This window comes from Pelophylax lessonae, assembly GCF_965119305.1.
Source record: "Pelophylax lessonae genome assembly, chromosome: 7".
Lineage (NCBI taxonomy): Eukaryota > Metazoa > Chordata > Amphibia > Anura > Ranidae > Pelophylax > Pelophylax lessonae.
In genome coordinates, this window is record NC_138774.1 from 148,546,816 (window position 1) to 148,618,904 (window position 72,089).

General features: G+C 44.0%; 2 protein-coding genes across 2 annotated transcripts; one reads left to right on the plus strand and one right to left on the minus strand.

Annotated features, from left to right (window-relative positions):
- Positions 1-16,561: 16,561 nt before the first annotated feature.
- On the minus strand, positions 16,562-19,369 carry LOC309560010 (uncharacterized protein; the record flags this gene model as incomplete). Its single annotated transcript, XM_082263501.1, has 1 exon — positions 16,562-19,369. The coding sequence occupies one exon, from the start codon at positions 19,367-19,369 to the stop codon at positions 16,904-16,906; it is 2,466 nt and encodes an 821-aa protein (XP_082119627.1). The 3' UTR covers positions 16,562-16,903.
- Positions 19,370-27,954: 8,585 nt separating this feature from the next.
- Positions 27,955-32,779, plus strand: SLC25A5 (solute carrier family 25 member 5). Its single transcript, XM_082263505.1, has 4 exons — positions 27,955-28,144; positions 31,343-31,829; positions 31,913-32,053; positions 32,263-32,779. Exons 1-4 carry the CDS (start codon positions 28,034-28,036, stop codon positions 32,418-32,420), a joined length of 897 nt encoding a protein of 298 aa, XP_082119631.1. The 5' UTR covers positions 27,955-28,033; the 3' UTR covers positions 32,421-32,779.
- The last annotated feature ends 39,310 nt before the right edge of the window (positions 32,780-72,089 follow it).

Genomic DNA, 72,089 nt, shown 5'->3' on the forward strand with positions numbered 1-72,089 from the left:
GCCGAGACTCATGTCCCGGCGATTTCGGCAGTTCACATTCCGGGTGTGGAGAATTGGCAGGCAGACTATCTGAGCCGCCAGACCCTGGACCAGGGGGAATGGTCCCTACACCCGGAGGTCTTTCAGATGCTGTGTGCGAAGTGGGGATCCCCAGACGTGGATCTGTTCGCATCCCGGCTAAACCGAAAGGTGGAAAGGTTCGTGGCAAGCAGTGTTAATTTTGTCGACTAAAACCGACTAAAACGTTTTCGTCGACTAAATGAACACAATTTTAGTCGACTAAAATATGACTAAAACTAAAACTATTCAGATGACTAAAATACGACTAAAACTAAAATGACATTTTAGTCATAAGACTATAACTAAAACTAAATTTAAATTTGCTGCCAAAATTAACACTGGTGTAGTGCTGAGCTAGTGCATGCTCAAAGCTTAATACCATAAATAATAACATATTCGATTTTTCGCTCCAGGACCAGCAGTAGTATATAATGAGTTTGGAAATTGTAGAGAAATGTTTAAATAATGCATTACAAATTACATTTGAACTACACCCATTCGATTATAGATGACTAAAATTAGTTTTAGTCGACTAAAATGTAAGAGGTTTTAGTCGACTAAAATGTACTGGAGTTTTAGTCGACTAAATACGACTAAAACCTATACACTTGCAGAAGACTAAAATGGGACTAAAAGACCTAAGACTTAAACTAAATTGAAATTTGCTGCCAAAATTAACATTGGTGGCAAGAACGTGCGACCCGTTGGCGGATGCCTCGGATGCGTTGGTGGCCCCTTGGCATCAGTATCGTCTGGCTTTCCTCCAGTCTGGAGTGGATCAGCGCCTGGCGCTGGCCACTATAAAGGGCCAGGTGTCGGCACTGGCGGTCCTTTTCCAACGCCCTGTGGCGTCTCATTCCTTGGTGCGCACATTCATTCAGGGTGTGCGACATCTGGCTCCTCCTAGGAAGGAGCCTTTACCTCCATGGGACTTGAACTTGGTCCTGTCTGCTTTGCAGCGTGCTCCTTTTGAAAATATCAGGGAGATATCGTTGCCTCTGCTGTCGAAAAAGGTTGTTTTTCTTGTGGCGATCACTTCGGCTCGCAGAGTGTCGGAGCTGGCGGCGTTGTCTTGCCGCTCCCCTTACTTGATAATTCACAAGGATAAGGTGGTGTTGAGAACACCCCCGTCCTTTCTTCCCAAGGTGATTACGGAGTTCCACCTTAACGAGGAAATTGTCCTGCCTTCGCTTTGTACGAAGCCTAAGCATCCAAAGGAGATTGCTTTGCATTCCTTGGATGTTGTCAGGGCGATCAGGGTTTACCTGAAGTCTACGGAATCCTTTCGGAAGGCGGACTCTCTCTTTGTCCTTCCTGAGGGACCTCGGAAGGGCATGGCTGCATCGGCAGCGACTATTGCCAAGTGGATCAGACAGACCATTGAGCAGGCCTATGCCTTGAAGGAACGGGTTCCGCCCTTCCCTGTTGAGGCGCACTCTACCAGGTCTTTGAGTACTTCCTGGGCCTGTTGGCATCGGGCTAATGCCTTTTGTCTTTTGACTAAGTCTATATGCCTATCTATTCCTACGGATAGGTGGACAATACCCAATAGTGATGACTTAGAGGAGGCGGCGACTGTCGGAGGACTCAGAGAAAGGAATTTTACAGGTAAGATTTTACAAAAATTCTGTTTTTTTGGCAGAGACCCTAGAGAATAAAATGATGATCATTGTAATATTTCATGTCACCCTGTATTTGCGCAGCGGTCTTTAAATTCAATTTTTTTTGGAAGAAATGCACATTCATTATTAAAAAAAAAAAAAAAAAGAAAAAACAGTAAAGTTAGCCCAATTTTTTTGTATAACGTGAAAGATGTTACGCTGAGTAAATAGATACCTAACATGCGTTAAAATTACGCACACTCATGGAATGGTGACTAACTACGGTGCTTAAAAATCTCCATAGGCGATGCTTTAGAAAATTTTAACGGTTACCTATTCAAAGTTACAGAGGAGGTCTAGAGCTAGAATTAATGCACTCACTTTATTGATTGCGGTGATGCCTCACATGTGTTACATTTGCGAGCCCGACTTACGTATGCGTTCGCTTCTGCGCGTGAGCACGGCAGGGCGCTTTAAATTTTTTTTATTTTATATATCACTTTTATTGCTGTCACAAAAAATGTAAACATCCCTTGTGACCACAATAGCCAGTGACAGGTACTCTTTATGGAGGAAATCTGGGGTCTAAAGGACCCCAAATCCCCCCTTTGCACAAGTTTGGTTGTTTTGAATACTGGCCTTTTTTTTTAAAATCTGGCATCTTTAAGGCTCCAGTAACCGGAAGTGATGTTGTGACATGGCTTCCGGGCTACTAGGATCCAAGACCTGATCAAAGCTGATTCTGGCTTTATTCGGGTCTCTGGTCAGGCGGCGGACGTGTCGGCTGGTCGTGCAGCGGGAAGAGGGGGAGCTGCTTGTGATAATGGCTGAGCGGCTGATTAGTTGCATCAGTTGTGAGCCGAGCGTCCGCTCGAAAAAGCAGTACCAGAATGATGCGTGCCGGCTGCTGTATCAGAGTGCCATATTATGTCCACCATCATTCAGCGCAAGCAATGCATAAAGTTTGGAGTTTAAGTGATAACCTTTATAGGCTAACTTAAAACAGATCCCTGTTTTTATTTGATTTATTCAGCCTTCTTAACAATTCTCAACCTACTTCCTGAGAGCCTAGGGGTATATTATCACATCAGCCTGGGCTCACAAAATAATACTAGATTAGTCTGCACTGACCTGTGTATTTGGGGGGGGGGGGGAGCCAAACAAGGATGGAAAGGGAATGGCAATTAAGGATGCGGGTGGAACTCTTCTTTACGTTTTTTAAAAGATCCTCGCTTTCAAAACAAGATTTGTCAGACATTTTCCCTTGAATATGAATAGCACCTTTTACTAATTCAAAGTTCTGCATTTCTCTCCTTGTGATAGTAACTGCATAGAATTTGAGATCTCACTGTGTCCTAATGTCTAAGTATCTTGCTGAGCTGGGATTATGTTTATTACTTTGCGGTTCAGAAAGGAAGCAATAGCATCTGTTTTCTAGCAAACCGTGCAATGTCTCAGAAGTGTGACTGTAGAGAATTATATTAATTCAGTGTGTTCTACCACTTTGTTCAACTATATTTTTATACATTTTTAAAAATCTATGTCAAAACTCACAACATGCATTAAAGTTAATGGCACTGATGAACACTGTTTGTTGTGTGTGTGTTTTTTTTTTTTTTTTTAAATACAGCTATTAGAATTTTTGCTATATATTGCCAAACTTTATCTGCAATATAAAATGGAACTGAACAAACAAACTGCAATACATGTTTTACATGCATTTTAACAAAGGAGGCTCTCCTTGGATAAGTGGATACAAAATATCTTCATGGGAACTGTAAAAGTAGTGGCTCAGTTTCATCAGCATACAAGGCTTTTCCCATAATAACACATCTCTTGGGTTCCTGGTCATAGCATCTGCTGCATCACTGGCATTCCTCTGCAGTTCAGAGACAACACTAAAAAATCAATTCAGCACTCGTTCACATTGGAGCGATTTGTCATGCGATTTGACAGTTCACATTGGAGCGATTTTTCATGCGATTTGACAGTTCACATTGGAGCGATTTTTCATGCGATTTGACAGGCCAGATTGCATGACAAGTCACAGCCTATTGCTGGCAAAATAACCAACTTTGCGGCACCGCACCAATTTGCAAAAGTTGTTCCTGCACTACTTTTGCCGATTTCAGGTGCGACTTCAATAAACATCTGTGCATTAAGCCGCAAAGATGTCTTTCAGGTAGCACCTGAAAATTGGGCTGACCTGCCACTTTGAAATCGTGCTACTTCAAGTGAAGTAGCACGATTTCAAGGTAGCATCAATGTGAACCAGGGCTTAGTGGTAAAGCTTGGCACATTTGACACAGCATAGAGGAACTTTCCTACTTTTCTCAACATTTGTTACAGAACACTAGTCCTGTCCCATCACAAAGCGGGCAATCAGGCATTAAACTGGTTGTAAACCTCAGACATGAAGTATGAACAAAGCATATCCCTCTATAGTGTGTACTTGTCTCTATTAGGAGCACTAAGTGTAATTTCTGTCTGCTACTTCATTCCCCTGCTATCAGCATGAATCACTTCTGACAAGTTTTCCTGACACCAAGAGAAAAGTGGTGACGGGAGGGAACTCCAGCTGATTGACAGCCTTAAGTCTGTTGCTGTGTGAAGGGGGGTGCCCCCTCCCCTCCAATCTGCTTTCATGGCTCTCCCAACTGATCTCTACAGAGTGTAATTTCAGCTCTCCACTCCATTTTTACTGACCGTTTGGACAAGCTTTAAAGGCTCTAGACTTTGAATGGATATATAGAAGACTGCAGATAAAACAAATCCTCCTACATAAGTTGTACTTGTTTATCTTTGTATCACCTGAGGCCAGTCACTTCACTGGGTTATACGTAAGGCTTTACAACCACTTTAAATAAGTAGTGCATTAGAATCCACCAACATGGCTGTAACATCTGTAAAGTAGGAAGCTGTTATGGCCCTGGGGTGTGTGAAGTTAGATGTCCACTGAGGACTCCACTCATTGTGAAGTAGGAAGCCATTATGGCACTGGGATGTGGGAAGTTAGATGTCCACTGTAGCCTCAACTCATGGCTAGTGTATTTGTGGCTTACTACAGAGTAAAGCCCCGTACACACACACAGATCGTCGTCATACAAATGTTCGTCTTTTCTCCCCGGGATGTCGGTGTCTGTTGAAAAGTGCAAAGACAGCACAAGAATTTTGTCTGCAGACTTCAGCTGACTGCAGAAGTGATGTCATGTAATGGTTAACTTTCCCTGTGTTTTTTATTTTCTGAGCATGCCCAGTCTTGCAAATCTGCGGTCTGTCGGCTGATTTCTGTACTGACAGGCGAACAATCGTCCGTTCTGGTGTCCGCAGACAAAAATTTTCATGTTTGCAAGAAAGACTCTTGTCTGCGGATTGTGTGCAGACAGCTGTCGGAGGCACCATACTAACACGCGTACAATCGGCAGATCTTTCGTCCGCCGACATTTGTATGACGAGGATCTGTGTGTGTGTACGGCCCTTAAGTTTCACAAGTAGCATGTAATAACGATCAATCATAATTGTACAAATGCTCCAATGATATTCAGTTGAGCGCTACAAATTGCTACTTGTATAGCTTACGACCTAGACAGCTGTTTGTTCAATCTGTTTAGTTACTCCTAGCAAATAATCTCTAGTGCTCTAAAGGGTAAGTTCACCTTTTCACAAAAAAATTAAAAGGTGGACAAATTCCAATTGTCCTGGCCACCCCTCTGCACATACAGACAATAATGTCCCACGCTTGCTGTGTGGCAGTGCATAAACCACAATACACAGTCCTGGATCCATAATAATGCTTGCAATGGCAAGCACTCATTGAGCAGTGTCAGGGCAACCACGTGACTGTGCTGACCAATGAAAAGCACACCTCAGGCTTCTAATTTCAGAAGGGTGTCACACAAATGCATGGGGTCCAGGGGGTGGCCAGGATATTTGGACATTGTTCATCTTTTAATTTTTTATAAAAAGGTGATTTTTACCCTTTAAGAAAAAGGATTTACTTACAAAAAAATCTCCTGTGTAGCTTTAATTTTTATGAGGGGACTGCCAGCAACTTAAATCTGATACACACAAAAGGCGAAGGACTGCACTCCGGCATGAAAAAATAGATTAATTTATTCATGGCTTCATAGTTCCATAAAACTGACCGAAGACATCAAGGACCAAAATGGTTGACGCGTTTCATGAAATTACATTCGCTTAATCATAACCATGGTTATGTCCCTCAGGACTCAATCTTGGGTCCCTTACTTTAGCATTTACATGTTTACAATTTGCCAACTGCTTAGATCTCATGGGCTCAAATATTTCTTCTATGATGCCTACAATCAGATATACAGTACATCCACGCTAAACCGGATTCTACTTTGGCTGCTTCTCTCCTATCTAACTGTATGTGTGATATAAAAACTTGGACGGCCCATAATTTCTTTCAATTAAAGTGTGACAAGACTGAAGTCATGCTTATTGGCACCCCCTATCAATTATGTAAGGTCAGTCTTCATAGCTTATCTATAGATGGCACTGTATTGAGCTTCAGTCTGAATTAAAAAAAATCTAGGGTTGATATTTCATATTTTAGGCCTTCTCCTGCTATGCTCCAAAACTCTGGAATGCACTTCTAAAGAACATCAGAGTCATCTTCTCTAAACTCATTCAAATCAAATCTAAAAACTTTTTTTCTTTAGACAAGCTTATACCTAATTGTCCAATTGTCCTTTGTTTTATCCTGTGTATTTCTTGTGTTTTCTTTGTAAAGTGCTCTAAGAAGCTTCCTAAAGGAGCTATATAAAATAAAGTTGTTTTTTTAATTGATGAGTTTTTATTGAAAAAAAAGAGAGCAAAAAAAGGGGAAGTGTGGTATTCTCACAGTACGAATTTAATTAACATGACTGAAATATATCAAACATGCCCTCTTATCATTCAGTAGTTGCAAAATATAAAGTTAAACCATTGAAAAATAATAACATTTTACTATAGAGGCCACGTATACCCCATTCTAGAGGGAACTCAGAATAGTAAAACCCATGAACAAAAAAAAAAAAAGGAAAGGGAAAAGAGAAGAAAAAGGCAAAAAAAGAAAATATAAGTAGCGTCCTCCAGAACGAGTCAGGCATGTGTGACTTCCAAAAAAAGTCCATATCTATTGTCCTGTATTGCCTGTCCCTAGGAAGCGGCCGTATATGACTATCAAGGATGAGTTATCAGTATCTACTCGCTTATAAAGGACAGAAGTGAGAGAGAATCAAGAAATTATATCCATGGAGTCCAGACTTACCTAAACTTGATAACTTGATGATTTTCGTTCGCTATGGCTACCGTCTCTCTTCCGTACACATTATGTTATTCACTTCCACTGCCTATTCCTGTATTGATGGTATTACTTGGGATTTACAGTGTCTGGGAATCAGTGCTCCCCTGCTATCAACAAGATTTAAAATATTCGATGGATTTGATTGATCCCAGGATCATGGAAAGGAGAGCTACCTCGGGGGTCTCCGGCTAAATTCTGCCCGTAATCAGGTGGCTGAGCTAGAATATAGCCGACCAGAAGGGTTTTATTTTGGGGCAGGACCACCACACATGTAGGTGTGTACCTCTTGGCTCACTACATCTCCAACATAAACCTGGTGTAGCCAGGTTGACCATTTTTTATAGAGTCGGGCAACGATACCATCTGGTCAGTATGTTGTAATTTTTTTTCCTGTGAGTGGGAGACTGGAGTAGATTTGATTGTAAGGATAAAGCTTTATCCCAATCCTCTGGAGCAAGACTATTGCCTAATTCCCGCTCCCAGTCTTGAGTATAATAAAGGTGATCGGGAAATGCGTGGAAAGGTAGAATGCCATATATTTTAGGTAGAACACATGGGCACTTTGAGTCAGAAAGGCACAACTCCTCAAACCAAGTCAGATCCCCATGGCACCAATCCATATAAAATAAAGTTTATTATTAATATTACTTCAGGGGATTGGATACTATCATGTTAAAGTTGTAAGCCTGACAATTCCTCCAAGAACAGATGTCTGATGCTGAAAAGCCCATGAAAGACTAACACATCTGGTTGATTGTGCCTTTACAGGGAAAGGTTGAACATTTTAGGTTATTTGTCTAATCCACTTGGAACAGTGGAAAAAAAGGCCTCAGGAAAGACAAAGGAGTGAATCCGATTGTCTAAAAGAAGCTGTAGCTGACTGGTAGAGTTGCCCAGCATGTACTACATCCACACAGAAAAAGAAACTTCCTTGGAATGTTTAAGATCAGGATATAGAAAGGGAAGAGCAATGTCCTGGTTAAGGTGGAAAGAGAAAACCACCTTGGAAAGATAGGAGGCCTTGAGCCCCGTACACACAGGCCGAATGTTGGCAGACATTGGCCAATTCAATAAAAACTGACCGACATTCGGCCCATGGTATATGCCAGCCGGTTTGTCGGAGTGTTCTGGCGGGGGGGCTCAGTGGGGGGAGATCGCTGTACTAATGTCGGATCGTTAGTACAATGGCCCCGACCGGAGCTGACAGATAAAAACTCATAGTGTGTACCAGGCTTTCGGCATCAAGATAACCTTACCCATGTTTAACACTTGGAAGAGCCATTTTCAGGAAAACAGGACAGGGACAAAGGCTTTCAAAGGAGTGAGAGGCAAGCGGCCTTTGGAAATTAATAGCTAGGAGGACTGAGATTTGACCATGGATGGGTGGCCAAATGCTAATCCAAACCAGATTAGAGAAAAGACCGGATTCATTTTGCAGAGTACCTCCTAGAATGAAGTTTCCTAGTCCTGCACCATTAAAAGTACAATTTCTGGTTGGAATGGTAGTGTTTTCAAGAAGATGATTTCCTAGCTTTGAAGAATGTGAGATGATCAAACCCAATAGGCAACTCTCACTCAGGACCTAGGCCTCTGCAACCAAGCAATTAAAGCCAGCGAGTGAGAAACAGAATGGTGGACAGACACCTGTGACAGAGGATCTGGGTGATATGGGAGCTAAGAACAGAGGTAATGTGATCAAATATATATATATATATATATATATATATATATATATATATATAAAAAGGTATTTATAATGTTTTTTTAATAAATGTAAGCCATAGATATTTTGGCTTACATTTCTATTTCAAACTAAATGGGTTGTTTTACAAAGTAAAGGTTCACATATACTATAAGTATTTAAGTTTTTCAGGCGGACCTGATCGGATGCTCCATTCATCCCTATGGGGTAGCGGTTGTCAGCGGACCCTCTGCTATCCGATCCTGTCCGTGAAATCCGGACGGATGGAAACCCTATTTCCATCCGTCTGGATGATCGGATAGGAGGGGATTGGATGAGAACACACGGGCGGTCCGTTCTCATCCGACCTTCCCATAGAGGACAGCGGGGATCTCACAGCTCCGTCTCTGCACACAGAGCGTAGACGAAGCTCTCATTCGCCTGCAGAACGAGCTCCATCGGGCGCACCGCCCATGTGAAAGAGCCCCTAATCAGCTGCTGCATGTGCATTTAAAACTGATGCTTTAATGTCACTATAAGCCTTCTGTGACCAGTCACTGTAGGCAGTGTGAGCCCAGCACATCAAAGGATTACTGTGCTGAAAGGTGAACAGTGAGGCTGGGAGCGAGAAAAGCCAGTCTGGATGCACAAGTAGCAAAAGTGATGCAAGCATGTGCAGCATTATTATTGCAAACAAGAAACACAAAGAAAGGCGCATCGACCTAGCGCATTATCCTCAATATAGGCTTTATTGTTAAAACATAAAAATGGCTACTCCCAAGCAAAGGTATAAATCAATCACATCGGACTCAGAATCTTGAGTATCGAGAGTATAGAGGCGTATGCCTTAAAACGCGTCAGCTGTCATCCTAATAGGACAAGGGACAATCGTATGGACTACTCTCGATACTCAAGATTCGATACTCAAGAGTCCGATGTGATTGATTTATACCTTTGCTTGTGAGTAGCCATTTTTATGTTTTAACAATAAAGCCTATATTGAGGATAATGCGCTAGTTCGATGCGCCTTTCTTTGTGTTTCTTGTTTGCAGTATTGTTGGACTGCCCCAGTCCTTTTAGGCAGCAGGATCCTAGCCATCCAAGATGCCATTTTGAAAGTCCCGGGCAGAGCAGTCAAGGAGTCAGCTTTTCTGAGCGCAGGAGATAGGTGGTTTATCCACCTTGTTTTTGTTTGGAGCAGCATTATTATTATTATACAGGATTTATATAGCGCCAACAGTTTGCGCAGCGCTTTACAATATGAGGGAAGACAATACAGTTACAATACAATTCAATACAGGAGGATATAGAGGGCCCTGCTCGTTAGAGCTTACAATCTAAAGCATGTCTGCTTTAACATTCCTATGATGAATGACTAGTGACTGATGTAATCAAAAGGACCAAATTCCTAATAAAAAAGGAATGAGCCCCCTTGAGACCTGGCAAGTTATATGGTCTCAAGCTGCCAAAATCGCAATCTCTACGTTACACAAAGAGAACCAATATAAAATTCTCTTTCATTGGTACTAAACTTCAGTTGGACTGAGAGATTTACTGTATATCCCTCCGCTGACGATAGATGTTGGAGATGCCAGAGGGACAATCCAACAAATCTTCTGGAGGTGCGCCCTTGTCAAACCTTACTGGCAGGCAGTCGAAACTCTGAATCACTGGCTCTTTGATGCCTGGCTACCTTTTAGGATTAAAACATCCCTTCTGGGTACCCCCCCCCCCCCCCACTCTCTCGAAAACATCCAAACATCTGCTAAATCATATTCTTACACTGCCTGGTAGCTCCTTATTGGAGGAGATGCAGACCCCCTTCCTTGACAGGTCTCCACATAAGGAACCGGGGGGTTAAGCAAATGGAATACCTCACCACTGCCATCAGTGGCACTGATAAGCATAATAAGGTTTGGCAATTGTGGCACCTCCTGGAACACCCCCCCCCCCCCCCCCGATGCTCTTATGACCCTCTGAATATGTAACTACTATGTTGGGAGGCTAGCACATGGGACCTGATCCTGGTGTGAAAAGTACTATCCCCTCTATTAATCACTCATGTTAAATTAGGCACTTGTTTTATTCTGATCGAATTTGCGTTACAGACACTTCAACATTCACGATGCCTGCATTGCCTTTCTAATTTATCTCTTCATGTTTCCTGGTTCCTACATGTGTGCTGTATTTATTCTTTAACACTGTTCTTGTATTTTTTTTTTCATTGGATATGACCCAGGGCATTATACCTTGTTACGCTCTTTCAGTATGTCCTCTATGGTTAATGTACAGTTTACCTGCCTGATGATATTTGTGATTGCTCCATGTTATCCCTGGCATTTTCTCTTTTGTACTATCTTGCACATAAATTCCAATAAACAAAAAGTTTTTTCAAAAAAAAAAAAGGGGTGAGCAGACTGTCCCCACCACAGGGGCTCTGTTAGTATTTCTGAAGGGACAAGAGCTGCAACACACTAAGCTCCCAGATAGGGCTGAAGCCCTGCTTTACTAAAACAGCTTGCAGTCCTCCCCATCAGCCAAGTATGGATGGTAGGGAGCTAGCTGTCTCCAGATCTTTGCCCCACACCCAGCTTTGCCAGTGTCCAATCTCCTGAAGGCAGCTGCATAACCCATTGGTTAAGACTAAGATCTTGTGTAATATAATGTATGATTAAGAAATTGTTTTATGGCATAACTGTAAACGATATACTCACCAGGAGAAACAGTGAACAGACATCAATGAATAAAATTGTTCTGCCCATCTGGCATGCTCGATGATGTCACATCGTTAGCTCCTGCTGACGCATTTCGACATAATCAGGGGACTGGAACATTTGTTTGGGGTGGTGTTATTTTATTCATTGATGTCTGTTCACTGTTTCTCTTAGTGGGTATATGTGGCTATTAATAAATTAATGATTTTTTGCAGGGTGGTCTTCCCGGTCAGGATTACAGACTGGCAGTCGGCGGTGCAGAAGATGGTCTATGTGAACAGCTTTACCCTGGATGCCTGCATACTTAGATGTGTCTGTTTTATTCATCAACCATGTGAGTTGCTAAATGTTGTACCTTCATTAAATGGGAACCATATTGCTACACTTAGAGGAGCCTCTCTTCTCTTTTTTGCAGTATTACTATATGTGGGGCTTTTCTTTCCTTCAGTAATGCCATTTATGATTGGATACTGTGAGGCTAATTGCTGAAAATCTCATGCAGAATTTGCCACGTTTTTATCCAGTGTTTGGGGCAGTGCATGTGACTTCCTATAACTTGTGGCTCGTTCACAAGTGTGTCAATAGCATTGGGTTTATGTGGCATTGCTATAGCCGCTAACGATAATCACTGTCTTCCCCCTGTGGGAATGGCTTCCCCCTGCCCATCCCTCCCCCCAGGACAAGACAATTGCTGGGCAGGAGGGATTCCCCTCTCAACACTATCTGTGTTGATGGGGGAATCGTACAAATGTTGTTCCTGTAACCCGTGGTTGCAGGAAGGAAATTTACACAGTCTTTGGGCTACCTTAGACTGGGAAAACTGCTCTCCAGGGAGCAGGAAAGTAATAGTGGGTATGATTACATGGCAGCTGTTTTTCATGTTATATAATTATTGTAATATATCCTAAATTAACATCAAATTAGACCATTTCCGCTACATCACTTTCCTTTTAAGCACATCCCACTAGAAAAACTATACTTTCATGGGCATTTATCGAGCTTTCTTGAACGGTTTTCAACTCTTCATAAACAACGAAAACCCATCATAAACACATCCTAAATGCCATAGGCGCATTAATGTGCATTGTTTCATTCCTCATAATAAGCACACATGTAAACGAGCCCTTAGAGGGCTAAGTATAACTAAAGGCAAAACTTTTTTTGTAGTTTGGGATATAGTGGAGATGGATTAGAACACTTGTTTTTATTGCTGTCTGTGCCCCTGTTAAGGATATTCACTCTCTCTATTTGTCCTGTTTACCGTTATCATTGAAATTAAAAGAAAATCCTACATTTTGGGTTGTAAAAGTAATAGAGGGGAAATCTTCCAATGGAGACTCTAGTTCTGGGGACCTGGGGGTCCCCAAGGAATTTACTTAAGTGGGGTACACTCTAGTCGAAAATCTGCCGAGGTAAAATCGTACGATTTTCGCCTAGTGTGTACACAACTTTCAGCAGCCGATGCCGACATTGTCAACGAAAAAAAAAAACAGAGGGACAAACACCAAAATTTTTATCGTCTGTCCCCAGACGACCAATTTTCGTTTAATAATGTATGCAGTACGTCCGTGAAAAAATCGGATACGAAAGACCGCGCATGATCTGAAGTTGCTGACAACCCGGAAGTCTTGGAACAAATGTCCCCAAAAAAAAAAAAAAAAAATCGGACGAGAAATTTCGTGAACATTTATGCACTGTCAACTAAAAACGGTTATGAACGCTGCGCAAGAGAGAGAAAAATCGGAGGATATTTCGTCCGATTTCCGTCAAGTGTGTACGGCCTTTAATTTGCAGAGATTTCATCTCACTTCCTCTTTGGCTATGGAACAGAATGTGAAGGGATATCTTTGCAATGCAACACACATGGCAAAAAGAAAATCTGACAGGGGTTAAAACCCTTCCTTGCTCTATCCAAAATGAAAAAGTTTTGCCTATAGTTCTACTTTAATATCTGGTAAGATGAGTGTTCCCTAAAATGGTGGAGGAAATTGACTCCAGTCGTTTCTTGCACTTGGCTTGCTGTACCCAGAATCGAACATCTCTGCTCCATTATATATTTATGGAAGTTTATTATGAACTTTACACTATTACATTTTTCTTTGGTGTTATTTTGCACATTTATTATGGACTGTTTGCTGTCATTTTATTTTATATGTTTGTACTGATTCTTATTTAATTCACACTGTATATATGTTTTGGGCTCTTTCAAGGAACTATTCAGTTCCCACAGCACTATTCAATTTATAACTTTCATTCAATATCTGTTTTTGGTTATATGTGCTGCTGTTTTTTTTTTTTTTTTTTTTTTTTTTTTACAGGTGGCTTTATTTAATACATGTTGTAGTTTGCTGATTTTGGAGAAATTGTACACAAGCATTGTGTTGCCAAAAAGAGAAATTGTTGCATTTTAATATTAAAATACAAAAAATACACAAAGTATTGTTTGAGAGATAAATAACTATACATACTTTACATTGCAAGACAACAAAACTTTTATAAAAAATGTTTTAGTAATGTGCTAAAAAAAAAAAAAAAAGATTTAGGGAAGATCTTTTGCAATAAATAAAATATACAATCTTATCATATGCAACTGGGCTCATTCACACCAGGGCACATGCGTTATGCTCTGTATAATTCATGTGCACTTGTGTGCATCGTGAAGAGGCAGTGTGATTCGCTGTTACAAAGAATCACACTGTTTCCTTAATAAAATGTCACAAAATGACAATTCATTCAAATGTAAGCATGTGTTTACATGTAATGCACTGAATTTGTACTACAACGCAGAGTTATGGAAATAGGGAATATAGCAAATAATTGTTGATCAACACAGATCATCGGCATGGTATGGACGAGCCACTTCAGCTGAACTCCATGCAAACAGCTATTTACACATATGAGAGCTCTTTTACTTGCCAAGGAAAATGTATCTCTCTTTCCAGTCAGGGCCGGCCTTTGGGGTGTGCTAGCTGTGCGGCCGCACAGGGCGCCATGGGCAACAGGGGCGCTTGCAACCATCAAAGCTCGCAGCAGTCAGTAACTCACAGCCAGGACGAGTTACAGTAGGACAGCCTGAAGATGGGCCTGGCTGAAGATCAATGCAACCGAAAAAAAAAAAAAATGGCCGTGGCCAGCCTGACAGGTACACTGCGCATGCACCGCCGCCGCTCAGGAAATCCCAAACACGCTCGGCTATTCTTGGGCAGACGGCGCATGCACAGTGATGTGTTGGTGCTGGGAGGCACCATTTTTAAATGCAAGGCGCCTCACCAAATAGTAAGTGAGACCCCTCCGCAGCCCCTGCATCTCCTCAGCAGATGCAGTGCTGCAGGCATGGTACCGGAGATTCTCCAGGAGAATCTCCGGTACCATGCCCGCAGCACTGCATCTCCGGTACCATGCCCGCAGCCCTGCATCTCCTACACCATGCCTGCAGCTCCTGCATCTCCTGCACTATGCCTGCAGCCCCTGCATCTCCTGCACCATGCTTGCGGTCCCTGCATCTCCTGCACCATGCCCGCAGCCTCTGCATCTCCTGCACCATTCCCGCAGCCCCTGCATCTCCTGCACAATGCCCACAGCCCCTGCATCGCTCTCATTTGTTACAAATGTTTTTTTCCTCTTTGTGTATGTTTAGGTGACCGAGAGCCGAGGGGTGAGGATTGGGGGGCACCACAAGATTAGCTTGCACAGGGCGCCTGAACACCTAAGGCCGGCCCTGTTTACAGTCCTGGGATTTACATGGGTAGATTACACAGCACAGCCCTTTCTAGCAGGGGAGGGGGTCTGATTTTCTTCTGCTGCAGTTTGCCTTCAAAGCGGATTTTCACTGCATCTGAGCAGCACAAACCAAAAAAAACACTGTTTAATTATTTTTTAATATTCAAAGCAAACCTCCCCCATCCATCCTTTTTTCTACATGCTTTATTTTGTTGAGAAATCACTTTGAAATACACCCCCTAGCATTTCTGGCCTTGGTCATCTTCAGCGAGGGCAAATGATTAATGTAGCATTTACTTCCTGGAATCCATCTGCCCTTAGCTCAATCATGCATGGAGGAGAGAGTGTGCTTAGGTAAGAAAACCCCTCCTCCTCTCCTTCCCTCCTGAAGACTCCTAGGATGTATGACATAATTTGCCTATCGAGAGAACCAGGAAGTAACTGAAGAAATGTGAAAAAAATTGTAAGTAAATATGATATACATTCCTATATACTGTACACTGCCTGGCCAAAAAAAGTCACCACCAAGGAAAAAAAAAAAGAGGTCACGCACTCTAATATTTCGTTGACTTTGAATACAGCACGCATTCGCTGTGGCATTGTTTTGATAAGCTTCTGCAATGTCACAAGATTTCCATCCAGTTTTGCATTAGTTTTTCACCAAGATCTTGTATTGATGTTGGGAGAGTCCACTGCGCAAAGCCCTCTCCAGCACATCCCAAAGATTCTCAATGGGTTAGGTTCTGGACTCTGTGGTGGCCAATCCATGTCTGAAAATGATGTCTCATGCTTCCTGAACCACTCTTTTACAATTTGAGCCCGATGAATCCTGGCATTGTCATCTTGGAATATGCCTGTGCCATCAGGGAAGAAAAAATCAATTGATGGAATAACCTGGTCATTCAGTATATTCAGGTAGTCAGCTGATCTAATTTTTTGGGCACAAGCAGTAACTATCCAATATGATAGTTACTGCACGCTTAGTTTAGTTAGTTGCTTAGTTACTTAGCAACTTTTTGGCCAGGCAGTGTATTTACAAATGTTAGCAGCATGAGGGTTAAAAATAATCAATGTTGATTGGGTGAATGAAGTTCCACTTTAACATACAGGTCTCTGCCAAACCCCCAACCTGTTACCAGAGAGAAGCAGTACAATGATGAGCATATTTTTTGAACAACAGCACTCCTGACTTGTGTTTCTTCTCCCTCCCCTTCTCTAAGCTCTGCTGAACACACTATACAGTAGACTACAAGGGGCTGATACCAAATCAAACGTATGTACTTTAACTGCTTGCATTTAAAAAATGCATTTAACAATGTAGTAATGATTGCAGGGGTGCATTATTGTTCCTCTTTAAATCTGCCTGGAGTTGAGCTTTAAGAACACATGATATTGAATTGCTATATTCTATTGTATTTTGGATTATAAACAATTGTAACAATGACAGTGATGTACAGTACATACAGTAGTTCAGGTAACATAACCACTTATCCAACATTAGTTCAAATATGTTTCAGAGGTAAGAACAGTTATCAATGATGAAACTGCAATAGGTTCAAATAGTCTTTCTCGAGTTAGGGAACAGTAGGTATATACAGTAAGGAAAACAAGAATTCACAAACGCAAGAAAAAAAAAAGGAAATGCAAAGATGGTTAAGAGCAACTTGACAAATTGCCTACAAAGAGGTGGGCATATTGGAGTTGCATGTCATTTTTAAACTTAATGGTGAGAAGATAATAGTTCCAATATATCTCCTCATGAATAAGTGGTTATATCCTCAGGAACTTCCACATATTAAGATTTGAATATAAAATATCAGTTTCTTGCAGCCAATGCCAAGACATCCAAGAGTATGGTTTTTAAAAAACCCTGACTAGAGGGTTCATAAATTTTCTCTACCATCCAAGATTTTTTACCCTTACTGGTAAGGTGATGTGGTATGCCATCTTTTGCACTGACCTTTGCCTGGACTCGGTTAATATTTTGATTGTGGTCCAGTGCGGCTAGCTGAGTGCGTGCCACCATCCCACCCATGCAGTAATGTTTGTGTTTTGTCCGGTACTTTATGGTGGTGTTGTGGAACACCTCTATTTCACCAGTGTGACAAAAGGAAAGGTGCTTAAGATCTTTAATTAGCTTTTTGTTCAAAACAATGTCTTTGAAAACTTCATGTGCTGTTGATCCTGCTTTCAGCCAATCTGTCCCTCGGTCTTCCTCCTCCATGATCCCTGCATGGTGACATTCCTTGTATAAATCACCCGATTGCCAACAGTGTTGATTTGCGATGTGATAAACAATAGAGGACCACTGCTCCACAAGCAAAGCAGGGTTATGTCCACATGCACTTGCTGCCCACCGCATGTGCTTTTTAGTTGCTGTAACCCATTTTGACAATTGAGTACACCTAGCCTTCCGACTTGCTGCAGCAATTTTATTCCCGATCGATTTGGCCACATGCCATATGTCAAATTGGTGTATGAGGAAACTGTAGTGGTCCTGCAATAATTTCCTGATTGACGTGTGCCGATCTGTAAATACTATTTGAATACTGATGCCCTCATTAAGTAATCGATCAAGTGCAATTTTAAAAGCCTTGTGCTCTAATGCAACAGCACTACTACTGGGCTTGACTTGTTCTATCTGGAAATCGATAATTTTTTTTGAGTTGACATCCAAAAAACTGTACATGCAATAATTTGCAGCGTGACAAGGTAAATCAAACTGTCCATCACCAACAATGGCTACTGGTTGATGCGCTAAGGATGCCAAGGTCTCCCTCCGATTTAGCTGCCAGTGGTGGTTAATTGTAGGGAAAACAAATAAGTCTTGATTTTTGTAATGACTTGACTTGCTTATGCCAAAAATATTTAGCAAATTGAAAAAACTTTCAAATTTTACAAAATTAGATCCGCTACAAACTATTCCTGCGGATATCAGCAGATTGCCAACAGGTTTGCGTCCAATCATGGGCTGACTCCGCCACAGCTGAAAATGATGCCTGTTAGAGCAATAAGCAGTAACAGACATGGCTGATCCAACTCGGTATTTTATTATATCAGTTATATTACCCTGGCAAAATCGATCAGCTTGACATTTGCAGCACTTCAAAAGTTTGTCTAAACATGATTCAAATACAATTAGCTTCCTTTCAGTTACAAAATTGGTGGGAAGAGATTCATTCGCTAAAAGAATGAAGGAACTGTCTAGATCATCAGGATCAATGTACAGTTCTTTATTTCCCTGCATGTCAAGAAAGACCTGTTCCTCTTCTCTGGCCGTTGGCTGGTAGCTCTCATCAAAGACAATTCTTTTTGGACTACACATCTCATCAGATTCAGATTGTGACTTTTCAGTTTCTTCCTGCTCATAGTCAGAGGGAACACCATATTGTGAAATCTCAGGAACTGGAAAATCTATTTTTTTAATAGGATTTACAAAAAACTGTCCCATAGCACTTGTTTGAGTTTCATTCATATCCATGTTTTTAGGCTGGTGAAAAGACGGGACTTCTGATAACCTAGGTAAGCTTACAAGATTGCATTGAATGCCAATGGACCGATGTGGGGGTCTCCTGAAGACTTGAAGATTTTTATCTTTCATGCCCATTCGTTTATCAAACTGTGTGTGCTTGTGAGTTTGTCCAGGGAAATATTCAGTAGAAGTATGTATGCTGCGAGTTAATTTTGCTTTATGTGGTTTTTCTACTTTTTCATTTTTGCGGGCAAATGAGGCTGAACTGTCCACATCAGGTGTGGACCAGGTTTTGATTTCTTCTACTGCTTGCACCCCAATTAGTTCAATGCAGTTTACATACTCATAGCTTAATGGAAGAAATAGATCAGGCCCTGTACAAGGTTCTTGCAACTGTTCAGAGGGTATTGGAACAGCATTTACCACTGCAGTTGCAGAAGGTGTTGTTGTTTGGGAAGTAGAAGCGATTTCTGGGCTATCCTCCTCTAATCTTCTTTTCTTTGCATAAGTGTGCTCTGATTCACTTTCTGCATCCAAAAACAGAGAGGGAAGGGCATCCTTTTTCAAAAAATAGCTAGACCCTCTCAGCTCATATGAATCCTGAGTAAAATGTTTAGAGCATATTCTATAAGCGCCAGTTCTATTAGCCAAAATCACTCCAGAAAGACTATACACGGAATCTCCTTCATGACCTATACGAAACAGCCAACGACTGATCATTTCTTGGTCTCGAGGAAAAGAATGTAGTGTATGTTCCTGCTCTTTTTTCTTGCTGCCAGACTGGCATCCCCGTACAAAGCAGGATGGCATGTTTAACGTTGGATTCTGCAAGAAAAATGACCAAAACATTTTAATTTCTTCTTGTTTTATTTCCCTATTTGACTAGATTGGCAACATACAATAAGAAAAAAAAAAGTCTCAATAATTTGTTTAAAAGAACAAACAGACCAGGCATTAAAAGTGAACCTGGAGTGGAATGAACTATTACCTGTTCATAAGGGATGATCCTCACTAAAATGTCTGGGTTATCCCCATTTAATGTCAGCAATACACTTGGATAATACACATGTGATGTCTTGAGTGAAAGCTGAAAAAGACAGACAAATGAGAAAAGGTGATTACACAAGCCAAGGTAGGTAACGCCATGATTTGCTCACCATTGTAGTATCACATATTAAACATTATTTGTGGAATCACATTACAGTTCATTACCATTAAAGGATAAGTCCAGGCAAAACCTAACTAACGCTAAACCTGCTCTGTGCCAAATTCTAAACCTAATCTATCTAACCCTGTAAAGCAAAAATCACTGTACTTCCCTATTCCGCAGCCGATCCGGTCCGGTCTCCAGCGGCGGAAAAACTCTGTGCAGGAGAGGACCGACACCGGCTGTAAAATAACAGGGAAGTGACGTCTTCCATAAAGTTACTTTGGGGCTTCCGTTGTCGGATGCCTCTCCTGCACCCACCTCCATGTTAAAGCTGCCGTTGACAGCTGATGCTGGGACCGGACCGGATCGGCTGCAGAATAGGTAAGTCCAGTGATTTTTGCTTTACAGGGTTAGATAGATTAGGTTTAGAATATGGCACAGAGCAGGTTTAGCGTTAGTTAGGTTTTGCCTGGACTGCTACTTTGTCTCTGTTTTCATGTTTTCTATGAAGCATGAGAAAAAGTAACAGGTTAATGCATTATTTCATATACATGGCTACAATGCAGAAATGTCCTCATATGACCAATCGGCCAACAAAAATAGCATTGAACTGAATATCTTGACCTAAATATAATATTGACTTCTTCCAGAAAATTAAACAATTGAAGGTTTTACTGCTAACTGCAATACCAATTTGGGGATTTGTCATCCAACTTAATGTCAATGTAACAGACAGCAGCAACAAGGAAGGACATCAGGAGAGGAATTCTCATTGGGAAATCAGAACACACCTGGTATTTTGGACCCTTATAACTGTAGTGCTAACAGGAGCCCTGCTCCTATGTATCTATACCTGATCACTTTCAGGTCATATGTATTAGAGCAGTGGTTGCCCACTTACTAGATATTGGAGACCTCTGCTGTGGCCTCTAACATTACCAAGGGGCACAGATAATATTCAATAGATATAATGCTACAGTAGATTTCCAGAGACTGCAGACATACGTGGTCAAAGACTGCAGACATGCTTCAGATCAAACAAAACATAATCACTCTATAGGCTGAGAAGAGGAGGGCATATGAAGAAGTAAGTTCTGGTTGAAATGTCCATAAAGTTCAAGCACGGGCTGATTGCTGGACAATGGAGAAATACTGGCTGTAGAAGGCTGCAGGCTCTGATGAGAGCTAGAAGAAACTCTGTGGAAATGTACAAGAGAGAAAAGAGAGCAGCGCCAATTAAGTGCAGTATAAAAGATGCGTTTTATGCAGTATAACAGGTGTGCGCATTTGAAGCATGCGTGCTTCTTCCTCAGGCCTGAGGAAGAAGCACGCATGCTTCGAATGCGCGCACCCCCAACTCCACCTTCTACCTGGAAGTGAAGTTAGCCGCTCTTCTCTGACAAACACCACATACCCAGAAGTGCTGGAAACCACCGGTACAGCCGGAACCAGTGAAGATTCCCCGGATCCCCGCTGCTCGTCCTCCCACTGGAGTGGATGAACCCTTTACATGCCGGTTTATCATGCCCATCTTATGAGTTTGCATTTGTCTGTTGTTATTAAATGTATCTTTTTTAGATGGCGCTGCTCTCTTTTCTCTCTTGTTGTTAAACATGCTTCAGATGCTGTTAGAGACACGCTGCATTAGACAGTGATAGGTCTGGGGAATATGTTAAATTGGACTGCTGAAAAATGACATGTCATAATTAATAGAAATTACTTTGTAATGAATACCTATTGCATACATTGCTTGAGAGAGAGGCTAAGCATCAAAGTACTAAAGGCAGCTTGTAAACAATTTTTGATTTTGGGTAACATGCAGACACAGTCTTGGGGCCCATTTACACTACAACACGCTCACACAGGCACTTTTGTGCATTGGGGTTCATCACACTAATAAGCCCATTATCTTAAAATGGTCTATCAATACACCCCAGCAAATGGGAAAAATAGGTTTTCTCCAGGATTTTTCAAAATGCAGTGCACAAGGCATGCATATCTGTAAATACAGTATATGCTTTTGCACAGGTGCATTACAGTGAATTGCAGACATACATTTGGGGTTCAACTGACAATGAATGGCAACGGAACACACATATACATTCTATTGCCATAAGGTGCTTTATAAAATGAGGCCTTAGACAATGGACATGCCGAGAATGCTAAGACAGACCATACAGGGGACTGCATACTCAACCACAGCACACAGACTTCAACACACACTGGACTATTAGGGGCACACAGACAGACCACTAACATACACCTTCCCTTCCCCCAAAAAGATCACTCACTTATCTTTGGCTCCAAGTAGGTCTGTGCCACCCAAGAAGTGAACTGAGGTGGCAGCACTCATGGAGGCAGGGTGTTGGGTGGCACAGAAACCAAAGTATTCATACTGGACACTAACTTCAGTGCAGCTCAGTAATGCTAAAGCTGGTAAACCACAGGCTGAGCATTACTGAGCTCCCTACACCTGTACTACAACCTAGTCTCTTGAGTATGTGGATCCTGGTAAAAGTGAAGGTTCCGTGTCATTGTACACAGCACTACAGGCCAGAGAGAGAGCGAAAAATAAAAAAATATTTTTTTTTTTGGGGGGGGGGGGGGCTGGAGGAGGTGTACCCATGACTGTCTGGGCTGACAGAGGAGGTTGGATGATGCTCGTCATTCAACCAGCAATTGGGAGTCACCTAAAGGAGAAGCAAGACTCAAAGAGTAGAACAGCTACATAGTCATGCTAAGTTTAGGGGTCCATTCATAATTAGTTCTTCTGTTGCAGTGCATTATTGCACACACATTAAAGGCATTAGGGTGAATCATTCATTATGAATGGGCTGCCAACCCACCACAATGATTGTAAAAATGTACATAACCTTTATTGGCAACGCAGCACATCACAATACATGGTATGTGTGCTGTAGTGCATTGTGCTTTCCGGTGCAATTTGTTAGGGTGCCATTTACAATGCATTGCATCCTAATGCAGTGCAGGGCACATACAGCAGGTGTGTTACCATAGTTGCAAAGCCATAATGCGTTGCCACAGTGAATACGTTTGAAAGGCCCTCACTTTTAAATCATTTCTTTTTATAGCAGGGAAAACGGTTTTAAAAAAATCTTCATCTTGGCTTTTCAACCTAGTAAAGCCACTGGCTTGGAACAAGAATATTAGGCAGCAATTCAGACTTATCATAATTCACTTGCAGCATGCTTGTTCCAGATCATTGACTTGTTATGTAGTAAAGCCATGCCAAGGAAGTCAATTCTACAACTTCAACCTTGCCTGCAATTTAAACATGAAGAAAGTAATGGTAGCCATGACATCTGTGATGCACATATCTCCTACAACATGTTGGGATCCCAATAATGCAGGGTGCTTCTATATTGAAATACTGACACTTGCAAGCAGTTGATATCTGGCTCCATGTCTTTCTGTTGGTCAGTAAAGTGCCCATCGTAGTTATGGATTAATAGCAAGCTTCAGGAGATATATGAGAGCGTTGTGGGATTCAGGGCTCCTGTGGCACACCAGAGGACATCTAAAAAGGTATGTGCAGGCACCATTTCATTACTAGGATGTGTACGCTAAGCTAAAACATTCCAGTGGCACAATTGTAAGTGACAAACTCTTCATTATACATAACACAGTATACAGCAGGTCCTTCACTCATGGATGATGAATTGATCCTCACTCATCTGACTTACTAAGCATTCCTAGCCTCAGAGAGACCTTGTGCACAGGTTCCTGCATATATGGATATCTTTGATGCTTTCCTAACACAACACAAAGTAGGCCAATTAACCACTTAAGCCCCGGAAGATTTTACCCCCTTCCTGACCATGGTTTTTTTTGCGATTTTTTACTGCGTGACTTTAACGGACAATTGCGCGGTCGTGCGACGCTGTACCTAAACTAATTTGACGTCATTTTTTTACCACAAACAGAGCTTTCTTTTGGTGGTATTTGATCACCTGTGCAATTTTATGATCATGAGCTGTAAACAAAAAAATACGCATCAATTTTGCAAAAATAACAATTTTTCACATTTTTTTATATGAAATTCCCCCAAAAAAATGTAAAAATCAAAATTTTTTAACATTTTCGGCCAATTTGTTTTATGCTACATATGTTTGGTAAAAAAAAAAAAAAAAAAAAAAAATCGCAAAAAGCGTATTTTGATTGGTTTGCACAAAAGTTATTGCGTTTACTAACAAAGGGAAAGATTTTTGTCATTTTTGGTGGGTTTTTTTTTAACAAGTAATGGCGGCGATCTGCGATTTTTTTTGCGGGACTGCGACATTGCGGCGGACAGATCGGACCATTGACTGACATTTTTGACACTTTTGGGGTTACCAGTGACATTACTGCAGTAATCAGTGCTATACATATGCACTGTTACTGTAAAAATGACACTGGCAGGGAAGGGGTTAACTGTATTGGAGAGGGAGGGGTTAAGTGTGTCCTAGGGGCATGTTTCTAACTGTGATTGGACATGGCTACTAGTGTAAAAACAGAGATCAACGGTCCTACATAGTAGAACCGTCTGATCACCATTCTTACACAGGGGAGAATGACAGGGGGCTTGTTTACATTAGCCGCCTGCCTTTCTCCCTTTCCGGCAAACGATCGCGAGTGACCGGCGCGGCGGACATCGGGTCCGCCGGTCACACGCACTGACTTGTTAGGGAAGGAGCCGTGGCGGGCGCGCGCCTCAGCGGGCTCACAAGCCAGTGACAGGCTAGTGACGTACAGGTACCTCACTTTGCCTGGCCGGGGCTGAGTGGTTAAGCAGCAGTAAACACTGCCTGGTGATATGTACCTACGGGTAAGCCTATAATAAAGCTCACCTGTAGGTACAAGGAATATTGCCTAAACACGCACCGTAGGAGATATTCACTATTTCTGCAGCCAATGACGTCACTGGTGCATGCACATTGCGCACTAAAGGGATGCCATACCAAGAATGCCGTCCCTTCTGAGTGCTGTGCCACAATTGCGGCTCCTGTGCACATGCATTGGAGTAATTCATCATGGCTCAGCCATTCAAATGGCCGCAGCCCACAAACCTGGAAAAAAGACTGGATGAAGATGGAAGCCCTGTCAGCAGTGATGGCGCACCGCTGGAGGGCTTCGTTTTAAGGTAAGTCTTTCATAATGTGTGATGCATACTAGCACATTATATTCTTAACTTGCACTAGGATAGTTTTTTCCCTCAGACTTTATTACTGCTTTAGGTGGCTACAGCATATATTACTGTGGTCCATCTTGGGAGTGTGCAGAGAATTCCTACAGAGTGACCATGTAGACCAAACTTAGCCACCCTCATAATAAACGTTTTACATTTTTTGTGGAAGTAATTTAATGCTGCCTCAGCAAGCACAGCTGACACTCAGACATTTATCTGTCTGAACTTTGTGCGACAGTCACATTTGTTTGAGATTCTTCCACACATATTAGCATGCAGCAAAAAGGCCGTACCCAGAGGTAGCGGAAAAGGCCCCACAAAGCGCCACCCGTTCCCCACTTTCAAGTTGGGCACAAGACATTGGAAGTAAAGCCTTCCATCTCACCCTTATTCATCACCCACGACCAGTGGCTGTTTGAGTCAGTCCAGCATGATCTCCAACCCTAACAAGCTATTTTCTTTTCAGGGATGTGCTGGTCAACACTGCTATTACCAGACACAAAGATGTAATTAGAATAATGTATAGAACATGATATATATATATTTTTTTAAAGTAGACATAGTGACACTTTAACTGCTGGTCAAGTAAATGAGCAGCTTGATAGAAGAAGCATACAGCACACCTCTTGCACATCCACCACTGTGATGAGACATATGTACATACTGGCCCTTGCTTTGCTGCTCAGCTGGAGGAAAAATGTCCTGGTGGCAGTGATTAGCCCGGCAAGAACCACAGCAAAGGTTTGCTGTTTATCTGCTTAGCAGCTGCCCATTTACTTCTATGGAGGACAACTTGCTCGGCCCACTGAATCTATGGTGGCCAGCTAATCCCACTGACTACTATGGCAGGCTGCTTGGCCCACTGACTACTATGGCAGGCCGCTCGGCCCACTGACTACTATGGCGGCCAGCTTGGCCCACTGACTACTATGGCGGCAAGCTTGGTCCACTGACTACTATGGCGGCCAGCTTGGCCCACTGACTACTATGGCAGCAAGCTTGGCCCACTGACTACTATGGCGGCCAGCTTGGCCCACTGACTACTATGGCGGCCAGCTTGGCCCACTGACTACAATGGCGGCAAGCTTGGCCCACTGACTTGTATGGCGGACAGCTTGGCCCACTGACTTGTATGGCGGACAGTTTGGCCCACTGACTACTATGGTGGACAGCATGGTCCACTGACCTTTATGGCAGACAGCTTGGCCCACTGACTTCTATTGTATAGTAAATGGTTTGACAGCACTCCAGTGTCAGCAGATAAAAAAGTCTTTATTTCTCCAAAAACATGACAGCACAATGAACAGATGCTTCAAACAGCAGACGCATTTCATGAATCAGGTTTGCTTATTCATTACTACTAGTAAACAAGCACGTAGCAGTCGTGCGAAATGCGTCTACTGCCCTACCCTGCTGTACCTTGTACCACTTATGTGAATAAAGGAAATCTTTCTTCATTGGATTCTGTGGTGGTGTGCGACCATTTTCTTCTTTTATCCACTGACTACTATGGCCGGCAGCTTGGCCCACTGACTTCCATGGCTGACAGCTTGACCCACTAACTTCCATGGCTGACAGCACGTCCCCACTGAATTCCATGGCCGACAGCACAGCCCACTGACTTCCATGGCCGACAGATGGGCCCACTGACTTCCAGGGCCGACAGCATGGCCCACTGACTTCCAGGGCCGGCAGCTGGGCCCACTGACTTCCATGGCCGGCAGCTGGGCCCACTGACTTCCATGGCCGGCAGCTGGGCCCACTGACTTCCATGGCCGGCAGCTGGGCCCACTGACTTCCATGGCCGGCAGCTGGGCCCACTGACTTCCATGGCCGGCAGCTGGGCCCACTGACTTCCATGGCCGGCAGCTGGGCCCACTGACTTCCATGGCCAGCAGCTGGGCCCTCTGACTTCCATGGCCGGCAGCTGGGCCCACTGACTTCCATGGTCGACAGCGCAGCCCACTGACTTTCATGGCCGGCAGCTGGGCCCACTGACTTCCATGGTCGACAGCGCAGCCCACTGACTTCCATGGCCAGCAGCTGGGCCCTCTGACTTCCATGGTCGGCAGCTGGGCCCACTGACTTCCATGGCCGGCAGCTGGGCCCACTGACTTCCATGGCCGGCAGCTGGGCCCACTGACTTCCATTGCCGACAGCACGTCCCCACTGACTTCTATGGCCGACAGCATGGCCCACTGACTTCCATTGCCGACAGCACGTCCCCACTGACTTCCATGGCCGACAGCACGTCCCCACTGACTTCCATGGCCGACAGCACGGCCCACTGACTTCCATGGCCAGCAGCTGGGCCCACTGACTTCCATGGAGGACAACTTGGCCCCACTGACTTCCATGGCCGACAGCGCAGCCCACTGTGTTCTGTGTATATTGATCAATGAGCCAATGCACAGAGTTGCGTGTGAAAATGCATGCTGCATGTAACTGAGGAAACATAGGACACCTGTATGTCCAGTGCCGCAGATTTAACGCATGTATGTGCAGAAACCTGCCTTAATGCATACATTTAATCGTGTAGTATGAAGTGTGCATACACGCATATACACGTGTAGTCATTCATTTGAGAGAAAGAATTGTACCCAACCAAACAGGAGTACTAGTTTAGAAGATGTGTATTCCACACAGAAGCTGCATTCCATGCAGACAATGGGGATATGTGAATGAGGCCTACATGATATGGAGGGAGGGGAGCTGCATAGGTCAGAGAGGACACTCCGGCTCTAAGATATCCCAGGCCCCTCTATGGAGGGTGGAATGTATTTTACAGGGAACTCCCGCATCACACTGACTCCTCACAGTCACCGTATGGAAGGCACCGGTTGGAGAGTCTCCGAACTTTCGTCACCTAGCAACTCCCTCCTTCCCCCCACGTCACCGCTAACCTTCCTCACCCCTCCCCTCCCCCTTCTTACCTCCTCGGTATGCGCACGCCGCACAAATGAGACGTTCAGCTCCAAGTCTCACATTCCATCCCCCCCGTCCAGCCAATCAGCGGAGTCACCCCGCCTTCCCCGCCGCCTGCGCCCTATAAAACCGGCCATTTCATAGGCAGACTTCCCAGCCCTCGGAAGCTCAGTGCTGCAGCAAGAGCCACTCTCTTCGAACACCGACCGCCATCATGACCGACACAGCAATCTCCTTCGCCAAGGACTTCTTGGCCGGCGGTGTGGCCGCTGCTATCTCCAAGACCGCTGTAGCACCCATTGAACGAGTCAAGCTTTTGCTGCAGGTAAGGAAATACGGGGGGAGGACGGGGCATCGCGGTGCCGGTAGGGGGGGGGGCATTGATTTTACTGATCACTAGCTTTTCTCGGTGGGGTCAGAGCCAGGAAAACCGGGAGCGGTTGTGTAATGCGGCAGGCCAGTGATTGCAGTGTAATCCGGTGCAGGCCCCGGTAATCCGCAGTGTCCTTGTCCCGATCACTGCCCGAGATTAGGGGGGAGGGGGGGGGGGGCACGTAATCGTCCCCAATTCTATCATTTATTTCAATGCATTCTTTCCGGATCGGCAGATTCCGCCGCATCCCGGCCAAGGTCGCAGCAAGGAGACCGCCCGGGCCGATCCGGATCCCAGGCCCTTTATAAGATTGTATGGGGTCACACATGTGATCGGGCCACTCGGCACAATATCCGGGCCGATCCGAATCCCAGGCCCTTTATAAGATTGTATGGGGGTCATACATGTGATCGGGCCACTTGGCATAATTTCTATGAATTGTACAGCCTGACATCACTAAGGCCTTTGTCTGCGGAAAGCCCGCCAAGGGCGGCTACCTGTGCGGGGATCCCGGGGCCTCCCCCGATCTTTGTCCTTCCCGATGGCCGGCCGGCAGTTGTGTAATGACTTGCCGGGATTCTTCCCGCCGCTCCGCCCCTCCCCGCACCACGTGTCCGCTGCCGGTACAATGAATGGGGCGTTGGGCGGGGCCCTGACCCGGAAACTCGTGTCCTTCTACCGCCTCCATTGTGTCATCGCTGTCGCCTTTTATCAGCCTCTGATAATGGACTTCTTCCCACTATAGGCTCCTCCATTGTTCTGTACTGGGGGATGGGGCACCCAAATAACCATGGTGGTCTCGTAGACATGAGGCGGGCGGTGTCATTGGGTCGCCCTTACCTGTGCCCTGCGGTTCTGCCCCATTTTAGGTGTGCTCCCATTGACCTCTGTTATGGTGCTTTTCCACTGCATGGAACCGAACGGTTCGGCTCGATTTTGTGCTTTTCCACTGCATGGAACTGAACAGTTCGGCTCGATTTTATTTTCCACTGCATGGTACGATACGGTACTGCGGCACTTTTCCACTACATGGAACCGAACGGTTCGGCTCGATTTTGTGCTTTTCCACTGCATGGTACGGTGTTGGAACGGTTCGGTACTGCGGCGCTTTTCCACTACATGGAACCGAACGGTAGGGCTCGCTTAAACAGTACCACCTCAGTTTTGGTTCCAAGAGGGCCGTCCCGGTACCATATCCCACAATCCTTTGCATGCAGCCTTGACTTTGTCACTACTAGCCACTGATTGGTCAGAGCATCGTTATCTCACCCACTTTAGTGGAAAAGTGAACCATTCCAACACCGTGCGATGCAGTGGAAAACCAAACCGGGCAGAGTGGCGCCGAGCCGTTATTTGCAGTGGAAAAGTGCCATTAGATCTGACAGATGGCAACAAGCAGGACTCATCGATTTATCAAAATTGACATTCTAATAGAGGTCAATGGGAGCACGCCTGGGCTAAAGTGGGGTTAGTGCTTTTTAATCAGCTGGTTGAATGAGAAACATGCTCTCCATCAACCCAAGTGCTATGGATGCAGGGATCCCTGCCCCTTGCTGCAGTTGAGCCCCTCCCCCCTCAGGATACACAAATCACTGCTGCAGCAGCGATCGAATGCTGGTTTTACAGCCAGGACATTTAATAGAAGCCAGTGTAATGCCCACTTATGCTCAACACAGGGCTAAACGTGGATGGAAATGGGGCTGAGTCTTGCTGAATGGCCACATTTCAATGTGTATATCCACCTTGTGTTTACTCTAGCAACAGCATTGGCTGATCCCTCTGCATATTGATGTGGTGGGTTGCTTTTCAGAGGTGTGACAGGTGGAGTAATATTTCTCTCTGCCTGTTTTATCCTCCTTGAAATACCACAACCTTGTGCATTGTACTAATCAGTCCCACTGATTCAATGGGTCACATTCATGCCCACTAAATGATGTGCTAATTATTGAAGTACTGCATCATTTGTATAACCCTGTCCAACAGTCGTTGCAGCTTAAGCAGAGCTGTAAAAATATGGCTAAATTGCTGGTTTACCATCCCCTGGCTGCAAGTGTAAACAAGTCCTTTAAGTAGAAGGCAGTATAGTGAAAATGCTTTTAGCCATTCGTGTCTTGTTCTTACCTGTCATCAGTTCAGGGAGATTGTAGTGCTGTACAGCTGCCTGTCAATCTTTTTTGCACTGCATTCTCTAGACCAGTGTTCCTCAACCCTGGCCTACAGGGCCCACTAACAGGCCAGATTTTAGGTATTACCTTGGGGAGATGCAGACTAGAGTACTGCAATCACTGAGCAGCAAATTATATCACCTGGGATGTATTTCAGTTATCTTGAAAATCTGGCCTGTTAGTGGGCCCTGTAGGCCAGGGTTAAGGACCACTGCTCTAGACAATCCCATGCAGAGCTTGTATTTAGACAGAGGATTGAATAGAGATTGCAGGATGCATGCTCAGGAAGACCATATATCTGAAATTTCCCTGCAGAGGTTACATTTTTACATCACTTTGCACAGCCTTGTCTGCATTTCATTGAATGAAAACCTACATTGGATTAAAGTGATGTTAAGGGCAGTTTTTTTTTTTTTTTTTTCTTAAAAGCAGTTAATACTTGCCTCTGCGCAGTGGTTTTGCACAGGAACCCACGATCAGGTCCACTGCCGGTGCTCCTGGGCCCTGCTGAAGCTACCGCAAGCTGCTTGCAATGGGGGTGCCTGAGCGGTCTCACTCCCGAGCTGCTGCTCCGCCTATCTATTTACAGCATGGCTTGGCCCTGCTCTTCTCATTGGCTCACTGACTGATTGACAGTAGTGGGAACTAGTGGCTCCTGCTAAGGTTTCAGCCAATGAGGGAGACACTGCTCTCGTGCACATACTGGATCAAGATGGTGCTCGGGTAAATATTTATTTAAAAGGGCTGACTGCTGCTCACAGGGTTTTAACCTTTATTCATAAAATAAAGCAACTTTAGGGCAGTCCTTTAATTTGTATGGGCTGACAAATACATTATGTATGCAGTGTTTTTGTGGCACAATAGTGTGCAGGGAAGGTGTTTTTGGGGTGCTTTTTACTTTTTTCCTTAAAGTTCTTGTCTGTCTAGGATGTGCACTTTGCCTATAGTCAGAGTATGTCACTGACTTGTGTCATTTCTTTTCCAGGTCCAACATGCAAGCAAACAAATCACAGCTGACAAGCAATACAAAGGAATCATGGACTGCGTTGTGCGTATCCCCAAAGAACAAGGTTTCTTGTCCTTCTGGCGTGGTAACCTTGCCAATGTGATCAGGTATTTCCCAACCCAGGCCCTCAACTTTGCCTTCAAAGACAAGTATAAGAAGATCTTCCTTGATAATGTTGACAAGAGGACCCAGTTCTGGCGTTACTTTGCTGGAAACCTGGCATCCGGTGGAGCTGCTGGAGCCACCTCCTTGTGCTTCGTCTACCCACTTGACTTTGCTCGAACCCGTCTAGCTGCTGATGTTGGAAAGGCCGGCGCTGGCAGAGAATTCAATGGTCTTGGTGACTGCCTTGCCAAGATTTTCAAATCCGATGGGCTTAAAGGTCTCTACCAAGGTTTCAATGTATCTGTCCAGGGAATCATCATTTACAGAGCTGCTTATTTTGGAATCTACGACACAGCTAAAGGTGGGTGAACTTGTAAATGACTGTTCTGCTAAGTGTGTATAAACAGTTGTGAGCTTGTAACATACCCATATATTTTTCTACAGGTATGCTTCCAGATCCCAAGAACACACACATATTCATCAGCTGGATGATTGCTCAGACAGTAACAGCAGTTGCCGGCTTTGCCTCTTACCCATTTGACACAGTCCGTCGTCGTATGATGATGCAGTCTGGAAGAAAAGGAGGTAAGTGGTTACTGTAGCTTCTAAAAGAAAGCAGTCTATACCTAAAATAGCCATCCTGAGTAGACCTACAGTAGTAACTAAAATTCTGAGCTAATGAATCATTAGTGCAAGGATCTTACTTGGTTTACAAGCTCAGTGAACATAGCTAGTCTTGTACCTTGCAAAGCTGTTGAATCTTGTATTAAAAAAATATTTTTTTTCTTTTGCAGCTGAGATCATGTACAGTGGCACAATTGACTGCTGGAAGAAGATTGCAAGAGATGAGGGTGGCAGGGCTTTCTTCAAGGGTGCCTGGTCCAACGTGCTCAGAGGAATGGGTGGTGCTTTTGTCTTGGTCTTGTACGATGAGCTCAAGAAAGTCATCTAAGTTTATCCTTGTTCAGATGTCTGTGACCTGGCATGCTGTATTATGTAACATACCCTGAATGTTCTGGACTTTCTATTTTTTTTTTTTTGTCAAGCACACCTTTATTTATAAAATGTAACTGGTAATCTTACTGGTTGATATTTGGGGAAACAAGTTTATTCCATTTCACCAGCTTTCCACATTAACATAAATCATTCCCTTATACCCACTTACTGCCAGTGGGTCCTGCATTTGTAGTGCACATCTGATAGTAGGTGGGCTTACCTGATGGGACTCAATTCAACGTTCCTTTATTTTTTATTTCAGTCATTCATGTTTTTAAATCACCTAGGTTGGAGGAAATAAAAAATATGGATCTATCTGTTCTGTGTTCTTTAATGGCTGTGAATAGCTGAGCATGCAAATGGAGTTCTGGTCTTTGCAGGTGTACCTAAAAGGGTGGTTATCCACGACTATAAAATGTCCCTACTGCATTGTGCTCATCCACATTAAGATTACATGGCTGACTTCTCAAATTTGTACAGCTGGAGTCAATTTAAAGCATTTGGGAACTGAGATGAACATGAGCAGTTCAAAGGAAAAACAACTTGCCCCATGCGTGCTGCAAACTTTGGGGGGGGGGGGGGGTGTTGCCAAAAAGTGGCTCTAGTGCTAAAATGTCTAGCCTTCTGTTACTTTGCCTGCTCAGATGTATTGGGGTTAAATTTACTTAGTTGGTATATTTATGAAGACTATGATTTAGAACTGTGCTTACAGGAACCTTTTTATAATAGAAGTGAGTTGTGGTTGCAGTCTTAGAATAAGCATTAATTGGGAACCAGGCATGCTGGTTCTGTTAAGCAGTAAAGTTTGGGAATCACAAATGCATTGGTAAGGCAATTTTCCTACTCTCTATCTTGCCACACATTCTAAGATTGAAGCTGTAAAAGTGTTTGCTTAGATTCAGTATGTTTTTGAGTTCTACAAGGGAAAAAACATGCTGTCAGTATTACAATTCCTAATGGATGTGGCCATATAAAAGGTGTTGCTGGAGAACAGATCCCAGCCAAAGTGTAATAAGTATGAAAAGGCTAGAATGTGCCATGTTTTAAGGCATTATGCATTGTAGTGGCAGGAATCTTATTGCTGCTGTGGTTGTGTAGCTGCTAGCCCCTGACTGGTTGCCTGCAGCTCTCTGTGAAGCCAGCGATTACATGTAGAGATTGTTGTTGGATGTACTTTGTGTCCAGCAGTGATCACTGCAAGTAAGATGGCTGTGCAGACAGCTGCCAAATACCTGTGGCAGCCTGTCAAGAGTAAAAGGGTCAGAACCACAGCAGGAATTGGGATTAATGGCCTAAGTTGCTGTAGCCAAACCCAAAACTCTTCATAATGTGTCCTGGTGCCTACACAGTTGGAGGCTTCCTTTAAAAGTAAAAAACCTAACTGAAAACCCAGTGGAGCTCCTTTTACCCCTTCATCTTCCAGGACAGCTACCTCAAAACATGATTGGCGCTGCCTTCTACAGGAAACACAAATCGGCACAATTTAAAAAGCTCTCCCTGCCCCTGTTTTTTTTTTTTTTATTTTTTTGTTCCAGACCTCCAGGAGTAAAAACCGTAACATTTTCTTGGGTCTGGTTACTGTTGTTGGGGGACCCCCATCGTCTCTATTACAGGTGTTAGACCAGTTGTGGCTTGTCTAATGTATTCCCACTATTTCTCAGTGTTTTTCACTTGTGTTATTTGTCTTAATGTGGTAGGGCAACTCTCACTTTTTGGCTCCTGGGCTCTGAGGTGTGTCCCGCTAGGTACGTGTAGGGAGAGTATCAGGTGTGGGCATCTGCATGGTTTTCTTTGCTTTGGGTGTACCAAGATGGCGTCGGATGCAATTCTGGACATGGGATGGTAGCTGATTTTTCTGGCTGCAGAGTCCTCAGGCAGTGGTGCATTTCCTGGCTTGCAAGACCTTTTACCAGCGGTGCACACTGGGGGTATCTCTTGTAATGGAGCATATTCCGACAGGATATCCCTGTGGATAGAACACCTGCTCACTGACCCAGTGGCTGCCTCTTCCTCCAATACTGTCCCAAATGTATGTGCCCTCTTGTTGAGATGGGGCCAATGTGGAGATTAGTCTTCAATCAGAAGTTATTCATTCTTTTTCCAGACTGACAAAACACCTAAAAGAAAAAAGAGTGAGTTCTAGGGATGTGTCTGATTTTAGAGGGTGGCTTGCTCCTCTGATATTCTGGTGGAGGAAGAAAAATCCTTCCCCTGGTGCCTAAGTTGATGGCATGCCTAGCTGACACTGTAGTGGGATCTGTTATGCCTGTAGCCAGAACATCAGAACCATGCACATAGGATGTTTAACACTCCTAAAAGCCAGCAGCGTTTATGGGAAAAAAAAGTGCCTAAAGCTTTTACAGGTATCCAGCTCTTGGGTCTTAATTTAATTGGCCAGAATAAATCTGGTCATTGAAATGAATTAGGGGTCAAGTACTGAACATGCTTGGCAACATCAAGCAGTTTTTCTGCCCAAACTCTGCTGCTCCTGGATGCAGTGGGTTTGTCTCTAAAAGCCTCTGCCACTGAATGCTGCTTAAAGTCTGTGTGCATAGACACATAGGCTAATGTGTAGAGGTAGGGAAAAAATGCCACTAGGAGCAGCTGTAAAAATAATCCAGTGTGTATGAGGCCTTTGTGTTTCTAATGCTGTCTAAAATTCTAGATTGCTGTCTATTTGTCCTTGTGGCAAGAACTCAAGGGATGGAATCAGAGCTTTATGAGCCAAATGGTTATCACCACTCAAATATATTAAGATTTGACAGGACAATAGGACCTGTGATGGCAAACTGTACAAGTATGGACCACTATCATTCTGATCTGAGAGCTGCCTGCAGGCACTTGCCTTACCCCATTGCTGCTGTGAGTGAAATTGCACGTGGAGAGATATTGCATGCGAAGGTGTTTATTAAATAGCGTCTTACAGCAGTGCATACCAGTTTGAGAGTCAGTGGTATTCAATAAGTTAGACCAGTGTTTCTCAACCTTAAGTCAAGGCACCCTTTTAAAATTAGGGACAGTCTCAAGGCGCCCTATAAAATTATGGAGAGTCTCAAGGCACCCCATTCTATAATGTAACAAACTATTCTAATAGCTTTACATTTACATAAAGCAGCAACATCCACAAATGGACACCCAGTGTTAGAGGTGATTTATTCTACCAAAGCAAATACATTTTTGAACACTGGTACTGCCAATAGTCCAATGTTTCTCTTCTCCATCACTCAGCTAAGGTGATCCCAGTGCTGGGGGGCTGGGGGGGGGGGGTCAAACAAGCATGCTATGCAGGCAACTGTCATTCTTAACTGATGACATCAGTGGTTGTTAGGAGCTAGAAGTTTGTTATGGTGCACAATAAAAAAAAAAATATATATCTATGGCTTTTTGTAACTAAAAGGCAGGCTAGTTCCTCTCACCGGCCTGTATACAATGTTGGGGCAATTTAGAATTTTGCCAGTGTGCCTGGGCACCCTGGTTGAAAAAGGCTGAGTTAGACAGTGGCAACTAACTTTAGTGCAGTTTGCTGACAAATGGTAAATACATATGCACGCATTGTGTATGCATACATTAAGTTAAGGTACAAAACCCTTCTTCCCCATTACATTAAGAAATGTCAGAGGCAACATTTACACATATCAGTGAATCATCTGATAATGATAGTAAAGTGCTGTGAAATAAGATGTCCACCAAACATTCACTGTTTAAAATCATGCAGCAAATACTACAAAAATAGGCTCATGGTGTCCGATCCCACAAAAGTCCTGGAATAGTCAAGCTGTTTCTGAATTCTAAAACCTTTCTTTTTACCCATTTACATGCCAGCAGTCTATTACACATTGCAATTATCCAGTGTGCAGATAAACATTATGTAAGGTGTTTGCAGTTATCTCAAGGGTCAAATCCACTTCCAGGATGTTATTCATGTCTGTGATGGTGTTAGAAATCAGAGATGGACAGACTGTTTGTTAATGAGCATTCAGTGCATGCCTTATCGTCTTGGGCAGTAAAACAGAGCCAGTGATAAATGCCAAGCATGCGTGACATGTGACACATAACTTTGTCTATTAAGACTTCTCCCTGCAGACAGACATGTCAGTCAAAGTATGGAATGCTTGCACTGCCTCACTATTTGAGAAACTGGCTAGGAAAGTGCTGACCACTGTAATCAGATTCATTTTTTTAAAACAGAAAACAATATAAATAAAATGTTATTCTGCTCTCCTGTCCCCAAAAGTAGTTCCAGGCAGCCATACAAATCTGGAAAAGGTCCCTAACCCATTCCATACTATAAAATGATTTAAAGAAAAGCCTGTCATTTTGGAAACTCCATTTTCTAAGATCTTTTGCCCTGTAGCAAGCTGAACTGCTGACTAAACTCAGATGGTCTATGTGAATTGGTTAACCATTTCAGAAATGAGAACATTTTACAGTTTACACTAGCTGATAGGAGGCAGTTTCTGGGCTATGCATTTTTTTTTTCTAAAATGAAAATCCGCTATGACATATTCTGCACAATTTGAAAGCTATGCACCAGAAAGTATGGAGCTTAGGTCAAACCCTTTATTGGCTAACATGTTCTTGAAGATGCCTTTGGCCATCCCAAAACCTTGCATCTAATGACCTAACTTACTCTGGGTAAATATGAATCATCCTGATAGGTTTCTTGTTTTTCTTGCTGCGTAAAGCAAGATACATTCAGGTATGTCCTGGGCCCTCGCTATTTCTGAGGACTGCAAATCTGCCCAAGACTAGTGATGACATACTCTGATGACAGTCCTCTTCTGCATCCTGAGAGAATCTGTTGCTGTACAGCGGGGGTCTCCAAACTTTTCAAACAAAGGGCCAGTTTATTGTCCTTCACACTTTAGAAGGGGCCGGATTGTGGCCAGTGGGGGCAGAACATGTCCCGGGCCTGGCATCAGTGAGAATAAATATGGCCTCAGGATTGATGGTCGATAGGAGGAGGAGTAGTGCCCCTATTAGTAGGAGGAATAGTATCCCAATATTGGTATCAGTGGAAGAAATAGTGCCCCTTTTGTTGGTGTCAGTGGGCGGAATAGTGCCCCAAGGGCCAGATAAAGGCTAGCAAATGGCCACATCTGGCCCTCGGGCCGCAGTTTGGAGACCCCCGCTTTACAGCCTATAGTATGTATTTACCTAACAGGCAGTGATGTGGGCATCTGAAGCAGGACCTCTAGAAAGAGTGATGATTTGTACCATGACTGGCTTTTGGTAAGTCATTTTAGCTTTTGCTGATCACTTACTCCCTTTCTGCCCAGGCTAATTTTCAGCTTTCAACGCTGGCACACTTTGAATGACAATTGCGCGGTCATGCAACACTTTACCCAAATGACTTTTTTTTTTTTCACACAAAAGCTTTCTTTTGGTGGTAGTTAATTACCAAAAGGTTTTAATTTTTTGCTAAACAAATTAAAAAAGACCGAATATTTAAAAAAAAAAAAACAGTTTCTGTTATAAAATACAGATGAGGCTGCACTCATAGGTGCATTTGCCGCGATCACTGGAGGACGCCATGACACTGTCCCAGAACTGGTCAACAATGCTGTGGCTGTCATTTTATAGCGCTGTCGGCAAGTTAAATTAATACTAAACTTTTTTTTTTGCTTTAAAATGACAAACATGTTATACTTACCTGATCTGTGCAATGGTTTTGCACAGAGCAACTCCCCATGCACTTCATAATGAGTCTTACACCAGCCCCCCACACTTGCGATGGAGGCACTAGTGTGTGCTTGCTCCCGAGCCCCGCTCTGTGTGTCCATACACAGAGTGTGGCTCGGCCCCATCCTCTTCTCCCTCATTTGCTGTGACTGACAGCAGTGAGAGCTAATGGCCCCAACAGCTGTCTCTAAGCCAATGAGGATTGAGAGCCTCAGATCTCGTGCACATCAAGATCAGGCTCAGGTAAGAATTGCGGGGGGGGGGGGGGGGGGGTTATGCATGCAGAAGGTATGAAGGTAAAAAAAAAAAAAAAAAACCTGCCTTTACAACCACTTTAAGTTAGCCAATACCACTTAAACTCCAAACTTTTTGCATTAGTCAGTAGCTAACATGGTGGAGGAGGCTCAGGTAAGAATTAGAGGGACCGAGGGGAGCTGCTGCACACAGAAGGCTTTTTATCTTAATGCATAGAATGGTGTAAAATAAGAAACCTGGCTTTGCAACCCCTTAAACAGTAGCCAGCAGCTTATATCCGGTGGTCACCAGAACAGGAAGTAAGCAGAATCAGGAAAAGGGATACAGAAAACTTTGACACTCACTTTTTTTTCTTTTAATGGGAAAAGTTTAGAACAACAGTCAATTTTTAAATTGCGGCCTGTATCCTGGTTGGGTAATTGTCCTTTACTTCTTGGAATCAATAAAAACCTGAAAGCGCTTATAACACTATCATTCTGTCCAAAACCAATGAAAATTGTTTTTGCTGGAGTTGGGCATTAAAAACCAAGTGCATTTTTCCTGGGAATATTTGTCCACAACGGAGCTGTTTTATTCATGTTGAGATGATCACTGAAGGTTAAAGTTGCTGGTTAGGTTTTCATGTCTGTAAAAAGTTCTCTAAAATCTTTCAATTCCAATATATGAAGGGGAGGTAAGATGCAGCTTGTAGGACATCTTCTATTACAGCAGAGCAGTAAAGTGAAACTTGCTGACTTCTGATTGTGGAAGCGTTGTGAGGCCTACACCTTGCACAGAGCGAGGAATGACCTCTAGCAGGCTGCATGTCAGTAATGTGGATCACATCTGCTTCCTATTGGCTGAGAAGGTAACTGCCCAGGAAGTAAGACGTATCTTCTTAACTCTCTATGTACCGAAGTAAAGCAAATTGAAATCTCTGATGCATGGAAGCTCTGACCTGATACATCAGCAGGAAACACATCCATGATGATGCAAACAGATATATACCGTATATATTTTTTTTTTTCCATGTGTACACACAGCTTCCCAAGTAAGAAGAGGAGTATGAAGCGTTTCTATATTTTATGCAAATATATTTACAGGCAAAACACAGCATGGATAGATAAAGTGCTTACACAAGTATAAATCATGGCTTGTACAAGAGCTGCCTCTTCAGAATTCCAGAGTTTACGGCTCGTTCACACCATGTACAGTGAAATAATACATATAAATGCAACGCAACACAAATAAACATACATGCAGTTGCGCAATACTGTACATGCATTTTTATGTGCAGTTATGGTGTGACAGATCCCTAACATTGGCACAGAAAAAACAAAAAAAAGGAAAAGGTGAACTTGAGTCAGGTAATAAATACCTTTCATTAAGGGCTTGTACATACCAGCCCACATGCTAAAAATGCACGTGAATTGGTATACTTTGTGCATTTTATTTTTCTTTTTTGCATTGTTGAAGTGTTACAAAATTACACTTAATTCAAGTCTTTGCACTGCAGCATGTCTTGGTGCAGTGCAATGAGTTCCGCAGTGTAGCATTGTATGCTGTGCACTGTACCACACCTCATAGCAGCATTATGGTGTGAACAGGGACCATAGAAAACAATAATTCTCTGTGTCCCTGTTCCTATGCAGCTCAGTAGATATGGCGTGAACAAGCCCTTAAACCTGACTTGACCTGACACTGCAATGAAAATCCGTGTCAAGAAAAATATGTGTGCCTTCTATAATACATGTGGAGGAACATCTAAAAATACAAGTTGCCTGGCTTCAGTACTTTTTTAGTCATCAACTTGCAACAAGGCTGCAGATTGCAAAGTATTTTGACCTGCACGCTTGTTTTAGGCCTGTGTCTCAGAAAGCATTAAAGCCACTGGTTAAGTGATCGGATTCTATTAAAAAATACCATAATCTCTCAGTAGTTTTCTTTCAGTTTGTTATATTTATCTTTAACTGTCCTGGCTGAGCCCCTGTGTGTAACAGTCAGGGGCAGACTGACAGCACTCAGGGCCCCCGGACCAAATAAAACAAGGGCCCCCTGTCAGGCCCGACCCTACATTTTGCACAAAGTATAACAGAGTATCTGTTAGAAAGCATTCCCTCCAGGCCCCATTAGAGACTACAAAGGAGGATAATGGGACCTGGAGGGGGGGCCTCTTTCTAACAGAGTGTACAGTGAACACCCTCATTCACTCTGGTTCTCACGGGCCCCCCCTTTGTGCCATGACTCTCACCCCTGCCCCCACCTCTCACGAAGTAGAAATAATATTGGCACCCTGTAGCACTCCTCTTACCTTAACTATGGGACTGTAGCTGTGGCTTGCTCCCGCATCCTCTGTGGGTGGCTGGTGTGCACCCTGGCTCTGCTGTGGGTGGCTGACTGGCACCCTGGCTCTGCTGTGGGTGGGTCACAGTGGGTGGCTAACTGGCACCCTGGCCCTACTGTGGGTGGATGGTTGGCTGACATCCTGACCCAGTTTGTGGAGGCACACGGTGCAACGCGTAATGACATTGCATGCATGTGTCACGCGCCTCCACGCACTGGGCCTGCAAAAATTCTGAGTCCTGGACTGGTTTTTTCTACCTGCTCTGGGTCCTCTTCTCATGATCATCACTATTGCATGGTCACCGCGGGCCAGCAGCCGCAAGGTTTTTGTCCCACTACCTGCGACCCCCGAGAGTTCCAGCATGCGGTGCCAGCGGGCTCCCTTCCTCAGCCGTACCTGACCGGTCAGACCGCCCCTAGTAACAGCCCTGAATCTCAGCCTAAAAAAATTAGCACCATTATACTGTTTATTAAAGTGGCTCTAAAGTCTGGATATTCCCTGTATTAAGGTAAAAAAATGTCCAGTGTTTGTATTGCCCCTTCACCCCACCATTATACTTACCTGGGTCCTTTCCCGATCCAGCACTGGTGCCCATTTGCAGCTGCTCTCTCTGCTCTAAGAGGCAGCCGTTGGTTTCTGCTGCTGTCAATCAAATGTGAGTAGAGAGCAGGGGTGGGCCTGAGAAGAGCTTCATGTGTCAAGAGACACACCTAGCCTGGCTCGGGAGCAAGCCAGCAGGTGTGCCCCCACAGGAATAAAGAAGAAGAGGAGCCAAGAGCGCTGGTGGGGGACCCCAAAACCATTGCACTGAGCAGGCAAGTATATCATGTTTGTTGTTTTATTTAAAAAAATACCTTTACAAATGCGCTAAAGAGGAACTAAAGTCTAATATTAAAACCTGTGAGCAGACAGGCTTTTTATTGCAGAATAGACATGAATAGAAGTAAAATAAACCTACCTGCCTGCTCACAGTCTTCTGAAGAATGTTCACTGAGCTGCGCATGCAGCATATATTAATATTAAAATTTTTGACAGATCTCTTTTCTGTGCACTAGTAGAGAATATTCAAGGATAAATGAAAAATTCTATAGTGTCTACCCAACCAATAGGTGTTTTTATTCTCCAACCACTAATAAGTTCTACAGACAGATGGTGTCTAACATGATCAGTTCTAATGAGGAAGCAAGTTAAAATATAGATGGTCAAAATGCTGTTTTATGTATTATATTTAGAGTATGCAAAAGCATTTGACACTATACCTAATATTATTCTGGTACAGAAATTAGGAATTAATGGAATAAGGAAGCACGTGCGTGCATTGATAATGAACTGGTTAACCACTAAGGCTGGCCATACACTATACAATTTTCTTGTGCAACTTTCCTTTAGATTTACCAAAACCATGTAATATAGGGTCAAACCTACAAACTTTAAATTTGTATGCAATCAGGCAGGCCCTTGCACTACATAGTTTAAGGTAAATCTAAAGGAAATTGAATAAGAAAATTGTATAGTGTATGGCCAGCCTTAAGCCCCAGAAGATTTTACCCCCTTCCTGACCAGGGCCTATTTTGCGATTTGGCACTGCGTGACTTTAATGGACAATTGCGCGATCGTGCGACGCTGTACCCAAATGAAATTGACGTCCTTTTTTTTCCCACAAACAGAGCTTTCTTTTGGTGGTATTTGATCACCTGTGCGATTTTTTGATCATGCGCTATAAACAAAAAAAGCGAAAATTTTGAAAAAAATAACAATATTTTTCACATTTTTTTATATGAAATTCCCCCCCCCCAAAAAAATGTAAAAATCTAAATTTTTTACCATTTTAGGCCAATTTGTTTTCTGCTATATATGTTTGGTAAAAAAAATCGCAAAAAGCATATTTTTATATTTACTAACTAAGGGAAAGATTTTTGTAATTTTTATTGTTTTTTTTTTTTTAACGATCTGGCGGCGATCTGTGATTTTTTTTGCGGGACTGTGACATTGCGGCGGACAGATCGGACCCATTTTTGACACTTTTGGGGGTACCAGTGACATCACTACAGTAATCAGTGTTATACATATGCACTGTTACTGTAAAAATGACACTGAGAGGGAAGGGGTTAACTTTATTGGAGAGGGAGGGGTTAAGTGTGTCCCTAGGGGCATGTTTCTAACTGTGATTGGATGTGGCTGTGTGTGTAACAGCACAGATCAACGGTCCTACATAGCAGGACCGTATGATCTGTGTTTTTACACAGGGGAGAATGACAGGCGGCTTTGTTTACATTAGCCGCCTGCCTTTCTCCCTCTCCACCCGACGATCGCGAGTGACCGGCGGACATCGGGTCCGCCGGTCACACGCGCGGGCTTCTTAGGGTACGAGCGGGGGTGGGAGCGCGCCGCCAGGTGCGGGCGCTCGCCCCCTATTGGCTCCCAGGCTAGTGACGTACCGGTACGTCACTTTGCCTGGGAGGGGCTGATCGCGGCGGTCGGCAAGTGGTTAAGGGCAGCAGACAAAGGTTGATTGCCAAAAAGACTCGATCCAAATAGGCCGAGCCTCGCAGCAATGTACTACAAGAATTAGTAAAGGGGTGCATTTCTTTTAGGGTCCTTTCACACGGTCAGTTCAGTTTTTTTTATCCGTTCAGTCACTTTTTTTTTTTTTTAACGGACACGGATGTACTTTCTCTTACGTCCTCTGACAGTCGCCGCCCACTCATACAGTCTTCACCAATGGGTATTGACCTCTTATCCACAGGAGCAAGCTAGGCATAAGACTTGTTAAAACAAAGCAATTTACATAGACACACCTGTAGGGGGCTGTCCCTTTGGTCCAATACCCCCTGCTATCAGCCTTCCCAACTCAGTTTGTCCTCTGCCTAGTTAGGAGTAAGATAGGCTTCCTTGTGGGGCTACATGTCTCAGCCTTTCTTCTGTTTTATTACTTTTATTTGCTGAAAAGGTGTTTTCTTTGCACTACTAGCTTTTTTATTTGTCTGCGCTTAGTTAGTCGGATCTTCGGATGACTACAACGTTGCGGAGCTGGGAATCGGACTGGTCGTCCTGGTACTCCAGGACAGAGGATCTTGTGGAATCCCAGCCCGCCATCCGTTTTTGCGTCCGTTCTGTTTTTTAAACGGAAGTCAAATGGGTTCTCTTGCGATCCCAATAAATGGAACTGAACGGAATAGACGCAAAACGGATGTCAGCGGATGGTCATCCGCTAACGTCCGCAATCCCATAGACATACATTATGTCCGTTTTTCATCCGCAAACGGATGGGAGGAAAAACGGACATATAGACCGCCCGTGTGAAAGGACCCTTAGTCTTCTCATTTTTTCGTTAGGTCAGACTGTTTGTCTATCCTGCAGAGTGTGGCCAAACTCGCAGGACAGTTTAACCCTAAGCACTGATTCCTGGGTGGATTCACTATGTGCTTAAAGCAAAGCTCCACCCAAAAGGGGGAAGCTCTGCTTGTTCGCACCCCCCCCCCCCCCTCCACTGCCACATTTGGCACATTTTGTCAAAACCAGGTACCTGCTCCCACTTCCGGGGTAGGATCGCTGCACAATGATCTCAACAATCTAAAAACTTCCAGCCCCTCCTCCTTCCCCCTGCTGCCTTCTGGGAGAAGCGGGTCCCAGAAGACAGTGGGACCATTCAGAAAGCACAGTGCGACTTGCGCATGTGCAGTACGAAACAGGCTGTGAAGCTACAAGGCTTCACTTTGTTTCCCTTAGTGAAAATGCGGGCACCTGCACCCACATACGATAAACGAATCGGCTAAGGGTGCCGACAACGTGGGATACCTGGACAGGTAAGTGCCCTTATATTAAAAGTCAGCAGCTAGAGTATTTTTTTTTTTTTTTTTTACAGGCTGGAAGTCTACTTTAAAAAGTGCACCCAATTTGTGTCAATATAGAAAATGTTAGGAACTACCTCTGTGTCCTACATTAATAATGTCCTGGGAGTTTGGTTCATTAAAAGTAAGCATATGTGTGCTTTATTGCTAGAAACAGCTTTGATGATATTATTTATTATTTAGGCTCCGTGCACACTGAACATTTATCTCTGGTGCATGAGGCTCCAGCGTTTAGGTGCAGGTGGAAGGCACAAGTGCACCGTTCTGCCCCTACTGCTGGCAGCCTGTAACCCTATCAGAGGCTGACAGCTGCTGCATCTGAATGCCTGGTGGGGCTTGTGCATTGTTGCCAACATTTAAAAAAAAATTCCAGGGACACTTTGCAGCACAGCTATCAATTACCACACCCACTTCCTTGAAACTCTGCCCACTCTGCATAATTAATCTCGCCTACTTATCGAATTATAGAGTCTACTCAATATAGAGAGAATTACAGGAAATGAAAAAGGGAATTCCAAACTTAAGGCCACAGTAGCAGAGTTGGAATAAGTCTCCCATTCAGCTGCACTACTTCTGCGTAACATTTATGGGCAGCCTGATTAACAGGCACTTCCAGGGACAATATAAATTACCTGGCACAGGCTCCTATTTGCAGGGACTGTCCCAGGAAAAAAGGGACAGTTGGCAAGTATGGTCGGTGCACTCAGTGTTATTAAAGCAGAGTTCCGGCCACAAAATCGACATAGTCGATTTTGGGCCATCCGCTTGCTTTTCGTCACCTGAAAAATAAATGGATAGTTACGATTTTTTTTTTTTTGTTTACTTACCTTGTTATTGAAGAAAAATATACTCACCTTCCTTCCACTTCCTCCCTCTGTGGCCGCGGCCCGCGCCGTCACTTCCTCTTTGCACTGATTCCTGGGAGCTGAACGTCATCGCTCCCAGGAATCAATGCGCCTGCACCGTCCCCGCTCGTCAGTTCCGGTGCGGGCGCGTCATTCCCTTCTAAACACCTTCTGTGCATGTCGCGCCTGCCCTGGAAGTGACGATCGGGGCCGGTGCAGGCGCATTCTGGGAGAAGAGGACGCAGAAGAGGATGCGCTGGCTTCAGCTGCCCACATCCGAGATGGCAGCACTGGAGAGGAAATTTTCAAGGTAAGTATTTCTTCTAAAAGGTAAGTGCGACCCGGGACAGTACAGAGGCTATCCATTGTGGAATGTACTAGCCCTGACTGTCCCGGGGGTAATTTTATTGAAAAAACTTTTTTGTGGCCGGAACTCCGCTTTAATGTTTAGGGCCATATGCACTCACCGTTAAATGCAGACTTCTTGCATTCCAGGTATTCCTCCCTGGGCCCACACTGCCCTAAACATTAGTAGCAGTCAGTGCACCATTCTGCCGCAGCAACTGTCAGCGTCCCATAGAATTTTACAGGCTGCCTGGAGTAGGGGCAGGACCTGAACCTAAACGCCAGAACCTTATGCATCAAGGCTAAATCCCCAGAAATCACTCAGGTTTCTTTTATAAGTTATAACTTGTATAAGCAAAGATCCTATAGGTTTTTTTCTAAGAAGGATAGGATTTGACCAAAAATTGCTGAAAATACACCTTTGCAATTCAAACTGAGCATATAAGGAAGAAAAGCCATATGCAGAGGTTCTTCACTAAAAAGCATATTAAAAAAATGTCAATAGATACAGAGGTATAGAGAGCTTTATTTACATGGTGATCTGGACTTTTTTTTGTTTTTCCCCCCGCTTAGTCAACTTTAACTGCACTTACCTCCTCCCGTATTGGTCAGTGATGCCTTCAGGCAATCTAAAGATCTACAGACAGATGTACAGGACAGGTCAAGATTTTCAGGATTTCATCTGCCTGTATCCGGATCTAGAGATTGTTTTGACATGCAGCTCTCACTTATGGTGACCTCTACTCAAAAGTTTTCCTTAAAATAAATGTATTAAAAAAAATAAAAGAGAAGTATGGGGGGGGGCTGTTCTGCAGAATCATACTTACCTAGATGGATTGCTACATCTGTACCCCGCCGGGGGGTAGAATCAAGCGATCAAACACCACCTATCACTCAGTTCTCAGGGCTCCCTCAGCAGAGAGCTGGTGACTGTCAGTCACCGCTGTCTGCTCTGCCCCCCCTTCCCCCCCGGCACCTCTGGAGCTGTGGAGGGGGCAGGAGTGGCCAACGCAGGCTTTCAGCGGCTCGCTGATAGGCTGAGCCAGGTGTCAGTCCAGGCATGTGGGCGGATCCCAGCTTCATTGTCGCAATCTTGCCCCAGCCTCTAATTTCTTCATAAATTTATTCTTCTGCATGTCTTTGGTAAAAAACAAAATCTGAATAACTGTATATTGATTGGTTTGCGTGAAAGTTATAGCATCTACAAACTATGGTATAGTCATTGGAATTTTTATTTATTTTTTTATATGCTAGTAATGGCGGTGATCAACAACCTATAGTGGGACTGTGATAGTGCAGTGGGAAATCTGACACTAACTGACACTTTGTGGGAGCTGACTAACTGCCACTGACATCTCCAGTGACACTAATACAGTGATCAGTGCAAATAATACACACTGTCGCTGTACTAATTAAACTGGCTGAGAAGGGGTTAGCATCTAGTGCGATCAAAGGGTTAAGTGTGCCTAGCAAGTATTAATGTGTGTACTGTCTACTGTTTCTCCTAAGAAATGTGCCGGTACTTAATCCCTGGAGAAAAAAAAACAGCACATTGCTTCTGTCTGTAGAGACACAGGGCTCTCCTCTGTAATTTACTCAGCCGACCAGCAGGTGCCGGCCATAAATCATTGGCCGAGACCCACTGATCGGCTTGTGCTGCAAAGAAAGGCAGCTTAACCACTAGCTGACTGCTCACGTTGCTGCTACTGCAGCAGAACGGCTTGGCTGGGTCCAGCGACGTAGACCTACGTCGCTGGATTCCTCCCTCTCTCGGCGGCACACTTTTTCAGACACAGCGGGATTCGGGTCAGGGGAGGAGAGGCGGTGATCAACGCCGCTCTTTCCCGATCGCCGGGGAAAGAGTGAGGAAATCCGCCTGCTTCTGTAAACAAAGCAGACGGATCTTCTCTGTGACAGACAGGGAGAGATCCCAGGATTCAGCTTAGCTGAACCTGCGATCTGTGTCTGTGTCACACTATCCCCTCCCCCCACACACGTCAATAAGCATGAGGCACACATTTAACCCCTTGATCACCAACAGTGTTAACCCCTTCCCTGCCAGTGTCATTATTACAGTAACAGTACATATTTTTAGCACTGATTACTGTAGTAATGTCACTGGTCCCCCCAAAAGTGTCAAAAATGTCAGTTAGGGGTCCGATCTGTCCGCCGCAATGTCGCAGTCCTGCAAAAAAATCGCAGATCGCCGCCATTACTAGTAATTCCTAGTAAAAAAAAAATAAACAATAAAAATGACATAAATCTTTCCCGTAGTTAGTAAACGTGATAACTTTTGCACAAACCAATCAAAATACACTTATTGTGATTTTTTTTACCAAAATCATGTAGCAGAAAACAAATTGGCCTAAAATGTTAAAAAATTGTAAATTTTTTTGGGGGAATGTTATATATCAGAATGTGAAAAATATTGTTTTTTTTTTTTTTTCAAAATTGTCGCTCTTTTTTCAAAAATTAAAAATCGCACAGGTGATCAAATACCACCAAAAGAAAGCTCTATTTGTGGGGGAAAAAGGACATAAATTTATTTGGGTACAGCGTCGCATGACCGCGCAATTGTCCATTAAAGTAACGCAGTGCCGAATCGCAAAATATGGCCTGGTCAGGAAGGGGGTAAAATCTTCCGGTCTTAAAGTGGTTAAAAATACGCTCATTGAGAATTTTCTTTGTCAAAGACATGTAGCTAAATGCATTTTGGCCTAAATATATGACAAAAATTGAATATATTGGATATTTTTTAACTGTCAAAGTAGAAAATGTAAATTTTTTCACAAAATTTTCGATCTTTTTTTTTTAATATCACAAAAAATGAAAAGCACAGAGGTGATCAAATACCACCAAAAGAAAGCTCGGTTTGTGGGGAAAAAAAGGACGTAAATTTTGCTTTACCGCGCAATTGTTAAAGTCACGCAGTGCCAAGTTGAAAAAAGTGGCCTTGGACGTTTTCCAATTTTACTCCTGGGTTGTCGCCCTGTCAGTCATAGGCTGATGATGGGGGCATTAAGCAGTCATTTCAATTACCCAATCATGGTCCACTGATGTCACCACCAGGAAGCCCACCCTGGGAATTGTCATGCAGCCATCACTGGAGTTCATGCATGTATTCAGAGCAAAAGATATGGAACAAAAGATAAAAAATCGGTAAAAACGGAAAATTTATATCAAATACTTACCGTAATTTTCCTTTCCTGATGGACTCCATGGCAGCATACGTTTGGGTAGTCCCGCCTCCACTCATACCCTATAGGACCCCACTCCCATAAATCCTTGCTCCCTTTCAGCATCCGTGTTCTGTAACTAGCCTACTCAGGAACTGGGAGGGGACTCCTGCTGCCATGGAGTCCATCAGGAAAGGAAAATTACGGTAAGTATTTGATATAAATTTTCCGTTTTCCTGACAGACTCCATGGCAGCATACGTTTGGGAAATAACTCGCCAAAACACAATTGGGTGGGCAGATGCTGACAAATTTTAATTAACACCTGCAACAGATAACACTTGAGCACCAAAACCAACAGAAGAAAGAGCCGCCGGCTCAACACAATAATGTGACATAAATGTATGAATGGACGACCAAGACGCTGCTCTGCAGACCACATCCGGAGCGACGTGTCTTGAAGCTGCCCATGAAGTAGCGACACCACGCGTAGAATGTGCAGTCACCGCTTTTGGAGGAACCAGGCCCTTCTCTATATAAGCCCACTGAATCGCCTCTACTATCCAGGAGGCAACTGATCTTGAAGAGGCACGCATACCTTTGTTCTTCCCAGACAATAGGACAAAGAGATAATCTGTCTTCCGGAAAGAGGCTGTAGCTTCCAAGTACTGTCTGAGCGTGTTGCCCACATCCAGAGGATGGACTTCCGGAGGTTCGGCCGATGAATTGAAAGTAGGGAGAACAATTTCTTGGTTCTCAAGGAAGACCGACGTGACTTTAGGCCTTGCTCCCAGCATTGGAATGAGGACAACTCTGTCCGGGAAAAAAGTCAGAAAGGGTTCCTTACTTCCCAGACTTTGGATCTCTGACACCCTTTTTGCAGATGTGATGGCCACCAGAAAGACCGTCTTGAGGGTGAGATGTTTTATAGATATAGGATCTTCAAGACTTGAGCCAACTGAGGATAAGAAATCCAGGACCAAAGGCATGTCCCACTTGGGGAATCTCAACTTTTTCTGTGGCCTTAGCCTTACTGCCCCTTTGAAGAATTGCCTGATCAAAGGATGTGTAGCCCAGGAAATGCCTGTGAAAGCGGATATGGCTGAGACTTGGACTCGTAAGGCGCTCACTGAAAGAGGTAATACCAAACCTGACTGGAGAAAAGATAGAATATCCTGCACGGAAGGAGATGACCAGGACTTTCCTTTGGACTCTAGGAAAGAAGTAAACCTAGCCCAAATCCTTTCATAGGTTTTATTCGTGCTTTGTCTTCTAGCACTCAAAAGAGTTGGTATGGCTACTTCCGGACATCCTAACGCTTCCAGCCTTCCCCTTTCAAAAACCAGACCCGAAGGTGCAGACGGGCTGGGCATGGGTGAAGGATGGAGCCCTGGGACAGCAGATCTGCCCTGAGAGGAAGAGGGACTGGATCGCGGTAGCTCAGCTGGAATAATAGGGGAAACCACGGTCTGTTGGGCCAGAACGGGATTACTGCAACCACTTTGACTGACTCCATCTGGACTCTCCGCAGAAATTGAAAGATGACTGGCACTGGGGGAAAGGCATAAGCCTTGTGAAACTTCCAGCAATCTGTCAGGGCATCCACCCCGAATGCTCTGGGATCTCTGTTCCTCGAGTAAAACTTCTGCAACTTTCTGTTGTTGAAGGAGGCAAATAGATCCACCTCTGGGATGAACTCCAAGGACAGGATCCAGTTGAACACATCCTCGTGGAGAGACCACTCGTTGTTGTTGAGTTGTGTTCTCGAGAGGAAATCCGCCTGTGTGTTCTGAGCCCCTGGTATGTAAACTGCCGACAGATTGACCAGGTTTTTCTGAGCCCAGGTCATTATTGGCTCTACTTCCCGAAGCAGGGATGCACTGCGAGTTCCACCTTGTCTCCTCACATAGGCTACTGCAGTCGTGTTGTCTAACCTCAGCATGACTGAGGTGCCCCGAATGAGGTGGCTGAAGGCTAGTAACACTTGAAAGGCCGCTCGTAGTTCTAAGATGTTGGACACAGTCTGGCGAGACAAAAAGTCCCATTTCCCTTGGGCCATCTCTGTTCCGCAATGACCGCCCCAGCCGGTGTTGCTGGCGTCTGATGTCACTATCACCCAAGATATGGGGGCTATGGAGTGACAATTGTGCAAATTCTTCAGCTGTAGCCACCAAGGAAGCCAGCTCTTCATGGTTGCTGTTATTACTATTCTCTGAGAATTGCTGACTCCGTTCCATTGCTGAAGAAAACCCCTCTGAAAAGGCCTCATCTTCCAGAGAGCCCACTTCACCATGGGGGCTGTTGACACCATGGTGCCAATTACTCTTAGGCATTGTTTTGCTGTGAGACGGGATGCCGACAAAGCCATAGACACTCTGTCCCTGATTATTGGAATCTTCTCCTCTGGCAGAGAGATGGTACTGTTCTTGGTGTTGAACAGCGCGCCCAAAAAGACCAGGGTCTGAGTGGGAATCAGATGGCTCTTTTCTCTGTTCAGGATCCAGCCGAACTTCTCCAGAGACGAGATGACCAGAGCTAGATGTTCCAGGATGACAGACTTGTCTTGGGCCAGAAGAAGGAGGTCGTCCAGATAATGATAAAGACGGACCTCTCTCAGTCTTATTAAGGCTACCACCGCTAACAAGACCTTCGAAAAGGTACGAGGCGACGTGGAAAGCCCGAAGGGGAGACATACAAATTGCAGATGACGTTGGCCGACCGAGAACCTCAGATATTGCTGAAACTCTGTTGCCACTGGCACGTGGAAGTATGCATCCTTCAGGTCTACTGAGACCATCCAATCTCCCGGTTGAACGGCTTGCTGAATGGAGAATAGAGTCTCCATCTTGAATTTTTCTCCTTTGATGAAGCGATTCAAGTGCGTCAGATCTATCACTGGTCTCCAGGCGCCGCTCTTTTTGCGCACCATGAAAAGAGGGGAGTACACTCCGAGTCTTCTTTCTGATTCTGGCACTGGAACCACTGCTCCTTGAGTGACTAGCGAGTCTACGTAGGATAAGAGAATCTCTCTCTTGTCTCCTGACCGCGGAAGGGAGGTAGGAACAAATCTGTCTCCGGGAATACTGATGAAGATCCAAGAATGACCTGCAGAGACTGTGTTGACGACCCAAGCATCCCGGATTGAGGCCGCCCAGACCTGCCGAAAGTGAAAGAGACGACCCCCCACCTGACCGGCCTGAGCGGGCCCAATCTCAAAAGGACTTTGAGGTGTCTCTATCCCCAGATGGATTGCTCTTGGGGCCTTTCCGAAAGGAAGACTGCCTGGACTTCCAATTTATTCCAAACTCCCTTCCTGGCCTATAACTACGTGCCTCCCTGGCACGGTCAGTACTTGGTTTTCTAGGAGGAAGTCTCTTCTGACCAAGAAGACGCCTATCCTGGGGAAGGAAGCCCGACTTACCACCAGTAGCCTTAGAGATGGCGCTATCCAACTTATTCCCAAAGAGGGAAGAACCCTCAAAGGGAATGCGGCACCATACCTGCTTAGAAGCAGGATCAGCCAACCAAGGGCGTAGCCAAAGTGCACGCTTTGCCGTAACTGATGATAGCATCCCTCGAGCTAACAGGCGGATCATATCAATAGACACCTCCCCCAGGAAGGCTGATGCTAATTTCAACTCCTGGATAGGAGAGCTCTTGGCTGCATCTTCAGAGAAACTTCTGAGGGAGTCATCGACATTGTCCACCCATACTTCCATGGCTTTGGACAGGGATGCCAAGGCTAGGGCCGGCTTGCAAGCAGCACCCACTGAAAGATAGACACGCTTCAGATCCGTGTCAATTTTCCTGTCAAGAGGATCCTTAAAGGAAACCGTATCCTCAAGAGGCAAAGTGACATGTTTCACAAGCCTCATAACAGCCGCATCCACAAGCGGAGGAGATTCCAGGTGTCTGACTTCCTCTTCCTTGAACGGATAAAGTTTAGCCAATTTTGAGACCATGGAGTTCTTTCTCTCCACCTTGCTCCATTCTTCCGTTATGATTTCCCCCAATTCGGGAATAAATGGAAAATTCAGCCGCTCCTTGCTCAGCTGCTTAAAGTATTTTCTCTGCTTTGGGGCGGAGACCGCTGGGTCTTCCCAATTTAAGGTTTCTCTGACGGCCTTTACTAACGGTGGAACCAGATTGAACGAAAATCCTAAGCTAGGCTCGTCTTCATCCGAATCGCTGTCAGACTCAAATACGGAGGGATGGCTAGGCTCAGACGATTCCGGGGCCCGTCCGCCAATGGACTCTCTAACAGGGGAAGCGGATGGATCTGGCGTTGGAGACTGCCGCTTATTAAGATCAGCCAGGGAGTCTTTGACTATGCGTTTGACCATAGATTCAAGATGCTGGTCAGAACCTCCTCTTTCACCCGCTGCCCGGGAATAACAGGAGTCGCATAGCGATTTTCCGTCCAGTAATCGGATACCACAGCCCCAGCACTTTGTCTCGCTGGATTGGCGTGAAGACCTAGGAGGTGACCGGTCTTTACTACGGTATCTGGACTTGGATGAGCCATGTCTGGAGGAAGAGCGATGAGGCTGCGTTTTAGCATGGCGATCTTCCCGCGTGCCCTGAGGTTGTTCGGACCTAGAGGAGGAGCTGCAAAGAGAAACATAGGGAATACAGAATAAGACTGACCAAATGTCCTGCTCCCCCCATTCCAGCCCTGTGCTTACCTAAGAGAGGGCTGGTCACAGGGGAGCGGTGCAGTATCCATTTGGAAAGCAGCAGATACACTGGAAGAGATGATGCAAAGTATGCTAACAACTGGCATAATACTATTATAGCCACACATAGTAAGCCCCCCTTAATGTAGATCCACATACCTGTTAATATCAGTGAAAAAATGTGGGAACGCCGATCTACAGTCAGTCCCACCGAATGTGGGACTGACAGCTCTTTAAATTTGGCGCCGGCCGTGACGTCACGGCCGCGTCAACTGCGCATGCGCGAATAGCGGCATTTGCCGCTACTGCGCATGCGCGAACCAAGCCTCGTTCCCGGCCGGCCGGCGCGCATGCGCAGAGCGGCCGAGAATCACCGGAGATGGAACGCAGAGCGTTCCACGGCGCCATAGAGCCTCCAGGAAGCATACCGAGAGGAGATTTAGCCGCACACTAAACCACCAGGGAACTGAAAAGACCACTAAGAGCCACCAGGTAAGAAGGGGAATAAAATAAGGCAAAGGTACTTACCCCCTCCAGAACGCTTACCACTAGACACCAGGGAAAACATCAGAGTCAGCCACCGGGACACACATACTCCATTGTTGGGGCAAAAAAAGAACACGGATGCTGAAAGGGAGCAAGGATTTATGGGAGTGGGGTCCTATAGGGTAGGAGTGGAGGCGGGACTACCCAAACGTATGCTGCCATGGAGTCTGTCAGGAAAACATTTTATTAAAAAAAAAAACAAAATGTGTAATTTTACACAGTGCTTTAGGCAAATTAAATGTCATTCTATTTAAATGTGCATCTTCTTTAAATAAAGTTACATGTATTATTTCACAATTACCTTAGAGACTGTCACTTTGTCTATTCTGGTTCTCTTTAAAGAACAACACCCGATGAAGCCTTAGCTGCCATCCCTATCTTTGTGATCATCCATGTGATGAAGGTGAGTATCTAAAGGGTGGGGTGGTGTTTCTATTAAGAGAACCTGTCTCTCTGCTTTCTGGCTGCATTCACACTTTCACGTAGTGGGAACAAGCGTTACTGCTCATGATTTTGTTTGAGCATTTTGTACGCAATTATGCATGTCGCATAGGGCCAGCGCATTCTCTTGAATGGGCTGCCTTATGAGCATTTGTCGGCCAAAAACAATCTCTTGTACCTTCACGGGTGACAAGCTTCACGCGATTTTTAAAGGTGTGGTTTGCTGCAATCGCCATGCGATCCTGTCGTGTGACAATCTTGGCAAAATCTCATCGCATTTGGGGTGCCATTAGGGACAATGGCACCCAAATGCATGTAGTGTGTTGTGCAGCATGCAACGGATTTGGAATCTCAGCAACTATGCCTGCAATTCCAAATCGTGAAGTGTGAATGGAGTCTAAAGGGACAAAGTATCTATTGACTTCTGTAGAATAGCAGAGTGAAATGTGGCCACAAGATAATGTTTGTCTGCTCTATGTGGTGGTATTTCATATAGTATATACTAGTGATCGACCGATATCGTTTTTTAATGCCGATACCGATATTTTGATCATCGGATACCGGTATCGGCCGATATTTTCAGACATTAAAAAAAATAAATACATTTTTTTTTTTCACAGGTACTCTTGTGGAGGGATCTGGGGGTCTAAAAGACCCCAAACCCCTCCTCTGCACTTAAAAGCATTCAAAACTTCCGGGTTTTTTACATCAGGTCTTCTCTTCGGCGGCGATGGAGGTAGGATGCCCAGGTCTCCCGGTGGGACAGCGGACCCGGGCGAGCCGCAGAAGGCGGCGGGAAGGGGGGGACGTCCCCTCCTGCTCCTTGTAATGACAGCCGAGCGGCTTCTCAGCCACATCGGTTGTCATTACAAGACTGCCGACCATCGGCTATGGACGCCGGTACCGGGGGGATGCCTCTAGCTGCAGGCATCACTCCGGTACAGCATTTTCCCGAAATATCGGCAATATCGGTAACTTCAGGGGCCGATTCCGATATATCGGGGAAAATGCATATCGACCTCCAATATATCAATGTTGCTGATAATCGGTCGATCTCTAGTATATACAGTAGGTGATTGCTCTTGATTTTTCTAGCCTGGAAAAATACAAGAATTCTCCCCTGTTGCTATAGATAATGACATCCACTAATCCCTCTTCTGGCTTTTATCAATGGTTCCATTAAAGAATGTATTTATTGTACTCTACTGCTGAAAACCAACACACTGTCACAAACTATGATAATACACTTTGCTAAATGTCATAGTGTGGGAGTGTTTAGAATAAAAAAATGAGTAGCAAGCTGTAGACAGAACATTAATTCTTTACACATATCGAAGCACTGCCCTGCTCATTGCCTTGCAATTCAGAAGTATTTGCATGAATCACTTTAAGGCGTGACCACTATTTTAGATGACAAGTGAAAGACAAACTAGGTGTGACTTTCAGGTTTTTTTTTTTTACCAGTAAGGTCAGACTGAGCACAGGCACTGACAGTTCCTGATACAAGAGATGAAGTTGGGTTGTGTGTCAGTGCTTATTTCTGCTCTCTTGCTGAGTCTGGATTGTAGAGACCTGTTCAACAAGCACTCTCCAGCCAGGCGCAGGTTTAAACCAGATATGTATGTAGATGCCACTTGCCCTTCAAAAAGGATTTGAGGACGCTGGAAGACACAATCTGGGTTAAATAAACTAACTAAAGTTTTAGGTCTCATGCACACAGGGCGTTTGAAAAAATGAGCTGCAAAGCCAGTTCTAACACCAGTAAAAGCAGCTGTGAAAACGTGCTTTTAGAAGCGTTTTGTATTGGCATTAATGCACGTTTTAGCTACGTTTAGCAGCGTTAGCGTTTAGAAGCCTTTCTCTGCCCTCTTCTATTTTCCATCCTCAAATCCAACTACTACAGCTTAAAAACGTCTGACGTGGCCTAATTCTGTATGCGGCTTTTAGCAGCGTCAGGCATTTTTACAGCTTAACGCTGCGGCTCCAGAACGCGCTGGCCCTGGGTTTTTTTTACAGCTTAAAAATGCCTATGCCACTTGCAGCACCTAAAAGCCTGTGTGTGCATGAGGCCATAGAATAACACGGAGAGGCCTTTTTAAGCTGCAAAAAAAAAAAAATGTCTGACGCTCCTAAAAGCAGCTATAAAAACGACCTGTGTGCATGAGGTCTAAAGATCAGAATATATCTTCACTTGTACACACATAATAATACATTAGGTTTCACTTCGTAAGAAAAATGTACACTCAGCTGTTTTGTTCTAAATCAATGGTAATAGGCTATCAGTAGAATCTGCAATTACAGTGAGAGGAAAAAGTATTTGATCCCCTGCTGATTTTGATTGTTTGCCCACTGACAAAGAAATGATCATGATATATGATAACTACGCGCCTCTGGTATTTGTATTTTTGGTAAGCTATGAACTATGAATAGTTATAGTATATGGTGTAGATTTAAAACTGCGCTATACCTCTCATAAGGTGTCAACCATATGGACACCAAATATAAAGGGACCGGCTATATATTGCAATTGTACCCAATGTGATGGTTACCTAAAACATTATGGTACTTTACCATTGACGATAGATGTAAAAGTTGCCTAAAACATTATGATGGTAAAATTGCAATATGTTTCAATAAAAATTACAATGCAATAAAAATTCCAATAAAATGACAATAAAAATGTTCAATACATTGTAGATCTTCTAAGAAAGGCGGAAAAAAGGGGAAAAAAAGTGCAATGGTGCAGAAAGAGTCTCTGTATATAGGTGACTATTGCCCCGTACACACGTGCAGATTATCTGAAGACTTTTGTCTTCAGATTTACCTTTTCTATGTAGTGCAAGGGCCTGCCGGATTGCATACAAATTGAAAGTGTTTAGGTTTGACCTCATATTATATGGTTTTGGTAAGTCTGCAGACAAAAGTCTTCAGATAATCTGCACGTGTGTACGGGGCATATGTTGTGCTCCCTCGTTGATCACCACTGGTGCTCAAATGGTAAGAAGGCTCACTTACCAGATGGATTGGATTCCTGATGGCGTACGCCAACAAGGAATCTATAAGGCTTGATAATAGTGCCTCCCGGCTCCTAATTTCAGCTAGGGTCCCCAGGGCGTGGGTTACTCTCACTGATGGATGGTGGACACTAGACTTCTTTCCCCCGGATACTTGATGACTCCAAATGTGGGAAATATAAGACAAAGAGGCTTCTCCAAGTGCAGAGTGTTAAAACTCCTTTATTTTTCCACATAAAACTTAAAACCACTGCAAGATCCTTAAAACCATTCCGGAATGTGTGGGCACTCAATATAAAAACTCCACTTCAAATGTGCAATATATAAAAACAAAGTCCATAAAGAACAGTCTTTCAGACGAAAAACAAGGTATATAATGCCCCCTGTCCTCACTCAACTTAAGTTGGCACGCACGTAGCCTCGCTCCGAAGTCCGCAGGTGGAACGCACGCCGTAGACCATGCTTCCGGGTCCGACAAAGTACACACGTAAAAAGTCCAACCGCGAGGCTGGGAACTATACCTGTGAGGACAGGGGCATTATATACCTTGTTTTTCGTCTGAAAGACTGTTCTTTATGGACTTTGTTTTTATATATTGCACATTTGAAGTGGAGTTTTTATATTGAGTGCCCACACATTCCGGAATGGTTTTAAGGATCTTGCAGTGGTTTTAAGTTTTATGTGGAAAAATAAAGGAGTTTTAACACTCTGCACGAGGAGAAGCCTCTTTGTCTTATATTTCCCACATTTGGAGTCATCAAGTATCCGGGGGAAAGAAGTCTGCTGTCCACCATCCATCAGTGAGAGTAACCCATGCCCTGGGGACCCTAGCTGAAATTAGGAGCCGGGAGGCACTATTATCAAGCCTTATAGATTCCTTGTTGGCGTACGCCATCAGGAATCCACTCTATCTGATAAGTGAGCCTTCTTACCATTTGAGCACCAATGGTGATCAACGAGGGAGCACAACATAGTCACCTATATACAGAGACTCTTTCTGCACCATTGCACTTTTTTTCCCCTTTTTTCCCCTTTCTTAGAAGATCTACAATGTATTGAACATTTTTATTGTCACTTTATTGTAATTTTTATTGCATTGTAATTTTTATTGAAACATATTGCAATTTTACCATCATAATGTTTTAGGCAACTTTTACATCTATCGTCAATGGTAAAGTACCATAATGTTTTAGGTAACCATCACATTGGGTACAATTGCAATATATAGACGGTCCCTTTATATTTGGTGTCCATACGGTTGACACCTTATGAGAGGTATAGCGCAGTTTTAAATCTACACCAAAGAAATGATCAGTCTATAATTTTAAGAGTCCATTCACACTAATACGACTTGTCAGGCGACTTGGTCAGCCTGACAAGTCGTGCACCGTTGCGGTCCATTGTGTAGTACGGGAACCGTTCTAATAGGAGCGGCACAAGTCGCTCCGACTTAGAAAAAGGGTCCTGTACTACTTCGGGGGGCCTGGAGCGACTTGCATAGACATTCATTTTATGAAGTCTGTGCAAGTCGTGCCGAAGTCGCGCTGCACGCGACTTCACAGGTCGCCCCCGAAGTCATGCCGCTTCAGTGTGAATGTGGTGTAATGGTAGGGTTATTTTAACAGTGAGAGACAGAATAACAACAACAAAAATCTAGAAAAACTTTTAATGAGTGAAATAAGTATTTGATCCCTTCGCAAAACATGACTTAGTACTTGGTGGCAAAACCCTTGTTGGCAGTCAGAGAGGTCAGAGGTTTCTTGTAGTTGGCCACCAGGTTTGCACACATCTCAGGAGGGATTTTGTCCCACTCCTCTTTGCAGTTCCTCTCCAAGTCATTAGGGTTTTGAGGCCGACATTTGGCAACTCCGAACCTTCAGCTCCCTCCACATATTTTCTATAGGATTAAGGTCTGGAGACTGGCTAGGCCACTCCAGGACCTTAATGTGCTTCTTTTTAAGCCACTCCTTTGTTGCCTTGGCCGTGTGTTTTGGGTCATTGTCATGCTGGAATACCCATCCACGACCCATTTTCAATGCCCCGGCTTAGGGAAGGAGGTCCTCACCCAAGATTTGATGGTACATGGCTCCGTCCATCGTCCTGTTGATGCAGAGAAAGTTTTCCTATCACCATAGCATAAAAACACCCCCAATGTTTCCACCTCCATGTTTGATGGTGGCAAGCTGAGTAATAAGTTGAGTTGATGCCAAAGAGCTCAAATTTGGTCTCATCTGACCACAACACTTTCACCCAGTTCTCCTCTGAATCATTCATATTTTTATTAGCAAACTTCAGACGGGCCTGTACATGTGCTTTCTTGAGCAGAGGGACCTTGCGGGTGCTGCAGAATTTCAGTCTTTCACGACATAGTGTGTTACCAATTGTTTTCTTGGTGACTATGGTCCCAGCTGACTTGAGATCATTGTCAGGGTCCTCCCATGTTGTTCTGGGCAGATTCCTCACCATCCCCATGATCATTGAAACTCCACAAGGTGAGATCTTCGATGGAGCTCCAGAACGAGGTAGACTGACAGTTATTTTGTGTTTCTTCCATTTGTGAATAATCGCACCAACTGTTGTCACCTTCTCACCAAGCTGCTTAGCGATGGTCTTGTAGCCCATTCCAGCCTTCTGTAGGTCTGCAATCTTGTCCCTGACATCCTTGGACAGCTCTTTGGTCTTAGTCATGGTGGGGAGATTGGAATCTGATTGATTGCTTCAGTGGACAGGTGTCTTTTATACAGGTAACAAGCTGCGATTAGGAGCACTCCCTTTAAGAGAGTGCTCCTAATCTCAGCTTGTTACCTGTATAGAAGACACCTGGGAGCCAGAAATCTTGCTGATTGATAGGGTATCAAATATATTTTTCACTCATTAAAATGCAATTCAATGTTTCATTTTTTTGAAATGCATTTTTCTGGAATTTTTTGTTGTTATTCTGTTTCTCACTGTTAAAAATAAACCTACTATTAAAATTTTAGACTGATCATTTCTTTGTCAGTGGGCAAACCTGCAAATTCAGCAGGGGATCAAATACTTTTTTCCCTCACTGTAGGCTGGATTCACATCTTTGTGATGGGTAAATGCAACATTAAAGTGGTTGCAAAGGCTGGAATTTTTTTTACCTACTCTGTGCAATGATGTGCTGTCCGCTCCTCCTCTCTTCGGAGTGCCCCAATTGCAAGCCGTTACCTATGGGGTACACTTGTAGCCTTTAGGACTGTGCCTTTTCTATGAACAAAGCAAAACACTTTATCACCGTACAGCATTTATTTTTTTCAAGGGGTACGGTGTGGACTCTGGTGTAAAGGGTAACTCTGATGTAAGGGGGATTCTGCTCACCAAAGCCCCCACTTATATCATTGCCCTAAATTCTGTGCTGGCTATGGGCAGTCTGAAAGAGAGTGTCACAGAAACGTAGCTTAAACAATTGCAGCCAGCCCTCTGTATAGTTGGCAGTCCTGGTGATTAGGATTTGCCCAGGCACACCTGGCCCGTGCAGATGGCTATGTGCGTCCATCTCAGTGCTCTTCTACATGGAATGCGTGCCTCAAAATCATGTCACTGTTTATAACTGGTACATGAATTTGTCCCCCGCACTGACATTTGTCATGCGGAGGAACGTCAGAGTTCTAAACAGTGTGTTAGACACTCTTTATAAAACCCTCTAGTTTATATGCTGAGTACCACTAATTTTCCTACTGGCATTCATCGTCTGCACTCTACTTTACAAATCCTTATAGATACTGGTGTCCTCATCTTTTTAAATATCCTTAGTTTATGGAAATGCTACACCATCATGTTCACTAGTTACTCACTGTCCTCGCTCTCAGTCTACACACAGATAAATAAGTAATACACTAAAGAATTAAAGCAGAACTGCAAGTCACTAATGAAATCTTATGGGCCTACTCACACTCTTCTGTTAGTGGGTCACAGTAGCGCACGATACATTGCAACACACATTAATGCATATGCTTTGCGATGCAGTGCACCGCAATCCATTGTTACCCAATACCGTGTGTTGTGGTGTGCTATTTCCCCCCAAAAAAATGCTGAAAATAGGTTTTCTGTCTGTACTTATGCATTGGTAGCTCATTCAAAATGAATAGGCTGCCATAACACAATGTACATTAACATGTAAAGCAATGTGTGTGCCTGATGCAAAACACAGGAGCTGCAATGGATCTATGAAATCCTTTTTATGTAACTGCTGAAAATAGATGAACTTCTTAATATTGCATAGCACTGTTCAATCCTGCACTTCTTTTCAAAGCTGCAGTCCCCATTTTTAAATAAATCTAAAGTCAAACCTTTAAATGGGTATAACCCACCTGTCAGTTTTTTTTTGGTGTTTTCTTTTTGTTTTCTTTGTAAAAGTAGCACCCCTCTAGGTAGGTGCTAGAGAGAATATAATTTGGATCCTGACTGCTTGCCAGAAGGATTGCGAAGTAAATCTATGTTTCTTTCTGCCTACCAGAGAGCAGGATCTGCTAGTGAGGTCTGCTGAATGTGCTCAGGTGCAACTCAGTTTGTCTGAAGTGTTTCACACTGGTCCAGTAGGGAGGCATATTGGACAGTGGGAGGAAACCTGACAAATTAATGCACAGGCATTTAGTACAGCCCTGGTGATTGGCAGAGGAAAGTGCATCAGTGCATTCTGGGATACTGTATAAATGCCAGGAGCACATGTGCTCGGGGTCTTTTAGCTGGAGAGCGGATTACCGGAGGGAGGGGGCGGCTGCCTCCTCCTCTGTAGAAGGGCCATGCAGCCTCAGGTGGTCAACCTCTGAGGGCCTAAAGTGCCAGAGAGGAACTGAACCCGGAGGTCCTGTAAAGCTGACTGGAAGGGAGACACTGGAAGGATCTGATTCTGCATACAGTGAGTACAGATCTGTGTCATGGGGCCTGACCTGGGGGGGGGCATCCTTGCAGCTAGAAGAGTCAGTGGACAGGTGTCAGTAAAGGGGATGCTAAAGAGTATCCTGAAGATAATGTAGTTTACCAAGTCTATTGCTGGAGAGAGAGCAAAGAGACTTAACCCTTTACATACACGTGGCAGTATGGTCCAAGCAGTGTGACTGCTTCCAGAAGTAACCTGGTGAGGCCAAGTGAGTTGTCTTTATCAACTGTATAAAGTTCCAGTTGGAGTATCCCACCATTCCTTTCGCCCATTCCGCAATAAATACTAAACACCAAAACCCCTGGACTGTTTATTGAGTAAAGAGCCATTGGGAGTAAGGGTGGATATGTGAACTGTGCCCTAAGTGACTGTCTGCTGGTAATCAGAGGAGGTCCAACAAGTAATCATACATCAAGCCCTACGGGGACAGTGTTACATAAACACAGTAGGAAGTAGGAGGAAATCCAAGTACAGTAAGGCTGGGTTCACACTATTGCGATCTCAGACATTGCATGTGCTTTGCACCACATTGCTGTGCAGATCACATGCAATGTCTGTGCGATGCGAATTGAGCCTTACCATTTGTTTGGCTGAATTTGCATTGCATTCATACCAAAATGGCGCAGGACCCTTTTTTTGGTCCGCACTGGAATCGGATCGCATGGATGTTCACACCTATGTGATCCAATTCCTGCAGCATTTTACAGTTTCCACTGCGATCTGCAAACCAATCTTGGGGTGTCATTAACTTTGTATTGACACCCGCAGCAGGTCACAGAGAGCAGTGTGAACTGCCTGCAAATTAGATGAGATATGGGAACCCACACAGGAATCGTGCTGATTCCCGCATCGCATATGTGTGAAATCTTCCTTAGGGTCACCATGCACATTGCGATCTGGCCGTGCAATCTTTGCACAATCAACTTTAGATTTACCGAAATTATGTAGTATGAGGGCCTACCTTAAGTTGACAGAGCCACTGCCCCTCAATTAGCAGATGCATTATCTGCCTGCAGCATGCACTCCCTCAGTTTGCTATAGAGCTCTTTATTTACCTATTTTTTTTAAGGACAGCTAGCCCAATGGCCAATTGATTGCTTAGGCCTGTCAGTCTGAAACAGGAAGTGCTTTTCCTGGCAGGATCTCAGGTGAGGAACTATGCAAGATTCACAAAAAAAAATAAATAAATGCTTTGCTTAATGTGGAACTTCACTCTCTCAATCAACATTGACTAGTTTTAATCTTTATGCTGCTAGCATTGGTAAATAGATAGGAAGTTATATAATATTTACTTGTTTTACATTCTTTTATCCATTTCTTCAGTTACTTCCTGGTTTCAATGCCCAGACAAATAATGTCATACATCCCAGGAGTCTTCAGAAGAGGAGCAGGGGATTTCTTGGCTAAGCACACCCTCCTGCCTACATGCCTGAGCTAAGGGGAGATGGATTCCAGGAAGTAAATTCTACTTGAATTATCTACCCTTACTCAAGAAGGCCATGACTAGAAATGCTCGGGAGTGTTTTTTAAATTGTTTTCTCAGCAAAATAAAGCATGGATGGGCGGGGGAGCTTGCTTTGAATACTAAAAATTATATAAATAGTGATTTTTCTTTGTGGTGTTCAGATACAGTTTAGATCTGCTTTAAGGAAATTGTACACAGTTGGACATGATGTCACACATACTGACAATTCGATTTTTGGCTTTAGAAACACTTCAAAAACCATCTTTAAAGGGACAAGTGGGGAGAAAGTTGGCTATGTATGTAGTATGCTGCCTTGGAGCTCTGAATGCTGGATTTCAATCCCACCTAGGACACTATCTGCCCTCCTTCAAGACCAAGCCATTTTTTTGCGTCACGGTACTGCATTACTTTAACTGACAATTGCACGGTTGTGGGACGCTGTACCCAAATACAATTTGTATCCTTTTTTTCCCACAAATAGAGCTTTTGTTTTGGTGGTATTGGATCACCTCTGCAGGTTTTTATTTTTTGCGCTATAAACAAAAAATCAAAGACAATATGAAAAAAAAAAAACAATCTTTTTTTTTACTTTCTGCTATAAAAAAAAAAAATCTAATTTCCTAATCAATTTAGGCCAATATGTATTCTGCTACATATTTTTGTTTAAAAAAAAAAAAATCTCAATAAGTTTACATTGAATGGTTTGCACAAAAGTTATAGCAACTACAAACGATGGAATATATTTAAGGAATTTTTATTTTTTTTATTTCTTGTACTAGTAATGGCGGCGATCAGCGGCTTATAGTAGGACTGCGATATTGTGGTGGATAAATCACTTTTGACAAATTTTTTGGAGCCAGTGACAGTAATACAGTTATCAGTGCTAAAAATATGAACTGTCACTGTACTGACACTGGCATGGAAGGGGTTAACATCAGGGGCAATCAAAGGGTTAAATGTGTTGCTAGGGAGTGCTTGCTAACTGTGTGGGGGTGCTTGTACTGCTGAAAGGCAGAGATCCGTTTTTTTTGCTTAGCAGAAACATAAGATCACTGTCTTCCTTTGTCACAGAATGGAAAACTGCCTTGTTTACATAGGCAGATCGGCGTTCTGCCTGTGCTTCGAACGATCATAGGGTCGCAGGGAACATTGCGTCTACCGGACCTGCTGATTGGCTCCCGCTGTGTCCAATCGCAGTGGGAGCGGGTCACCCACAGCGCGCGTGCGTGCCCCAGACCTGAAAATGCAGAATCACGCCCCGCAATAATGTACGTGGGGCGGTTAGCAAGAGGTTAAAGGGAATCTAAACTCAAGAACAAAAAATGTAATGTATTGCAGGTTATCTTTCCTAAGTGATGGCAGCTGTTTTTTTTTTTTTCTTCTTTTTTCTTTTCAACTGATGATTCTGCTGGCCAAATGCTTGAATAAAAACACGCTTCCTTGTACTTATAAAAATCTTTGATTGCTGTGCCACAAGCTGGAGTCTCAAGGACACAAACCCCAGTACAATAATTAAAGAAAAAAAATGATAAAAAGCTTTCATTACAAATGGTTTTACACAAACTGTGGAAGAGCGTGTTACGCTAAGTGTGGAAGGATGTGTGCATTTTGTACAGAGTGCAAGGTTCAGGGGTGCGTTGTACAGGATGCAAGGTTCAGGGGTGCGTTGTACAGAGTGCGAAGGTTCAGGGGTATGTTGTACAGGGAGTAAGGTTCAGGAGTACCTTGTATAGAGTGCAAGGTTTAGGAATGCGTTGTACAGACTGCAAGATTCAGGAGTGCGTTTCGTACAGACTGCATGGTTCAGGAGTGCGTTTCGTACAGACTGCAAGGTTCAGGTGTGCGTTTCGTACTGACTGCAAGGTTCAGGAGTGAATTTAGTACAGACTGCAAGGTTCAGGTGTGCGTTTCGTACAATCTGCAAGGTTCAGGAGTGCATTTCGTACAGACTGCAAGGTTCAGGAGTGCGTTTCGTACAGACTGCAAGGTTCAGGTGTGCGTTTCGTACAGACTGCAAGGTTCAGGAGTGCATTTCGTACGGAGTGCAATATGTACAGAGTGCAAGGTTTAGGAGTGCATTGTGTACAGAGTGCATTGTGTACAGAGTGCAAGGTTTAGGAGTGCGTTAAATATAGCATACTTATCTTAAAATCTTGATTAGCAGCATACAGGAGCCGAGGGTAGAATGACGGCATCAGATGGAACATAAATGAGTGCAGCCTATAGCAGGACATGCAGCAGTGTAACATCTATCCAGCTCAGCCATGGATTGGTGGGCAAGCTAGGGTTAGCCACAATGAGAGTGACTGGAGCTGTCAAATTGAAGCACTGATGTCAGGGATGGGCGGGGCGGGTATGCGGGGCTCCGCCCCTTTTCCCAATGCATAAACAAACAGGCGGCCTGTATACATTGCTGGCCGGGGAGGAAGGTGGCAGGGACCAATTGTAACTACTGTATGTGCACCCACAGTGGTGTATAATTTAGGTTTATTATACACCACTGTGGGTGCACATACAGTAGTTCCAATTGATCCCACCCCCTACCACCTTCCTCCCCGGCCAGCGTCTGTTTGTCTATGTACTGGACAAAGAGGTGGAGCCCCACATATCGGCCTTGCCCACCCGACATCAGTGCTTCAATTTGACAGCTCCAATCCCTCTCATTGCAGCTGCCTGTGGCTTGCCCACCAATCAATGGATGCTGGATAGATGTTAAGCTGCTGAGGTATGTAGCCCTGAGTTCCCAGCCAACTCCAGGCCTTGGGACTCAGGGCTAATAGATTTAAATAAGCAATATGAGACCGGGGGCTTTTTGGAGGCCCACTCAGGGCTAAAGCCCCGGTTAGCTCCCCCATCCTGACGCCACTAGTTGGAGCTTACATACATTTTAAACATTCTCCCATGTTTTCATAGATTTCCATGAAAGAAGTCAGTAATACAAATACCTACAAAAATCAGTACTTAATATGCCCCCCCTCCCACTCCAAAGCAGTTTGAGGGGCATATTAAATACTTCACAATTTTTTATATTATTTTATGTTTATTGTTTGGTAATTCCCATTGAGTGCAAGCAGTGGAGAAGAAAGAGCATTATTAGTAGCACAGTAAGGGTCCTTTCACACGGCCGCTCCGTGTGTCCGCAAATCATCCCATCCGTTTGTGGATGATTTGTGGACATAATGTAAGTGAATGGCACTGCGGGTGTCAGCGGAATACCACCCGCTGACACCCGATTTTCCTCCTGTCAGTTCTGTTCCGTTTTTACGAATGGAACAGAACCCCATTTTTTCTTCCGTGTAAAACACGGAAAGGAAGGAAAATCGGATGTCAGCGGTGTCATCCGCTGACATCCGCAGTGCCATATACTTACATTATGTCCGCATATCATCCGCAAACAACGGATGGGATGATATGCGGGCACACGGAGCGGATGACACAAATGTCATCCGCTCCGTGGGAAAAAAAAAAAAAAAAGTCCCGCAGCGGAGCTCTCACACGGAGCGGCCGTGTGAAAGGAGCCTAACACTATATTGTGTATTTATGTAACATTTATACCTACGGTAATTATGACTAGTGAGACAAGACTGAGTTGGTCTGAGTATGTTTGAACAGCACCACAGTCATTAGAAGATTTATAGCCCAGTGGTTCAGAGTGCATATATGTGTAGCAGGCCAATTAAACACTATCTCTTATTTTTTAATGTCTAGGATAGTGGCTATTGTGCTGGCCATAAAATTTGCAATGACTCAGAAGAGGCGTCTACACTACAGTATGTTTCATACAAGTAACACAAAGAAATATATATATATATATATATATATACAGTGTGTTAAGGTTAAATGTTGGCTCTCCTTCATCCTTTAGCCATTTGCATTCATCGGCTGACTAGCAGCAAGGTGGGGGAAGTCTGCCTTGGAAGTTTCTGAGAATACATTGGTAGAGCATTCTTGCAGGAATGTGGTTACCTATAAACGTGACTCCTGCTTCCAAGGACACAGCTTTATTGACACATCAGCAATCACAACTCTGTCAGCTACCTCCGAACTACTGCAACCTTTGTGCACTGATACTAACGTTTCTGTTCATAAAATGATTACAGTTAGCCTGCCTTTAACCATTTCCCATTAGATTGTAAGCTCTTCTGAGCAGGGCCCTCTTAATCCTCTTGTATTTTATTGTATTGTAACTGTATTGTCTCCCTCTAACATTGTAAAGCGCTGCGTAAACTGCTGGCGCTATAGAAATCCTGAATAATAATAACTAAAAAAAACGTTTAACTTGATTATGAAAGCTGGAAACGTTTCTACATAGGCTGACTAATGCGGGTTGAGTTTCTGATGTTTACTATCAATGTGATTGATTAGATCCATTACAAAGGAGTAAAGGGATGATCCCAGTCTTAAACCACCTAAACTATCCCGCCAGGAAGCTGTCCTCGGTGTTGTGCAAATCATAAACAACTGAGGCATTCCTCGCCTTAAGCCCCATGTATTCATGTTCCTTGTATACATGCAGATGCAAAGCAGATCATTTCCTCGGCCGCTTATGATTGGTTTTGAGCAGTAACTGCTTCATGGTGGGATAGATTAGGTGGGTTCAGAATAGGATTCAAACATGCCTGAGCTCATTCCTACTAGGGAAAGGGATGTAGCATGACTGAGCACAGAGTCAGTCAAATATATATTTTGCGTCACTAATCATACATAGACACCAGTTCAACTAAAGCCCCGTACACACGCACAGATTGTTGGCCGTAAATTGCCGGCCAACGTCCGATCTGCCGATTGTAGGCTTGTTAGTATGATGCTTCCGACAACCAACTGCAAATTTTCGGCCGAAAAAAATCTGGTGTGCAGGCTATAAAATTTTTGTTGGCCAACAAAGAACGGCCGATTGTTTCTCATTCAGTACAGATTTCGGCAGACAAAAATCAGATGAGCAAGACTGGGCATGTTCAGAGAAGAAAAAACACACTGAAAGTCAACCAGAACATGACATCACTTCTGAAGTTGGTTTTTGTTGGCCAACAAAAGTCCAGTGCAAGTCTAGAGCACATTTCAACCAACAAACACTGGACAAAAGTTGGCCGATCAGTTGGCCAACAATCTGTGCGTGTGTACGGGACTTTAGGCTCCATTCACCCTTGTGCAACTTGTCATGCAACTTTGGACATTAGTGTTGCATGACAAGTTGTTCCCCAGGTTTTCCAATGATAACCATTCATATATGCATGACTTAAAGTTGCAGCAACATTAAAGTAGTTCATGCACTACTTTGGTCTGACATTCATGCAACTTGAGGGACATAGACTTCAATGTTAATCCTCAGAAGTTGCATGAAAGTCGAACCTGAATGTTAAACAATGCAACTTGTGTGCAATAGTTGTCCTGCCTTGCTAGACATGGCTAGAGAGCTCATATCCTAACAAGGTACATGCTAATCGGAGGAGACAGTGGAGCGACAGAGAGATGGATTTGTGGACAGGTTGTAATGTGATGGGGAGATCATCATGTCCGTCATGTTCCCCTCCTCAATGGGTGAATTTTGACTTCAAATTTTAATTTAGTTTTTGATTTAGTTTTAGTCAGTCTTTTGACTAAAATGCCATTTTAGTTTTAGTTGCATTTTAGTCATCTAAATTGTTTCAGTTTTAGTTGTATTTTAATCAACTAAAATCTAATGGGTTTAGTTAAATTGTAATGACCTATTTAAGCATTTCTCTAGAATTGCCAAACTCATATACTCCTGGAATGAAATATAATAACATGGTATTAAGGTTTGAACATGCACTACAGGCACATATTTAGCCATTGTGATATATAACCACTTTATAAATAAAACCGATTTTCATAAACAAACATTTTTCAAAAAAATTAAACTCTATTGGCTGCAATGCCATTGCACATACCTGAATATATTACCAATGTTAAATATTAACAAAAAGATAAGAAAAGCCTTTCAGCAGCTTAGTAGATGCCCCTCACTTATTCATACACTATATTGTCAAAATTATCAGGACACCTGCCTTTACACACACAGGAACTTTAATGGCACCCCAGTCTTAGTCCAAAGGGTTCAGTATAACAGCTTCAAATCTTCTGGGAAGGCTGTCCACAAGGTTTAGGAGTGTGTCTAAGGGAATGTTTGACAATTCTTCCAGAAGCGCATTTGTGAGGTCAGACACTGATGTTGGATGAAATGACCTGGCTCGCAGTCTCCACTCTAATTCATCCCAAAGGTGTTCTATCTGGTTGAGGTCAGGATGCTGTGCAGACCATTCAAGTTCCTCCACCCCAAACTTGCTCATCCATGTCTTTATGGACCTTGAACTTGAATGGCCTGCACAGAGTCCTGACCATAACCTGAAAGAACACCTTTGGGATGAATTAGAGCGGAGACTGCGAGCCAGGTCTTCTCATCCAATATCAGTGCCTGACCTCACAAATGCATTTCTGGAACAATGGTCACACACACAGCCTTCCTAGAAGAGTTGAAGCTGTTATAGCTGCAAAGGGTGGGCCAAATCAATAGTGAACCCTACGAACTAAGTCTGGGATTCCATTAAAGTTCATGTGTGTGTAAAGCCAGGCGTCCCAATACTTTTTACAATATAGTGTATGTGCAGTGTGGCTGTCCCAGTATTCCTGCATATAAAAGAGTCCATTCTTGGCAGAGTCCATGGATGGTATCTTCAGGGAGGAATGCAAGTCCTCACATCTCTCCCTCTGTGTGTGTGAGTGCTCCCCTGGGTCCGGGCCCTTGCACTCTTTTATATACAATGGCCTTCCCAGATAGGACAGCACTAAACTCTATCTGCCTACAAACTCATCAGTCTATTGCTTCTCTTTTCACTGTCTAATCAAAGGCTGGGGGCAGGGTGGAGCTGTGAGAGAACAGTGGTAGAAAAAAATGAGGTGTACTGCCCAGCGCCCTGCCAGACGAGGCTGTGCTGTATTGCAGGGCTGTGTAAATCTTGAAAGTAAAAGAACTTTTAATTATGCATTTAGTTTGTGTATTTAGCTGTTTGCCTGAAGTTAAAAGAGAAGGCCGTACTTCTGACCATGTTTCATGGTACACCCATATATATGGTCACAGTCTGCACCCCCCCTTACAGATTGGTGGCGCCACTGCACTCATAGCCAATTGACTCATCCTCCATCCCCATAACTGGAGGTCTGTACTGAGTTATGGATCTGCGACTAGAGGAATAATTTGCAAGAGCCAGAGCATTGCCCCTGCTATCTCCTGATTATGGTTGCAGTGCTTTTCATCCTCCAAAGCAAAAAGAAATAATAAATGCACATTTCTGTATTACTTAAAGAGGTTGTAAACCCGATATTTTTTTTTCACCCTGAAAGAGAAACACATAATGAGCTAGTATGCATCGCATACTAGCTCATTATGAAATACTTACCTTAGAACGAGCCCCCGCCGTGCCGCCCGCTTAGCTCTTTGACGGGCGACATGTTCAGTCGCCTGTCTTCCGGGATCGTGGCATCCGGCCATCTGATTGGCTGGAGCCGCAGTGACGTCACTCCTGCGCACGTGCGCGGGAACCGATGGTCACGGCACGGGGCTCTGAAGGAGCTGCACCAGCGGCCGTTCCTTCAGAGCGCATGCGCCAGTGACATCACTGGCTGCATGTAAGGTAAATATCTCCTAAACGGTGCATGTTTAGGAGATATTTACAGTACCTATAGGTAAGCCTTATCATAGGCTTACCTATAGGTACAAGTTACAGAGGAGGGTTTACTTCCTCTTTAATAAGGGAATTTTTTTTTTTTTTTTAAGGTGGTCTATGCCTTTAACCACTTGCCAACTGCCGCACGACTATTTACGTCGGCAGTCAGCCCCTCACAGGCAGAGCGACGTAGTACTACGTCGCTAGCCTGTGAGGGTCTAGGGAGCGATGTCCGCCGGTCACTCGGCGATCGTTGGTGCAGAGGGAGAAAGGCAGGCGGCTGATGTAAACAAGCCGCCTGTCATTCTCCCCTGTGTAGGAATAGTGATCATACGGTTCTACTATGTAGGACCGTTGATCACTGTTCCTACACCTCAAGCCACAGCCAATCACAGTTAGAATCACGCCCCTAGGAACACACA

Excerpts from the sequence above, each read along its gene's own strand:
- SLC25A5 (XM_082263505.1), top strand. The coding sequence starts at position 28,034 with ATGACCGACACAGCAATCTCCTTCGCCAAGGACTTCTTGGCCGGCGGT. Across the intron at positions 28,145-31,342 it reads GAGTCAAGCTTTTGCTGCAG|GTCCAACATGCAAGCAAACA; the intron begins GTAAGGAAATAC and ends TTTCTTTTCCAG. Across the intron at positions 32,054-32,262 it reads GCAGTCTGGAAGAAAAGGAG|CTGAGATCATGTACAGTGGC; the intron begins GTAAGTGGTTAC and ends TTTCTTTTGCAG.